The 61,206-nt window shown below is 51.1% G+C and overlaps 5 protein-coding genes across 9 annotated transcripts in view; 2 read left to right on the top strand and 3 right to left on the bottom strand.

Moving 5' to 3' along the window:
* Positions 1-4,583: 4,583 nt before the first annotated feature.
* Positions 4,584-6,542, bottom strand: LOC121336715 (receptor-transporting protein 4-like). The gene is made up of 2 exons (XM_041406086.1): positions 6,397-6,542; positions 4,584-5,358 (listed from the first exon to the last, which is right to left on the bottom strand). The coding sequence occupies exons 1-2, from the start codon at positions 6,540-6,542 to the stop codon at positions 4,584-4,586; spliced, it is 921 nt and encodes a 306-aa protein (XP_041262020.1).
* Positions 6,543-15,333: 8,791 nt separating this feature from the next.
* PDCD1 (programmed cell death 1) lies at positions 15,334-21,406 on the bottom strand. The gene is given in 7 exon segments (XM_041406026.1): positions 15,334-15,552; positions 16,394-16,428; positions 16,984-17,136; positions 17,434-17,766; positions 19,749-19,907; positions 19,910-19,983; positions 21,309-21,406. Coding segments are annotated over 7 exon segments (1,071 nt in total).
* Positions 21,407-24,503: 3,097 nt separating this feature from the next.
* On the top strand, positions 24,504-29,585 carry DYNLT2B (dynein light chain Tctex-type 2B). Its single transcript, XM_041405869.1, has 5 exons — positions 24,504-24,624; positions 25,076-25,209; positions 26,773-26,842; positions 28,448-28,511; positions 29,125-29,585. The coding sequence occupies exons 1-5, from the start codon at positions 24,557-24,559 to the stop codon at positions 29,170-29,172; spliced, it is 384 nt and encodes a 127-aa protein (XP_041261803.1). The 5' UTR covers positions 24,504-24,556; the 3' UTR covers positions 29,173-29,585.
* A 1,819-nt stretch (positions 29,586-31,404) lies between these two features.
* Positions 31,405-51,573, top strand: PCYT1A (phosphate cytidylyltransferase 1A, choline). Of its 2 annotated transcripts, none has more exons than XM_041405718.1 (9): positions 31,405-31,534; positions 38,148-38,288; positions 41,050-41,149; positions 43,346-43,462; positions 45,397-45,548; positions 46,341-46,419; positions 47,097-47,239; positions 48,272-48,460; positions 49,044-51,573. In XM_041405718.1, exons 2-9 carry the CDS (start codon positions 38,172-38,174, stop codon positions 49,248-49,250), a joined length of 1,104 nt encoding a protein of 367 aa, XP_041261652.1. In that variant the 5' UTR covers positions 31,405-31,534; positions 38,148-38,171; the 3' UTR covers positions 49,251-51,573. The 2 variants fall into 2 exon arrangements, with proteins under 2 accessions (XP_041261652.1, XP_041261653.1); XM_041405719.1 differs by lacking the exon at positions 31,405-31,534 and adding an exon at positions 37,706-37,730.
* Positions 51,574-52,716: 1,143 nt separating this feature from the next.
* The window catches only part of SLC51A (solute carrier family 51 subunit alpha), a 32,201-nt gene continuing 23,711 nt past the window's right edge, over positions 52,717-61,206 (bottom strand). The window contains exons 3-11 of one of the 4 annotated variants that reach the window (XM_041405775.1): positions 55,163-55,942; positions 54,872-54,966; positions 54,329-54,483; positions 54,140-54,213; positions 53,908-54,066; positions 53,666-53,777; positions 53,420-53,566; positions 53,115-53,220; positions 52,717-52,991 (exon numbers count right to left, since the gene is read on the bottom strand). In XM_041405775.1, the coding sequence (XP_041261709.1) occupies positions 52,855-52,991; positions 53,115-53,220; positions 53,420-53,566; positions 53,666-53,777; positions 53,908-54,066; positions 54,140-54,213; positions 54,329-54,483; positions 54,872-54,966; positions 55,163-55,197 (1,020 nt within the window). In that variant the 5' untranslated portion in view covers positions 55,198-55,942 and the 3' untranslated portion in view covers positions 52,717-52,854. Of the gene's footprint in view, positions 53,221-53,419; positions 53,567-53,665; positions 53,778-53,907; positions 54,067-54,139; positions 54,484-54,867; positions 54,967-55,162; positions 55,943-61,206 lie in introns of those variants that run through there. The other 3 variants (XM_041405773.1, XM_041405774.1, XM_041405776.1) reach the window with 3 other exon arrangements.

Genomic DNA, 61,206 nt, shown 5'->3' with positions numbered 1-61,206 from the left:
GATCCTGCCTTCAATTATTTATAGCCTTAGCACATCACTGAAGATGGGAGTAGTGGCAGGAGCAGAGGGCAGCAACCTGTTTGCTGAGAATAGCAATTAAGTCTGAGTTCAACTGACATGAGGGGAAAAAATATGAGGTATGTGACTTTTGCTTTAAAAAGCGTGAAAAATCAGCCTATTCCCACTAGTTGTTGGACTGAGAGAGCATGTCCTCACAGCAGAGGACCTGCAGTGAGCTCAGATGTGAGCTGAGGCAGGGACAAAACTCTGCCGGACATCTCTGCATCAGAGACTGTGAGAATCTCCACTCTGGAGAGAGCTTAAAATAATGGGGGCTGTTTTGTCCCATGTGCCTGCATCCAGGGCTGGGAGCTGGGTTATTGATCCCTATTTTCCTATGGCACAGAACAGAAAAACAGCACCAGGCTCCTCTGTGTTGATGACAGGGAGGAGGGCGGTGGATCTGGCTGGCTCACGGGTCTGCTAACACATCCAGAGACATCACGGGAGTAAAGGAGAGGAGAGAGAAGAAGCAAAATAAAGGCCTGGTCCCCTGAGCATTAAACCATCATCTGAAGGATCTGAGCCTAGACAGCCCTGGGGCACATTATAAAATACTGCTGCCCTTTAACAGATCGCTGGCGAGCACAGACTCTCCCCCGCCTCCCGTCAATAGCTTTGCCGGGAAATCCCCGACCCAGGCCAGCCCTCGCCCCCCGCTCACCGAGCTGCGGCTGCCGGGTGCCAGCCCCGGCTGAGCCCCGGGCACCGCGGGGGCTGCAGCCCAGGAGAAAAGTGAGACCAACAATGGGCTTTGCATTTCTGGCACCTCACAACCTGCCCGAGTGGTGAGAGCTTCTCTCCAGGGAGACAGGCGTGGAGACAGCTATTTATCAGTCTGGCTGTGGTGAAAAGCCAGCAAAACATCCCTGGGTGAAGTTTTGCTGTCCCTGGCTGCGAGTGAGCTGAGAGTTGGCTGTAGCAGAGCCCAATGTGAAGCAGACTGGGGGGACGGACAGGACCTGCACAGAACCCACAAAGAGAACATCCTTTTCCTTCATCCCCTGGGATGGGCTCACTGCTCCTGTGACAGCTGTGGGCCTGGCCCGGCCAGGAGTGCTTGCTCTGAACCCCAAAAGTTCCAGGAGCCACAGAAAGCAGAATTTTGAAGGCAGTTTGCTAAGAAACTAGTAACAGGCACAACTGCATGTTGGAAAGGGGTATCCTGGAAAGGACCCCAAAAATGAGGCCGTGGCTGAGAAGGCCATTTATGCACAGGTGGCTCTGAGTACTAGGGAGGAGATGAAGGGGCTGCATGAGGGAGGGGACATGCTTGCACAGGATGAGGACACAGGCAGGCAAGAAGGCAGCAGCAAGGAGGGGACCAGGGGAAAAGGAGCAAATTCACACAAGGCCATGGATGGGGGAGCACAGTGGGTGTGTAAAAGACTTGCAGGGGAATAAGAGGTGAGTCTGCCCTGGTAAAAGAGCAGAGAGACTCAAGCAGGAACATAAGGACTCCTGCAGGGATGCAGTCCCCACCAGAGCTGGCATCTCAGGCAGAGACCAGGGAGTTCCCACTCAGCAGCTGGGGAGCTGGAGAGGCGGCAGACAGCCCAGACATGGTGACTGGGGCTGGGAAAACCTCAGCGTGGAAAGACCAGGGCTATGGACAATGGCAGCAAGAAACTTGGCCGTATCTTTGCTGGCGGGGAGGGACAGGCTGCTCCCAGCACGGGAGGGAAGGAAGCTGGTCCGGCCAGGATCAGCCTCATCCGAGCAGAGCCCCGGCAGAGCCGCAGCAAAGGCACTCAGCGGAGCCGGTCACACACACACCAACCCCGGAGCCTCGTGGGGTGGGCTTGGGGGGACCACGCTGCAGGGCAGCAGCTGGTCACAGAAACAGGAGGGACGGCATCCCCCATGCTGTCCCGTCCCAGTGCTGGCGGGTCGCTGGTCCCAGTGCTCCCAGAGCGGTGCCGGAGACCTGCAGCTCCATCTGCTGGCTCCGTGGCCAGGGCTGCTGAGGCTGCAGGGAGAAGGCGAAGAAGAGAACGCTTCTCTTCTCTTCTCTTCTCTTCTCTTCTCTTCTCTTCTCTTCTCTTCTCTTCTCTTCTCTTCTCTTCTCTTCTCTTCGGTGAAGAGAAGGGTTGGCTGGATAAAAGCAGGTTAGACAACTTAAGAAACCAAATCCACACGGCGTCTGGACCACACAGCATTTTCTTGTTATATTCTTTTTTTTTTTTTAAACCAATAACCTGCAGGTTGTCTAGCTGAGAATAAAGACGAACCTTACAGTAGCAGAAAAAGCAGCATAAAGGACCCTTCAAGATACAGCAGGGAGGACAGGACAGCACCTGGGAATCTGCACAGCCAGGGATTGATGCTGTGTGAGCCACACTGAGTTTGGTATTTTTTTTCCTTCGGCCTATCATTCTTCCACTAATTCAGCCACGAATCTTTGATATCATACCCATCTTCATTTGCAAAGCCATAAGTGTATGGATACAGCTTCTTCAGTGGTTCTGCAGGTCTTCTCCTTGTTGGACTAACTTGACAGACAGGCTTAACATCAATTTCAGTACCCAAAGTTGTTTGGGGGTTGTTCAATTCAGCTCTTGCTACTCAGGTAAGCAGCATGTCCCCTGGTGTCTGCGTTTCAGCTCCTCCACCACACAGGCAATGCATGAATCACAGAGAAAGCAGCAAAGAAGGGGGAGCCATGAAAGTGTCAGAAACCCCCACTTAGCCCCAGCGATCAGCAGCCTAGCACAGCAGGTGCCTGGGGCCACTGAAGCAGAGTAAGCCAGGAGTTAATAGAAGTCATTCACCAGCCAGGATCACTGGCCAGCCTCTCTGTGAGAGGTATCAAATGAAAACAAAAGCTATGATGAGAATGGTGCAAGCACACCAAGGGGTGCTGTCTCTTAAGTTTCTCCTAAACCCATCCAGGGCTCAGCAGCGAGCTGGTGACTGCATGCTTGTCACTGGCACCTCGCTTCCCCAGGGAATGGTTGCATCTCCTGATTCTCCTGAGGCCCCATGGAGATGGATTTCCCATGGCATCCCTGGTGTCCCCAGTGCACTCCCAGGTGACAGCCCTCACAATGCTCTCTCTCACAGAGCACACCATGCATCCCCCCCCCACCACTTGCTCACCCCAGGATCCCGGAGAAGACAGATCTTGGTAATCATGGTTGTGTTTGAGGCTTGTGCACAGGCTATTTCAAAAGTTTATTGAAGTTGCTGTGGTTTAAGCTGAGCCAGTATCTAAGTACAGCATAGCCTCTCACTCAGTCAAACCACCCTGCCCCAGCAGCATGGGGAGGAGAACTGGAAAAGGGTAAAGTCTGTGAGTTGAGATAAGAACAGTTCAATAATTGAAACAAAGTAAATATTAATAATAATAACAATCATGAACAGAGAGATAAAGAGAGAGAGACATAATAAAGAAAAGAGATACACACTGCAGTTGGTTACCACCCTCTGACCGAGGTCCAGCCCATCCCCCAGAGCAATCAGCCCATCCTGGCCAACTCCTCCAGTTTATCCACTGAGCAGGATGATCTGTGGTGTGCAAAGTCCCTTGGGCCAGTTCTGGTCAGCTGTGCTGGCCCTGCTCCCTCCCAGCTCCTTGTATACCTGCTCCACTGGCAGAGCACAGGAAACAGAGAAGTTTTTGACTTAGAGTAAGCACTACTTGCAACTACTAAAATATCAGTGTGCTATCAACATTATTAATCCCATATTAAATCCAAAGTACAGTGTAGTAACAGCTACAAAGAAGAAAATTATCTCCATCCCAGCTGAAATCAGCTGTGGCCACAGGACATGCTGTGCCCATGGGTAAGTTCTGCAGGAGCCCAGCTGCCCTGCAGGGAAGGTAAGAGTCAGGGTGCTAGGCTCCATGGGGACACCACGTTTCCTCCCAGCCTTATGACACCCACCAGCTCCCTAAAGCCCTGAAGGGTGAAGTAGCAGAAGGCAAGAGTCTGCATCTTCCCTTTGCCCAGACCCTGTAGCCCAATGTTTGCAATTTCTGCATAACCGGGGCATTGACTTTGGACTTGCTGCCATGGCCTTCTTGCACTTGCCAAGTTTGGCACCCTTTGCCCCCTCTGCAGGGTACCCAGACAGCTGGCCAAAGGCAGGGAAGACAGGGCATGTGCCTCCCTGGAAGCAGAGCACCGCTGAGAGATAAAAACAGCCCCAAGCTTCCCTCCAAGATGCCCACACACAGCTAGAAAAGGCTTTTGAGACATTAAAAAGCACAAATGCATTCCTGGGCTGAGGAGAAGGGGGTTGTTTTATTCTTGCAAGCAAGAAACCTCATCCTGTGCATGGGGTAGCTGGGAGGTTCATCCTCATACAGAATATGTCCCATAAGAATCCATCAGACCCATGAGTCTTCCAGAGATTGTTGGACAAGATGCCTGGATGAGGCATCCCAGTGTGATCCCATGCCACCAGGAGCTGGAGAGCTTGCTGAACCAAGAGCAAGGGCTGACCCTGGGTATCCAATTTTCCAGGCAGTTCACCACCTAGCCATCACCCCAGCTCATCTTTGTGATCCCCAGGTCCCTCTACATCTTGGTCAAATAAAACACAAGGAAGATGATCAGTGCCAAAACACAGACCAAAGAGCTGCCGAGGCAGCAGCACCATTTCCAGGAGGAGTTGCTGTTGGAGGGTGAGGGGTGGTGCGTCGAGGCTTCACGGGGTCTTAAGCCCTGGTGTTTCAGGGTCTGAGAGGTCCAGGATTTGTATGTATTCCAGGAAACCCATGCTGGGGCTGGCTGCAACTTAGTGTGATGGGTCCTGGCCTTGCCCACACCAATCAAGGGCTCGCAGTCATCTGATCCCAGGGACGACCATGACTCCGTGTGATGTGTTCCAGCCTCCCCCGCATTTGTTAAGGACTTCCACACATCTGATGTCCAGGCCAGCCATGGCTTGCTGCTGTGCATCCTGGCCTTGTTCTCATCTGCCAAGGGCTTCCAGGCATCCAGTGCCGGGGTCTTCTGTGACCTGTTGCAAATGCCAAGCTCGCAGGCCTCGCAGTGGGCACAGTCGTGTGGCCCCGTCACCAGTGCATCCACCACGACTTCCAGGAGGTCAGAGGGCTGGACAGGCTTCTTGTAGAAATACTGGAGGATCTTTATCACCAGGTTGTGCAGAATTGTCTCCACAGTGTCCAGGCTGAACTCAGGATCCTCCAGCTGGGAGTTAGGGCAGTGCCTGCATTTCTGGCGAAAGATCCGCATCCACACTGTGCCCCAGCCTTGGCAGTGGTACATGCGGAACAGGATGTGCACTTTGGCAGAAGACCACTTATGAAAGCACTGGGAGCACTGAAACCTGTCAGGGCAAAGAGGAGACCAGCTCATCCCAGGTGCCCCATGCTGAGCTAGAGGCTTTTGGCACAGTCAGTAGGGACGAGGGTTAACACAGACTATGGATTAACTCCACTCATGCAAGCTTTACACCAAACTGTCCTCCCCCTCTCAGCATGATGCCAGCCTGGGAAGTTCACCACAGATGTGAGCTGAGGGCTGGGCCTAGCATTAAAGACTTCAGAAGCCAGGCTGTCTTTTGGGATCCTGGCATCACTGCCAAAAGCAGAGGCCCTTGGGGTGGGAAACATCAGGTCCCTGTTTGGGACTCCAGCCCCTCACCCATGCTGGCTCATCACAGCTCAGCGGAAAGCCAGCATCAAGCCCAAGACTGGGTAAGACAATAACAGCAAAATAGAAGGAAGGTGTGGGTGGAGGGTGCAGGGCAGGTGAAGAGATATCTTGAGGAGCCAAAAGGTGTGCAGCCCACAGCTCTTCATCTTGCACAATCTGCATGGGGACTGGCAACCAAAGTCTCCATTTGCTGCCACCCAGGCAGGGTGTCTGAACAATGCCCAGAGTGGAAATGTTTGGGGGGCTTCTCATGAGCAATGCAGAGCCACAGCCTCCCTCTGCCCAAGGCTCTGCAGCCTGGTACAGATACAGGGGCTGCTGAGACATCACTCCATGTCCCAGTTCACAGTGGTTCTCCCTCTCCTTACCCTCTGAGTGCAAACCCAGAAGATTTGGTATAAGTCCCCCTACTTGCTGAAGGAGCTGTTTTCATCTTAACAATGACATGGAGAAATTCTGGCCAAATAGCAGCTGCCCTTTGGACCTGCTGAACTACTCTCACCTCCAAATATCATGTTTTCCAGTTGGCAATAACCCACCGAGATTCAAACAAAAATGAAGAAACCCTTCACAGCCTCACCCACCTCCAAACTCCCCCTTTTGCTGAAAAACCTGTTTCCTACAAGCAAATTTTGAAAAAGGAAAAGGTCCATATGGCAACCCATCGATCCTGATCCCCCTCCAACAGGGACTGTCCGCAGCCCCCTACCTCCCAAGAGCACGGCGCTGCACAAACTCCTTCCAGCCAGGCATGCAGGCCTGCACCTGCAGGGCATCATCCTCCAGAAGTGTCCACGGATCTGTTACGTGCATTTCTCCAATCTTCACTGCAAAAATGTCCTGCCACAGTCCCATAGTTCCACTTTGTCCTGGGTTGATAAGGAAGTGAGTTTTTCGGGAAGTTGTGGCCAAACCAATCAGTGCTCAGATTTGAATATTGGCACCTGGTGTGGCCACTGAAGACATGGATATGCCTGTGAGAACACAGGGGGTTAAAATGCACAGAACGGCCAGGGAAACTCTCTCTTGGTTCCGGTTGTGAAAGAGGTCAGACCTGCCCTGCCCAGCTGGGAGTTCTGGGCGGGCAGAGCCCGAGATTTTAACCCTTTTCTTGGACAATGAAATCTTTGAACATTAAACCCTCCCAGAAGAGAGACAGACATGAAATAGAAGGAAATGTGCAAGTGTGGTGAGGGCTGAGCAAGTGAAAGATGTCAGAAGGAGATAAGAATCCTAGGTGGGAGGAGATGATGGAATGGCCTTTGGCTGGACTCTTTTCTTGTATAGCCATGGACAGACCCATTTTTCCTGTGACACAGAGACTGCATTTAGGGGGAGGCAATGGCTTGGAGCCAAGAGAGTGCAGTGATGTTATGTGAAGCAGTGGCATGAACAGATACCGATGAGGAGGGAATGGTGATGCCCTCTGTCTTCAGTGAAGAAGAAGATCTCTGTTCTCTAGACTCCTCGGCCCCAGGGGGTGGATTTGGGGGGGACTGGTGTCCCAAAAGTGAGGGACTGTTGCTTTTTTGGACCTGGGCAAAGCATCCTTAAGAGAGGAACCCCAGAAGCAGATCTGGTCCATGCACAGTGGTGAGAGAACTGGACATGGAAGGAAGAGGTCAGAGGGCAGATGTTCTCTGGGCTGTGCCACGAATGACATGGAAACACAAGCGGTTTCAACTGTGTTTCCTGGGGAAGCCTATGGTACAAGAGGGACTCCTGTCTCCTTGATAAACTGAGAGTTGATTATCTGAGGGGTGGTGATGACCTGAAAGTTAACTATCTGAGGGGTGGTGACTGGATTGAGAATCTAAGGTTTTATCTCATTGTGCTGTGGTGGAAATTGGGGGGAGGAGAAGGAGTGTTTTGGAAGGTTTTCATTCTGAGTTCTGTGTGTGTTCCTTTTTATATATTGTAAATTAATAAAGGTTTTTCTGTTATTACTAAGCTGGAGCCTGCTTTGCTCTACTTCTGGTCACATCTCACAGCAGCCACTGGGAGAATATTTTTTCATGGGGGCACTGGAATTGCACCAGTGTCAAACCATGACACGCCTGAAGCTGGGGAAGGGGTAGCAACCAAGCTTGCAAGTCAAGCTTGCAGCTCCTGAATGCACATGTGCAACTGCCGTTTCCCTATACTTTTTGTACAATGTTTTTGTGCTTGGAGAGGGGAACCTTTGCTCCTGCATGAGCAGCAACCCCCCATCCCAATCTCTGGATCAACAGTCTCTGCTGCCACTGCACCAGGTCTTGGCCAGGTGAAATGTCCCTAAAGTAAGGACAAGGTGGGTTTCCTAAGTATATGTACATGAACCCCTGACCTTGGAAAGCCACAATGCTGCTCTGTCCTTAGGCAGAAAGACTGGAAACAAAACCCCCTGCCAGGCTGCCCACGCCCATCACATTCATGGCAGTGGGGAGAACTTAGAGAGATTTGCCCGGTTTAGGAATAATGAAAGTGAAACCCATTGAAAATGCAGGACTCAGCAGCTGATAAAGCTCCAGATAACCTTATCTATCTCAATAGCTGCCACCAACCATGGGCTATTTTTACCTATTTTCAGCCAATTTGAGCAAAAAAAGCCCTAACATGAAACTTCAGAGTGGAAAGTTGGGGAGGACAGCATAGTACATAAAAACAAAACAGATGAGGTGCTCTGAGCTGAGAGCACCCAGGCAAAGTATAAACAGCAGGGCTGGGGCCACCTGCAGCCCTTGCCTCCCAGCTCACCCCTCTTGGGGTGCACAGCTCCCCCAGAATTCCCATGGAGAGCAATGCAGGATGGAATGCAGGTTAGATAAGAAGCCAAATGATAACAGGTCTTGAGTTTGAGAAAGATCTTGATTAAGCAGGTTTAGCTGCAGGCAGTCCGTGTAGGTAAATCCCAGGAACCACAGCCTGGCAGGGAGGCTCTGACCTTTGCTGCTGGAAGAGAAAAGGCAGTAAGTCATGTGTACCAAGAGCCCTATAACACCTTCACAAGGTGCACTGCCTCTCCTGTGACAGTGGAGGCAGGAGACCTCAGGAGATCCCAGCACAGAGCAAACCTTCAGCTTCCACATTTTCCCTCTTTGCGGTTCCTTTTACTCCAATTACACCTTGATACCATCATCTGGAGCAGGACTGGAAGGACAGAAAGTGCTTGGAAGCAGAGAAGCCAAGACAAGGTCTTCAGGAGGCTTATGAAGAAAGTCCTAACCTATGGATAGACCCTGAGTCACCCCCTTGCCAAGACCCTTGTCATGGGTTCATTGGGTCCTGCTTGGGCTGGGGCAGTGAACTATAAGCAGGACAGTAAAGGAGGGATCATCCCACCAGTGTTTTCAATGTTCACAGAAGGGAGCTGGGGGACATCCCTGGCTCAGGGCTGGTGCATGAGGAGGAAGAGACAAAGCAGCAGATCTTTATGGCCTCCTCTCATTCCTTTCCCTGGGGCTTCCCTGCCTATAGGTTCATTATAGAAGACCCCTTCATGCATTCTGCCATAGAGGGGTCTTCGGGGCTGCAAATCTCATGGTGCAGAAGGTGGAAGCTAAGTAGGGAAAGAGTTGGCCTCACAGCTGGCACCATGGCCAAGCATGGCTTGGGGACCCAGCCAACAGCAGGTGACCAGGATGGAGCCCCCACCCTGCAGCATCTGTCTGTCCACTTGACCCCTTCTGTGCTATTGTCCAAGATTTACCCTGGCGGGGGGTTGAATGCAGGAAAGACCTAAAGGTTTTGACACCTTCCCTTTACATCTAGGGCATGCCTGTGTTAAACATCTCCAGCTATTCTGAGGAAGAGAAGTCCCCTGGGGACACAGCCCTAGCTCCTGACACTCTCATATTCACCAAACAAGGATCTGTGGTTTCAGCCCAGCTCTTCCTCCTCAAGGCTGCTGACACAAGGCATTCTCCCCACAGGACAGGCACCACTCCACACACTTCCCATCCCAGGGGCCAAAACCCTGCCCCTCAGGCACACTGCTCAGTGGGGATACAGTGGCATACCTGGTTCCAGGTGTGAGAACGGGTACCTGCCTTCAAAAGCTGGCTGTGATGGAAACCAGTGCCCTGTTACGTCATGGCAACACAACTCAAATCATGACCCACAGTGTGCTGAGCCCTCACAGTCATCTCTGAGGCAGCCGAGTGCTGGTCCCTCTATTAAAGCCTTTGAGTTGCTTTTACTAAGGGGACTTTCCTAGAACAGCCCACAGAGATGAAATTGCTTCGACATCCTGTTCCATTTCACACGCACCTCCTGGCTCTGCCCAAGCACCTTGCTGCTTATCAGTACCTGCCTGGAAACAAAAGCTTTTCCTACAGGATCTCCCCACGGCCTGGCCTCAGCAGGGAGTGGGGACAAGCTCTGTCCTGCACACAGCACAACCTCGTTGGGCTGGCAGCCCTTGCCAGGCTCAGACCCTGCCAAATCCTCTTCACTCCAGCATGCTGGTCATGGCTTCTCCGTGGGATGCGTGAAGGAAGCACACAAGGTGCAGCCTGGGTGGTAATTTCCCTGCTGTTTTTGCGCAGCACAAAATTATTTTTGACTTGAGCTCCCACCCCTGGGTGAGCCGCCTCTGTGTGCACAGGAATGTTTCCCAAAGTTCTTTCTCCTCCTCTTCATCTCTCACTATGTGTCAGCCTCCACATTCCCCACTCTTCCAGGCAAGGGACAAAGTGCCCACATTGCCCATGAGGACTTTCCTTGGCCCACATGCACTCCTTCCTGCTGGGACATTCATCCCTTCCTTTGGCATGGGTCACCTCATTCCCTGGTGGCTCCGTCCTGCCAGCAGTCCCTGGAAGGGGCAGAAAGGGGCATTCAGCCCCAGACCCCCTGCAGGACTGCAGAAAAGAACATCCCCTCAGCGGTGGGGATGCTGTGTCCATGGGCACATCAAGGTTTACAGGACAGATGAACTGACATCTAAGCAACAGGGCAGAACCCTAAACACTTCTCACTGCTTGCTTCATACTGAGGCTTTTTCTGTTCTGAAGACTTCCCTCATTTTTTCCTGTGTTGAACACACCCATTTCTTTTCCATCAGTCATTCTTTCAATAAATTTTTGCTCTTTTCTCCAGGTCATCGGAGAATTCAATTTCTAACCCCCACCCAAACAGCCCCTACACCCTCTTTCAATAGCATCTTGCTTTCATATGAGCCTGGATTCCCCAGAAAATCTCTGTTGGATGTGTCTGCTGCATGAGCTATTGATAACTGCTCATGGGAGAGAGCTTCTTGAGAATCCATCCACCCACAGTGGCAGAATTTCTCATTTCCTCATTTGCTTATGAGACTGTCATGTAAGGCAGCACAAAGATAGCATCACTCCTGCTTTCCCTGTGGCACCCAGTCTGTCACCCTAATGAAGAGAAAATGAGGATGGTTTGACACAAGTACCTGCTAAATCTGTGTTCTCAGCCCCAGCACTGCCCTGTCAGTGTTTGCCACTTGGTGGTAATTTGTTCCAGCAGTTTTCTGGGTACTGAGGTAGGTTGACTCATCTAGAATTTCCTGGATCCTCTTTTTTCTGCTTCCAAGAAGCAGATGGTGAATTGGACATCCATAATCTCCTGGGACATGACTCCATGACAGCTCTGTGTGCCTCCAACCTTGATGCATTTGACAATGAATGGTTGTCACCCCGTCATGGTGAAACCCACCAGCTCCAGGGACAAGCAGTGGCTACAGGTTCCCTTCCAAGCTGGACTGTCTGCACAGCTGAAGCCTTGGAGCAGAAGGGTCCACCTATCTAAGGTTGGATTTGAGGAAAGGAGGATCAGTTCCTCAGGAAATAGGGCTATGCCCAAGCGGGACTGTAGAGAGGGCACATTGCCCCATCCTTCTGGACTTCTGGGGTGGAGAGGGATGCTGAGCAATGGAGAGAGATTTAAGGGGGCAAATGGATGTGAAGACATGGGCAGGTATCACCCCACATGGGTTTAGGCTCCTTGTTCAGTGATGGTGCTTCCAGGCGTAAGGAGCGAGCTCGACCCCCTCCAACAAGGCTCTGTGCCTGTGCCATGAGCAGAGGGTTTGGTCTTGGGACAGAGGAGCAGGCAGGCACAGGGCTCCTGCCTGCCCCTCCAAGCCCCATGCACCTGGGTCTGGACTGTCAGCTCCCTCACTGAGCATCACATCCTACCAAAGGGAAGAAGAGAGAGGAGAAGAAACTCTGGAGGCAACTCAAAGCAAAACTAGAGAAAGCAGAATGAGGGCGGGAGGAGGAAACACAGATACTCTGTAAGCTACAACAGCTCAGTGACAGGTAGGGTGAGACTCTTGGTGGGACAGGATGGAGGAGATGTTTTGGACCCAGACCCCTCAGGACACCAGAGCTGTGCAGCCTGGCCATGGTTAGGGGTCCAGGCAGCCTGCGCAGCAGCCACCCCTCCCACCACCAACCACCAGCTCCCTCCAGCCTTTCTCTTCCAGGAACAACAGTCACTCTCCCTGATAGTCAAGGCCATGGCAATGCTCCCACACCACAGTTCCTGACAGGCCAGTCCCACCCACAAGCCATCTCATTACCCAGTGGACAAATAACCCACACACCTGATGCATCACCTCCAGTCCAACTTCTCCTAACCAAAAATTTCTGTTGCATCACAGTGACCCAGACAGTGCTCACTTGAAACTGACCCTGCTGTCCTACAGCCTGACCACCCCTTCTCCCCTCAACATCTGCAATGCCCTGGTGTTCATGAACAGTAATTTGCTGTTTCCTGGCATGGCTCTCCTCAAAGACGCAGCTGCAAAGTGCAGGAGAGGATTTCCTTTCCATCTTCATCTGCCTGTCCAGTTTTCTCAAGACATGGCTTACAAGTTCAGGTTTCTTGAAGAGATGTTGCTCACATGTTGTTTCCAACAACCTTTAATCAAGACTGGGGTATATAAGGAGCCAGGCTGGCTCTCAAGCATCATGTAGGAGGTTTTTGCTTGCTTAGGTATAGTCCAGGCACATTGCCACACATCCAGCTTTCTGCAGATGCTGACAGGGACCAATCCCAGCTCTCTGAGGTCTCCCAGAGGGCTCTGGCCATTCCCCATCATCAAGACCCTAGTGTGGGACCAGGGTGAGGCTCTCCAGAGGTCTCAGCAGGTGTGTGGTCTCAGGGGGCTGACGAAGCATTTTGGCACTGAGGTGGTGGCAGCCACTCCTCGGGGCGTGCAGGGTGCCCGCGGTCGGAAGCAGCTGCTTTAACTGCCAGACCAGACTGCACAGGAAATGCCACAGCTCCAGCAGCCACAGCCTTTCCCTGGGCTGGTCCGGGGTCCCAGCACAGCAGAAGCTGTGGCACAGGGATGGGGGGCCTGAGGGGATGTGTGTCTGTGGCAGGGGGGTTTCAAATCTGGGGGTGTTCACACAAATTTGTGTGGTGACATGTTTGCACGTCTGTGTGTTCATGAACATTTGTGTGTGCTTGCACACACTTGATTCCCCATTCCCAAAAAAGATACTGGGGTGTGGGGCCTGACACCCATCTCTGGCACTGCTTGGTCTGGGGATGCTCAGCCAGCACAGCCAGTGCCATGCCAGGTGCAGGGGAGTTTAGCTCATGTCTGTTAGTGCTGAGCATCCTGTGCTCCAAGCAGGGATGGAAGATGGTGTCTGGCAGCCTGGAGCGCCCCCAGCACTCAACCCATGCATCTTGAGGCCCCAGCCTTCCTCCCTGCAATGGGCAAGATTGCAGCCAGGCTGATGGGGATTGGAAGGGCACAGGCACTGTGGCAGGCTGGATGCTCTCCCATCCCAAACGGCAGTGGGAGATACTTTTGCTACACCTCCAACCCCACTGGATGGCTTGGGAGACTCTGGTCAGCTGCAGACCACCATCCAAACAGAGAGGAAAGGACTCAGCCCCAACTGCATGTGTAGAAGTCATAGCTGCAGCCAGGGAGTGCAGGAAGTGCTGAAGATCTGGCACCTCTGCTGCCAGAGAGGTAGGATGGAAAATATGAAGCAGGGTCCACCCTCTCAGCTATGTCAGCGTCGTGTCTGACGGGAAAGCAAAACGCAGAAGTGCTGACTGAGCTCCCACTTTCCTGCTGCAGCTGCCTCCTTTTCTGGGGCCTGCTGGCCACAGCAGGTCTCTGTCTGAGCTGCTGGGGCAAGGAGCAGGGCAAAAATCCCCAGTGGGCTGAGCCATGAACTGGCATGAGTTATGTGAGTTATGGGCAGTTATGGCACTGCCCGTGGAGGCTACTGGGAGCCTTCAGCAGCACTGGGGACCAAAGGGGACATCACATCCACTGTCCTACCCTGAAGAAAGCTGTAAGCTATCCCAAATGGATACTTATCCCATCTAGTCCCCTCTGGAAGTTTCTCATGGACTTTCCAGTCCCCACAGAGTACAAGATATGGTGCCTGGCTTGCCTCACCCCTTCCCCCAGCACCCAGGTTGGCTCCCACAAGGCTGTGCTGGTTTTACTGGGGGTAAGGGAGGAAGAAACCTGCTGACAGTGCTGCCAAAGTGTGAGATGCAAGTGACTCTTCTCAGTTTTCACTGAGTTTCACACTCTCCTGGCAAGCCTCTGCTACCTCCAAAGCCACTCCTTACTGGGGTTTCTCCTCTCTCAAGCAGTTGTCATTTCTTTCCGCTCTGGTTTCTGGCAGGTAGCACATCTCTTTCAAGAGAGAAAGTGGAAGTTTGAAGCCAAAAAAGCTGCACTGAGCACCATGGTATGAGCTTTGCCCTGACTAATGGCAGCCAGACCCCTGGCACAGCAGGGATGCTCATCCCCATGGAGTGGATGAGTGCCCTGAGACAAGCCTGATTAAGGGCGAATGTTGGCTTGTAGCCATGCCTGGGTGACCAGCTCGGACAGGGGCAAGGAGAAAACGAAAATCGACCTCTCTAAATTCTTAAGAGCAGCTTTGTGGAAGAGCAGCTTGCATATGTCTCAGAGAGGCCCAGGAACCACAACAGATGCTGCCACCTCCCAGCTCTGCCCTGCACTGCAAGAGCAGTTATTTGCCTGCCCACGCACTTGCCACCACGAGCCAACAAACTCCTCGGATGCAAAACTCTTTATTCACCCCCATGGCCTTATCTGACTCCCGCCTGGGGAGGGAGGGACACAGGGGTAGATTACCCCTCATGCAGAGGAGGAAAATGCCTGGAGACAGGCAGAAGACCAGCTTCCTGCTTCCCAGGGATTTCTGAATAGAGGTACATAGGGCAGCCACTGCTCCGAGCAAGAAGCTTGCAAGAAGCCTTGGGCTCCCGTGAGCAGCATCTCACAGGATTCACTTCAGTTCTGACCTCCAGCACTTTCTTCAACAGTCATGCTTTGATAGTTGGTTCAGACCTGGGGCAGGGAAGCAGCATGGCCACTCCAGAGAGCACTGGGCGGAGGTAGAATACCGAGGCATGCTGTAAGTCACATTTGGGACAGACCTATTGGCATCACTGCTCTGCCTCAGCCCATCCTCCCTGCCCTGAGTGAAGAGGCAGCACATGGAGCACAGCAGGGACCTTCCTCATCCTGTGGTACCCACCTCATGGCCACAATAACACTGTGGCCAGGACTGTTCAATATCAACTCCAGCAGCAGCATCTCTGCTGCTTTAGTCCTGATATGCTGGATTATCCCACAGTGAGGGGCTGGGGCAGCCCACACCCTGGTGAGGAGGGACCCTGACCCTCAGCAGGGCTGTGATGGCAGCTGTCGAGTCCTCTCATCCAGGTGTTTCTTGCCACGCTCTGGTGTGACAGGTTTCTCCTCAGGGAAGATGATGGTGGCATATTCAGTCTGCTCAACCGGCTGAGTCTTGGGGGGCACTGGGCTGCGCTGGTCCCTCTGAAACTCCAGCACACCATAGTCCACAGTGGATATGAACACCACAGGGGGCTTCTCTTCCTTCTGCAAGGTAACCCCATCATGGTGGTTCAGCTTCCAGAGGTACCCACCATCCCCAGCACAAGCCCATTCTTACAGCAAGTGCCAAAATCAGCTCTGAAGCGTCATGGGAGAGTGAGAGTGATACACAGAAGAAAGATGCACAGACCTGGGGTAGAACATGCACAGAGGAACCACAGCATGAGTCTTGGGGTCTCAGCTCTCTGCCTCTGCAAGCAGGCTGGACTCTCTGCCTGCCTGGCCATGGAAGGCAGGGCTGTGCTAGGAGCCCCTTTCCCACCTCTCCATCAGGCTGCAAGGTGGCATGGTGTGCAGGAGAAGAGCCTAGGGCTGAGTTTGCTCAGCCGAGAATGGAGAGAGCAAAGGGCAACCTATTCACTGCCTTCAGCCACCTAATGAATGGAGCTGGAGAGAAGATGGAAAAAGATCCCTCCTAGAGGTGCCTGGCTAAAGAGAGAGGAAAACAGGCACCAGCTGCAGCAAAATAAATTTTAGCTTGATATATTGGAGGAAAACATCCTCCCATTTTCTATAGCAACACAATCCACTGTCAAAGATAAGCCTGCTTTGAAGAAGAATAGGATTAGAGAGTCACATCCTATGCTGGGTAGTTTTATTTTGATTTTGTGATGGGGCTGTGCTGCTGCAGGTGTAGAAAAGCAGTTGTAGCTGTGCAGAAAAGATAAAGGAGCAGTAGAGAAGATAGCAGCAGAGAAGACAGCAGCAGAGAAGAAGTGAGATGCTTGTGAAGAGCTGATAAAGGAAGGCCCAGCACCCTCCTCACCCCAGCAATGCCACAGTGCTCTCCAGCAGCACAGCAGGGTGACAGAGGCGGAAAACTCACCACTGGCATGTTTTCACTCGGTGGTTTCTGCACATCTGCAAAGTAACACACTTGGTTAGAGGAGGTTTGTGTGCCATGTAAGCTGGCTCAGTTCCACCAAAGAGCACACCGCAATCTTTTCACTACACGTCCTCCTTGTCCATAGGGTTGAACACCCTGAGCATTACAAAGACAAGTAAGACACCAGCCCACAGTCTAGGGTTTATTTTGGGATTAGTGGCGTGCAGCAGAACTCTCTGTGAGTCCTTGGGTGCCTGTGGTGTGTCTGAGGTGATGGATGCCCTGTGCTGCACCAGGGTGAGGCGCTCCAAAGGTACCTGGGCAAGGTGCATGGGAGGGATTCAAGTGCACCATTAAGGCACAACACTAACGAGTGGTGTAGAGCCACTGCACAGGGTCTGGGGGCTCTATGAAGGGCAAGCAGGGCTCAAAGCTCCCCTCTCTCCCCAGCACGGAGTTATCTGTCCCACAGAGGTATGCCACAGCTGAGTTGAGCACGTTGAACCAGTCCATGTACCCCAGGCAGCTGCAGACATCTGGCTGACCCCAGGTCCCAAACTGGGTTTGCGTGGCCTCCAGGGGAATCATACCTCCTTTCCTGTATGTGAAGGTGAGGTAGCCAAAGATCAGCAGCACAACCACTCCAGCCAGCAGGAGGATGCCCAGGAGCATGGCCTTGATGTGCTCTGAGGGGTTGCCTTCCTCCATCTCTGGCTCATCAGTAGCATTCACCTGGGGGGCTGCTGCAATAGGCATTAAAAAAAGGGGGAACAAAACAGAGGGTCAGGAGTGTAACGTGGCCTCTACAGTCCTTGTGAAAGGTAGCAGGGGAACATGGGGCTGTCCTGAGAAAGGGTTCAGTGCCAGGTAGGCTGTCATAGTCCCATTTGTCCTCCAGGGTGCAAAGGAGACAGGACAGGGCAGGGCTGTGCTCTCCTGACCCATGTCAGGTCCTCTGCCAGCAGGTTACTGCCTGCCTTAACCCCTGGTGCTACAACAGGCTTGGGACCCGTCCCCATCAGCTCAGCCCCCAGGCTGACCTGTGACTATCAGCTGGGACCGATTGCTCTCCATCACTTTATCGGGATCATAGAAGGTGATCAATCCACAGTAGTAGGAGCCTGAGTCATTCTGGTGCAGGTTCAGGATCTCAATCTCAAAGACAGAAGTGTGGTTGATGAGCCGGTACTTTTCTGTCTCTGTCATGGGCTTGTATCGGCTGATCTCAGCAGTTTTTTGGGCTTGGCTGTGGTTGGTCTCCTTGTACCAGTTGAGGCTGTACTCTGAACCAGAGTCATTCTCCATGGAGATATTGCAGAAGAAAGTGGCTTTGTCACCTTCAGGAAGAGTTAACACTGATGGGAAGATGGTCACTGTTTGGGAGAGAGGATACAAGGAGCAGACATGGTTACAGCAGGCACAGGTCTCAGAAACAGGTCTCACCCCTGTGTGGGAGCCAACAATGCAAGCTCAGTCCACATCATCACTCTGGGACATGGGCAGGTACATCAGTCCATGTCTCTCCCATTCCAAATGTATGCCTGCTGGCTGGAGAGGGACTCTCAGAGGTAGCAACTGTACTGTGAAATGGTTTCAGCAGACCAAATTGTGCTCTGGGCTACCTAAAATTAACACTGAACACCTGTACCGGGGAAAACAGACTTTGGGGGTTGTATTACTTTTAAATATATGCTGTATGTTCATGTCTGAGTCATCGTCTCTCCAGCTGAGGCTGACTCTGAAAGTGAGCAGAAGGACAGAGTCCCAGGCTGGGGCAGTGTCCTATAGTGCAGCCCATCACATGCCTGGCTGCCTGCTGGGATGCTCTGGCTCTCTCCACTACACTGTGCTGGGAGCTCAGAGCAGGCAGGGGCCATCCATGGCACAGTATTTGTCATCTGCAGCCTGAGACCACCTGACAGAACAGAACAACCTGGAGCTTACAGTGCCATCACTTTCCAGGGGCTGTCCTCTCCTTATGTGTGCGTGGGCAGCCAGCTCCTGGGGTTCCAGCTGGGCTTGCCAGGCTGTTCCCAACACAGAATCCAGCCAGCCACAGCCACAGGCTCCTCTGCTTTAGCACCAGCTCTGCTGCTTCACCTCGCTTCCCTGCCCATTATCCTGGTGGGTTCACCCATCCTGCTTAGTGGGAATGCTGCAAACATGGGCCAGGCACACAATGGCTCCAGCCAGTCCCACACAGCAGAACAGCTGATGTATTAATTTCTGTTCAGAGCAATGAAAAGTGGGAAGAAGTATTTTTCACGTGGGTCACCCAACCAAGCTATTCAAACCACCACAGCTTTGAAAAGTTTCTTCAAAGGAAATTTGCCTTCCCTTTCCAGAAATCACCACTGATAGCAGCCCCAGGGCTTGCACACAGAGTCAGAAAGTCCCTCCCGTCCCTCCAACTCTGCCCTGAGGCCATAGAACCATAACCTCAGCATCACCAACCAGAAAAGGAACCTGGAAATTCTGTGAATAAATACAAGATCAGATGGAAAACTGGGCTGAGAAATGAGGGTTGAGACTAAACAGGAGGAGGGAAGAAGTGCCCCAATTCCCACAGGCAGCACTGGCTGTGGCAGTGTCCACACCAAGAGATGGAATTTCTGCCATGTTTTGGATTTCTTTTGTTTAGCAGGAAATATTTGACAGGTTCAGGGCTTTATTTCCTACTAGTGCCACTGCCAACAATGAATGAAGCATTTGGAGGACTGCTGAAAGTAGAAGCTGGATTTACATGTTTTCCTGTATCTTCCCGGCTCCAGAGGTAACATCTGCTCCAAGGGACACCCAGCCCTCTGCCCACCCTCAAGGCAAAAAATACATGAATCCACCAAAGAAACAGTGAGCTGGAAGGAAAGGGAGACACAGCTTCATCAGAGCTCTCACTCACCCTGCCGAGACTCACACCTTCCCTTCAACCTCTCCTTCTTCCACAAAGTTCACCCAGAGAAGGGATCCTGGATCCCACAGGATCAAGTCCAAACCAGGAGTTACAGCCTAAGGGCACAGACTGAAGCCATGAGAGCTAGAAAGAAAACCCTACACCCCACTGGCAAACCCATAAGCTCAACACTGAACTCCAACCACCATCACTGTGTCACAACACAGCTCTGGTGTCAGCACTGTGAGCTGGGGACCTGTCCCCTTCTCCATCCTTTAATCCCATTTATGCACCAAGAATCCCCAAGTCCTTTGCTTCAGCTGCACATACCCAAAAGCTTTGGGGTTTCTGCCTTCTTGATGCCAGAGCTAATTTTTAACTACAAAGCCTCCAGCCGTTAGACATTTTCCACCAGCTTCAAACGACATGCCCATGCCAGCGAGCCCGTCACACTCCTGTACCTACCGTGGCGGCAGCAGGTCAGCATGGGCCCACAGCAGAGCACGATGGCACAGAGGTCAACCAGGGCCACCTCCACGCTGCCCCACGACTTCTTTGAGGCACCTGGAGCCATGCTGAGCCGCTGTGTCCCCTGCCCAGGCAGGGGAGGTGCTGTGCTGTGTGCGCTGTGCCGCTCCCGGCTCTCTCCGTGCTTCCTTCCCCGCAGCGGCAGCTTGTTCTCTGTGGTACACAGCAAGGGCTGGGTGGAAATGAAACGTACCCATCTCTGCCCCAGAGGGAAACCCAGGGCTGCCTCCCACCCCCAGCTTCCTCCCCACACAGGCAAGGATCAGCTGAGCCAGACCTGGCCCCTTCCCCTCCCTGCGTGCTCCTGGCATGTTCCCACACAGATACCCAGCTGCCAAGCAGTGGGGACAGGCACCTCTGAGCCTGCACCCTTTCTGGGGAAAGCTTCCAGGGATGGAGGAGACAGGGACCACAAGGGACATGTCCTCAGCTCTGAGCCTGGCCCATAAATAAAGGCAGTCTTGGGTTCCCAGGCATCCACAGGTGCTCCCACTGGGTGCCCAAGGCAGTGGGGTTGTGGGACGTGTGGCACTGGGTAGACAGGGTCTGAGAAGCCATGGGACACCTATTGGTAGGCTAGGATGGATAGGCTCCCACCAGGATGGGATGGGATAGGAGATGAGGAGGAGGAGGAGGAGGAGGAGGAGTTTTGCCTCCTTAGGTGTGTTTCTTCTCAGATTTGAAGAGAGCAAGGGCAGGTGCCCAGAGCCAGGGTACTGTTATTGAGGCAGAAGACTTCTGTAATTTTTTGCCATCCATGCTCACCACACTGACTAATACTGGCATAGGAAATAACCAGCGGTGAAAGCACGTTCCTCCACTACTCTAAAACACAGCCTCAGTGCCCCACAATTTTGGAAAGTTTCAGGGGGAAATTAGTAACTGAAAATTAATAAGAAGGGTGTGATTCTAATGATGACTTCATTATTTTTCCAAGCTTCCACAAACAAGCTGTGGGGCTGGGGCTTGCTCATCTCTCACTTTCAAACGTGTCCCTGGCAGGCGAGTGGGCTGGGACAGCCACCCCTAATTTCACAGAATCATGAAATCATAGAATCATTAAAATTGGAAAAGACTTCTAGGACCATCAGGTTCAGCCATAAACACCATACCACAAAGATGGCCAAACTGGGATGGCCAAGGAAGGGTTCTGGGCTGGGGCAGACAGGCTCACCCTGGGACGGTGGCTCAATCCAGCCTGTCTTGGTCCTCCTTTCCAGTCTCCTCCTGACATTGCAGCATCATTCCTTTCTCATGAGCTGCAGAGCCAGGCTGGGTGCCATGCCCACCTCGTCACCTCTCTATGCCACCTAGCCAAAGGCCACCATGCTGCCTGGATGGGTGGCAAAGGGACTGCTCTCCACCATGTGCAAAGGTGCACATGGGTTTTGACTTGGACATCACCTCTTCCTTCATAACATCCTGGATTCCCATTAAAAAAAGCCCTGACTAAACTAAACTAAACTAAACTGAACTCCAGGAAAAAGGGAAACTGACAGCAAGGAGGCTTTTCCACCTTGAGGCTTTATGTCCCCAAATGGTGACACCAGGCACTCAAGCCAGGTGTGGGGAGGCTTGTTTGGCACTTGCCACATGTTTTGGTTTCTAGAGGTGGAAGATGTGATGGGTATCATCACCAAGATCATAACTCAGCAAGCCAAGGATAGGCAGGAAAAACTGGCTCATCCTCCCCACCCCATGTGGCAGCAGTGAAGGGCTGATTAGAATCATAGCACAAATTGCTCAAACTTTCCAATGCACACTTGAAATAGGTGTAAACTGGTACCCAGGGCGAGGAGGCTGCCATGTCCACGAGAAACCAACAACGGCAAGATGCCTTTTTCTCTGAAACAAAACCTCATGGTGATGAAAAGAATAAAAGAAAAGATCAAGCTGCTAGGAAGCTGCTGTGGAGGAAAGTGAGGTGAGCAGCAGTCCTAGCCTCAGGTGTCAGCATTGCAGAGGAGCACGGCCCCAGCCCCACAGCAGCCCTGGGGCTTCAGGCAGGTTTAAAAAAACATAAATTCTTTCTGTGAGTTGGAGCATGGCAAATTGCATAGGACAGTCCTTTTCTATTTGGCCACCAACAGATGAAAATGAAGTCTAAAAAGTAAGGACAAGCAGAAATAAGTGAAAAGACAGTTTGTCCTTTAAAACTAAGAAACAGCAACTTCAGCAAGCACATATCACACCAGTTCATTGGAGCACAAATGTCATAGTTTTTCTCCAGCCAGAAGCTGGTGAGTTCTATCAACACAGCTGCGACCCAGAGGAGGACCCAATCTTCTGCAGCCATCACTGCTGGGACACACAGCTGTCACCTCAGCACTCACCTCAAAGGGTAGAGAGTCAGCCCCAAAATGGGTTAAAAGCATCTGGGGTATTTAAGGAGCACTGAAAAATTGGAAGAAGAAAAAGAAAGCTGTGATCAAACATCTCTGATGGAGCTGACTGAAGCCCAGAGCTGCATGACCTTGAAGTTCAGGGAAAGCATAGCTTCCCAGGTGAAAGAGGAAACACCAACTGCCACAAAAAGATGCTGAGGAAGAGAAGCCCACACGTTCCAAAGATGCTTCCCAGAACGGTTTAACTGAATTCGCATCTGTGGGTCTGACCCAGGCGGGAGCCGAGTGGCTGGGGTGAGAAGAGGAAACGGTTAATAGTGTTTGCAAATAAACACAGAATCTTGAGGTCTTTCAGATACTTCTCAGAAATTATGAAGGTCTCGGCATGATTTGCATGAATCTGTAGGGACAGGCAGCGTCCTGTGGTTGTGAGTAAGCAGCAGTAAGCAGTGAGTAAGTACAGGGATGGAACAGAGACACAAAACTGTTCCTTTAACAAGCAGAAACCTGCAGGGCCTGGGCAGAGCAATGGTAACTGCGATGGGAAGGTGCCACATGGGTATGGCAAGGGACCAATGTCACCTCCAGCAAGGCAGTGAGTGCTCCTGCTGGCAGGCAGAGCTGACACCCAGCCCAGTGGTACTAAGGACTTTGAAGGTCCATCTCTAGCAGGAGGTGCTGGTAGAGTCTGTGGAAATTAAGAGCTGCTGCTGCTCAGGGTCTCAGCAACCCATCCATGCTCAGAGCAGCTTGGGGCAGGATCTGGCACCAGTTGTGATATGCCTGTGCACCCCAAGCAAAATTCTGACAGTGGTACCCCTTTCCTCCTGGGGCAACCTCACACCTCCTGTACCCAAGGGGCACCTCCAGGCACACCTAGGCCTGTCACAGTTCATGGCCCCGACCAGCCTCTCGTCTGTGGCAGCAGCACCACGCCACAGCAGCGCTGGCTGTGCCTTCACACTGTTTCCATTCGGAGCTGGGTGAGGCACACAGGGACCTTTCTCAGCCGCGTCATCCGCTGCACGTGGGAAGCACAATCGATCGCAAAGATCGCTGCTTCGAGATAACCTGCAGAGGAAACAGCATGTCAGCTTCTCAGCAGGGGCTGCAGCACACACAGCCTTCGCTGCGACACACAGCGGCCATGGGCAGGGAAAAGGGCACAAGGGGTAGGATTCTGGGGAGCAAGAATTTTAGGTCTTTATGGAGGATTTAAGAAGTTGCTGGAGGAAAGGAGCAACGCTGGGATCTCCTCCCTGATGTCTGGGATGTGTTGTACAGAGGCAGGAAGGGAACCTCCAAGCAAGGCTGAGGGCAGGGGCTGTGCCTGCTGGCTGGTTTGGGGCAGAAGGGGGCACCGGGGAAGCACCCAGTGAGGCCAGGCTGTCTTACCCCACTCTCTCCCCATCATACCTCCAGCCACACTCCAGGCAGCAACCTCTCCAAACCCTTTACTTACAGAAGCACGGAATGAATCAGGTTGGGGAAGACCTCTGAGATCGTCACATCCAACCTATGACTCAACACCACCATGACAACTACAGCATGGCACTAATTGCCACATTCAGTCTCTCTTTAAACACCTCCAGGGGCAGTGACTCCACCACCTCCCTAGGCAGTCAATTCCAATATTAACCACCCTTTTTATGATTAAGAAATCCTCCTAATTCCAACCTAAACCTCCCCTGGAACAGCTGTGTCCTCTTATCCTGTTGCTGGTTGTCTGGGAGAAGGGTCTGACCCCTGCCTGGCCATACTCTCCTTTCAGGGAGCTGTACAAAGGGATAAGGTCCCCCCTGAGCCTCCTTTTCTCCAGACTGAACGCCCCCAGCTCCCTCAGCTGCTCCTCACAGGATCTGTGCTCCAGACCCTTCCCCAGCTCCACCGCCCTTCTCTCGACTTGCTCCAGCGCCTCGGCATCTTCTACAAGCCATCGCAAAATTTTTCAGTTATTACCGTTATTAAAATAGCCTGCACTTATTTAACACTTATTTACCAACTACTTCATTGTACAAGTTTTCTTATAACAAAAAAAAAAAAAAAAAGGGTGTGGGGTTTTTTGGGGGTTTTTTTTTTTTTTTTTCTTTTTTTTTTTTTTTCTTTTTTTTTTTTTTTCTTTTTTTTTTTTTTTCTTTTTTTTTTTTTTTCTTTTTTTTTTTTTTTCTTTTTTTTTTTTTTTCTTTTTTTTTTTTTTTCTTTTTTTTTTTTTTTCTTTTTTTTTTTTTTTCTTTTTTTTTTTTTTTCTTTTTTTTAATACACAGTAGTACCAGCGGCGGTAGGAGCACAGACTCCGGCAGCACGCAGCCGTAGCGCCGGGGCGGCGCGGCCGGGGCGGGCGGCGGAAGCGGCGGAAGCGGCCGCGGTTGTCCCGGTAACCAGCGCGGGGCCTGCGGGGCCATGGGCGAGCTGGGCCCGGACGAAGCGGCCGAGAACACGTACAGCCTGCGGCCCGGCCTCCAGCACCGGTGAGGCCGCCGGGGAAGGAGGGGCCGGCGCGGTGGGGGACTGGGCATTGCGGCGTGTGGGCCCCGGGAATGTGGAGCTGCGGGGGGAATGTGGGGAGGGCGTCCCTGGGCACGAGGGGCATGAGGCAGTGGGGTGCTGGGAATGGGAGCACCGAGGGTTTGGAGGGCACCAGGCTCCCAGACCAGCTGTGACACCCGCTCGAATGGGGGATGCTGCTGGAGGGGCAACTTCCAGTGGGGCTGGTTTCACCCCTGTTGTTTGGCTTTTGGCAATATCTCCATTTTAGCGGGGCTTTTTTTCCCCATGGCTTGTCATCTGCTATTTTTCTCTAATACATGAAAGCTACATTTTTCCAGGTGGCATTTGGCATTGCATACGTTTCTACGCATTGTGTGAACTTTCTGTTGCACTTTTCTTTTTCTTTTTTTCTTTTTTTTGTTGCCATGATAGATTTAAGTCGTCCACAGTAAAAGAATGCATCCGTGCAATACTGAAGGAGAAGCTGGCCGATGTACAGTACATCCCAGAAGAAATGCCTGAGCTTACAAAGTCTTTATCAGACACAATAAAAGACAGACTGAAAGGTAAGGAGGTTTGCTGAGGATGTAATTTCTTTTCTTGCCATGTCTTCTCCCTTTTGATAAGATCCCTCTTTCTTCCTTTGTACTTGAAATGTATTCCTTCCCTGTTGACTGACTCGAGTGTGCTGGTATGAAGCAATCTGTCCTATATATGTACATTCCTTGCCTGTGGAATTGGAGACCTAATTCAAGCAGACAAAATTTGTATAGCTTGGCAGGTGTGTGATGTCAAACTTGGAAGGTCTGCAGGGAGAAAGAAGCTGCATTAGAGAGAAGAAAGAAGTGATGTTTCATTGCTTCTTGCTTCCATAAACAGAACCATTCCTGCTCTTCTTCTGCTGTGAGTAAGATCAGAGCTGGAAAGGCAGTGGAGATCAGAACAAGGCTCAGGGAGCACAGGGAAGGGGGAGAGAGGAGCAGTCAGCCAAGGAGGGGTGTGACTACAGCCTTACAGCTCTGGAAAAAGGTTGTGCTGCTGCACAGGATGCCCTCCAGCATTTTTGAGTTCAAGACGAAAAGTGCAGGCACCAGCAGGTGTTTCCTGAGTTTTGTGCTGGAATAAGTATATGTATGAGTGTGCTGGCACGGACACTTTTTTTCCCCTTCCTCCTGGGGACACGCTGGTGCTCCATCTGCTGGGCTGGCCTGACGTGGTGGCACAGCCGCGCGGTCACCCTCGGCAGAGCCACGGATTTGTGTTTCTCCCTGAGTTACACATCTGCTTTAAAGCCAGCAGCAGCTGTAGTCCCTGCACGTGTTCATGCTGAGCTCCTCTGCACAGGGCTTGGCTTCAGTAATGTGTAACCACGGTGGCAGCAGCCTGAAGCGAGGCTGGCCCGGGGTGGCCACTCTGGCATCTCTGATAAGCATTGACGTGCTGGATGTTAGCAGAGCCAGCGTGCTGTGTTCAATCCTCCAGTGGAAACAGGGTGCTGGAGTCGTCCCAGGACACTGCTTTGTTGAAGACAGGCATTGGGATCTATATTTGATTTCAAATATGCCTGTTCTGATTTAGCTTCTGGATGGTTGCCATGGCCTGATTAGATCTGGCCTGTGCCTCAGAGGTACTTCTTTACTGCTGTGAAACAATAGCATGTCTCTGAATAAATAACACAGCTATGTTGTGGCCTTTTATACCTCTCAGGAGCAAAGGAAACACCTGTGTGGCAGAAGAATCTCACAATACCTTTGCATCAGAACAGTTTTAAAATAAGATACGTTTTTTCAAATTGCATTTTGTCCACTAGGAGCCTTATTTCTTTCCATGTTGCCAGTTCTTGAAAGTTGTCAAAGCAGAATACTGACAGACTGTGTGGCTGCTCAGAGGTGTCTTGTGCCTTAAGATGCATCTTTTGATGGATGCCAACTACCCTGTTCACCCCTGAACTCCAGCAAAACCATGGTAATCCATACTAGGAAAATGAAGCTTTGCAAGGCACTCTGTACAAGCATAGGCTTGTACAGCCACTTGCTTTGTAGCCAGAAATCTTTAGCTTTCAGGGTCATGTTTTAGGCTCATATTTTTAAAAAGTTGTTGCTCTCACTAATACTGTTTTCTCTCTCCAGAGGAGGGATTTGACAGGTACAAGATGGTGGTGCAGGTTGTCATTGGAGAGCAGAGAGGAGAAGGAGTGAAGTAAGTTTTGCATCTTCTAATTGTATTCCTAGCATGTTTTTTGGGTTTAGGTGTGTTTTTTTCTTTGGAAGCTGCTTCCAACTTCCCTTGCTAGAAAGGTCTGTCTGCAGATGAAGTGTAAATCACTTTCTTTTCTCTTTTGATGGCAACTTGAGTGTTTAGGTTGTGACTGGTTGAATTAGCTAGTGATAATTGGCTCTATGGTGGTTCTTAGCAAGCTGAAATGATGATAATAATTTTTGAGAAGTGTGGTAAAAGCATTTTGTGTTGTATTCATGATGAATTAGGGTACACCCCCAGTCCATTCCCAAGGCCCTGCTACAGCACAAAAGCCATGATAACTCACTTCTGTCTAAAGCCAGAAAGCTTCCATAAGCGCTTCATTTACATTTTTCAGAAGTTCCAGTTTCTGTAATCCCCCTGCAATACTGCCATGGGAACCAAGCCTAGATTCCCATGTGGGTGCTGAGCACTTGCAGTCAGCTCCAGATGCCTGCAGTCAGATGAAAGAATTCCTCTTGGCTGCAATAGTGGGCTGTAGCTTTCCATTACTCATGGATAGGGAGAAGACAAAAGGGAACAGCTCACAAGGTTTATGTGCTTTATCTGCTGGGCTTATCTTTATTATTGTGCCTGGTACTCCAGCAGAAGATAAGAGCTGTAATCAGATCTGCTGCCTCCCTGTTCTGGAGGTCACAGAGGAATACCTGTACCTGCTGCTCAGGCTTTTGTTAGGAATGTCTGTCTGCAGGCAGGCTGCTCCACAAGCACCGCACCAGGGTGAACAGTTCAGTGTTCAGGTGGTCTGATCAGAAGTGTGAAGTCCAGCCACACAGGCTGACAGAGCAGTTGGGGAAATTTTCCAGTTTGCAACAGACAGGAGGCAAGTTTGAAACACAATCACTGACATCCTTAATGCAAAGTACACCTTAGTACATTCATTCATACATTATGGGACTGTGCCCCAAAAGGAATCCTGTCAGCTGAGGCTGACTGGGGCAGGCAGTGGGAGCCTTGCAGCAGAGAAAAGGGAATGTCAGTGCCTTTAGACAAGGCAGCAGCAAGGTCTCTCATGCAATATCCTGTTGTGGTCTGGTTGTTTGTGCTCAGGATAGGGCTTGGGTGTAGAAGTCCATCAGGATAGTCAGGGAGCAGAGGGTATAGATAGGAAAAGACTTGAAGAGGTCATGGTCTCATAGCATGGCATCTGCCAAGGAATACGATAGCCCCCTATAAATAAATTGGGAGTATGTACCATGAGGGTGCAGGAGGTGAAGGATGAGAACAAATAAGCTAAATTAGCCACTGATATGCATAGGCCAGAAGTCAAAGATTCTTAAGCACCATAGCAATGAGGTTTCAAGCCCTGCTTGAAGGTGGCAGGGTTGAGAGCTGATGAGTTTGAAGGTGGAGCACATACAGAGGGGATTACAGCATGTGGTAGAATTCAGCAATAGAAAACTGGGCTTGGCATTCAGGAGCATACTTCCCAATTCCATTACCTTTAAAGCAAGCTCAGTTTGGTTTTCAAGGGAAGTATCTGTGATCACTTAGGTCACTACACATGAACTCTGGCTAATGTCCCTGTCTGGCTCCTTTGTCTAGCATGGCTGCACGATGCTTCTGGGATGCTGACACTGACAGCTGTGCCCACGACGTGTTCATGAACGTAAGTACGGGCTGGATTCCCACGGGAAGTGCAAGGCTACTGGCTTTTGTGTGAGAGGCAGAGTGACCTTAAATATGGAGCAGAAAAGAAAGAACTGCTAGAACAAAGGATTCAAGCTTATTGAAAGAGCCTGATTTACATCCTTGTTCACAAAACATACTTAGCCGTAACAGACAATATAGTAAAAGTTCTCCCCTGAGTAGGTGACACAGTACAGTACAAAAGTCATTGTAGTCACACCATTTTACTGTACAAGAGCACAAGAGACAAAGTCTTTTCTTAGATACTTTGCTGAACTGCAGACGTGGATCATGGCTGAAATCCACGACTGAGGCAAAGTCAAGGTCTTACTTAATTATTATTTTATTTTAAACTGCCACCTACATACCTGTGGGTGTGTGGATGAAGGAAGTTGAGGTGCTTCTGGCATTCAGATGCACTGACCTGGGTTACACCACAAGTGAGGTGAATAAGAAACTTAAATAAAAGAAAATTGCTATGTATTACCATACAGTTATGATCTGGTCTAAATGTTCCCTGATGTTTGCCTGTTCCACTAGACTAGCAAAAAGCTTGCCTTGACTAACACAGAGTCTTTGTCTGTTTTCCCCAGGACAGTCTGTTTTGTGTTGTGGCTGCATTTGGCTGCTTCTACTATTGAAGGTGACAAACATTGCACAGGAGCATGGATGCTGGGGAGAATGCTTTGGAGTATTTTTTATTTAAGTGCACAAAAGCATCATATTCTTCCTTTAGTACCTAACACAATTAACAGCTCTACAAAGCACATCCTACATCTGTTCTAGACACTACAACATTCCCTCTTCCTTGTGGATATTGATACAGCTTTAAGCACAATATTAATATTATTATTATTATGTCCTTTATTTAAATGGCCCTTTGTTTTTTATATAGTGTTGGTTTTGTCCTAAAAGTGTATTGCCAATAGCCATTGCTTCTAAGACAAACTCAACTTCTGTCTCGAAAGGGTTCTGTTACTTTTATTTTTATTTCTATGAAATTAATGAAATATTTATAAGAAAAAAAAATCATAATAAATCAGTGTATTTAATATTTCTTCTCTTGTGGCATTTTCTTCCACTCTACAAGATGCACTATCCTGGATAGCTTGTCTGCATTTCTTAGGTGAGCATTTTAACAATTATTTGTAAATTAATCCATAAAGCTGATCTCTGATTCTGGTTATCCAGATTTGTTCCTATCACTCCCACAACAATTGGGCTGTGAATCCCAGCTGTGTCACATGAGATGGTATTAACTGATGGAAAGTCAAGGTATTTAGGACATTAGGTCAGGCCAGCAGCCCACACACCCCATGACTGCAGAACTCCTCCCTGCAGTAAGTGCTCCTTGGTTTGGTGCAATTTGGCACCCGTGGATGCTGTGAGTGATCATTGCTCCTCACACTCTTCAGCAGATACTGCAGTGATTTCTCAACCTCTCTGTAATTGTTTCGGAATATGAGGGTGGATATTTGGAGAGCAACTTTGCTAGGACTCCAGGCTCACAAAGGCTGCAGTAGATCTGCAGAAGAATGCTAAAGGTTCTCATCACCCCAAAAGTTGGAGGACCACGTGGGTTACTGAGACCATGGGTGCCAACAGAGTACATCTTAGCATGCCCATTGGAAGATGGGATACTCTGTGGTGATGCCTGTTCTCTCTCTGCTGACAGGGCAAGCACAGCTGAACCATTCCAGTGGGATGGACAGCTTTCAGAGTGCCAAAGGGGGGTGAGGTGAACCCTGAATCCCACCTTCAGCAACTGTTACAGCAGAACACACTCTCCCCATGCAGCTCTTGGAAGCTGGGGAAGTAAAAAGTTACAATCTTCTAGAACCCCTCTTTCAGCTACAGTGCTAGAGGCAGCACACTGCTGCTTCTCTGTTATATTAGCTTGAAATATTTTGGTTATGAGTCCTCCTCTCCTTTTCCTCTGGTGGGAAATGAAGGGTGACTTCACTGATTGCTTTGTTGCTGCCTGTGGCTGTCACCCACTAAGGAACCTGCAGAGAGATGTGACAGCGCTGCTCTGTTTGCGCACAACCTGGGAGCATGACTTTTAGGGAACAGCAAAACCCTCCACACATTTTCCAGGAGTGGTACATATGACCTCAGACGCGTTTTGAAGCTTTTATAAAGTCATGGCTGTTAAATCACGATGTTTAACCTTGCACTTGCTCTATTTTGGAGGTGTTTCATGGCTTCTTCACAAAGGTGTTGTACAAATCAGGTGAGCAGATTTGAGTCTGTAATCACTCAGCCTCACCACCCTTGGCTGCGGCGTGGGACAGGTAAGGGATGCTGTATTTTCCCTGGAGAAAGATTGAGACACTGCTGAAGCACTGCACATCGGCGTGGACAAGCAGGGCAGCTCCCTCCTTCCAGAACCTCCGGAGTTTACACAGGATACATCCATACGCTGAGACGGATAGAGAAGAGACTTCATCAGTCTCCCCTCGTCACAGCGGGAAGCAGAGGGCAGACACTGATCTCTGCTCTGTGGTGAGCAGTGACAGGACCCAAGGGAATGGCCTGAAGCTGTGTCCTGAGGGTTTAGGTTGGGTATCAGAAAAGGTTCTCTCCACACAGGGTGTTCAGGCACTGACCAGCCTCCCCAGGGAAGTGGTTATGGCACCAAGCCTGGCAGAGCTCAAAAGGCGTTTGGATAAGGCTCTCAGGCACACGGTGTGACTCTTGGGGATGGTGCTGTGCAGGCCCAGGAGCTGGGCTCGATGATCCCTGCGGGTCCCTGCCAGCTCAGGATAGTCTGTGACGGGCAGAGCCGCGGGCCAGGACCGTCGCGAGCCGGAACGGAGGTTCCAGGCGCGGATTCCCGGGACGCGGCTTCCCCGCGGCGGGCCGGTCCCTTCCCGTGGTTCCGGGCGGACACGCAGCGGCTCCGCCCGCGCCCCGCTGGCGTCGGCGGGAGCGGGGCGGGGCCGGGAGCGGCGGCGGGGCCGGACTCTCCGGGCTGGGCTGCGGAGCGGCGGCGGCGCGCTGGTAGGGGGGCGTCCGGCGGGAGCGGGGGGCTGTCACCGGGGGCGCTGGGCGTGCAGGGGACGGGGAGCGGAGCGGTGCCTGTCACGGGAGCGGGGGTGTTGAGTGGGTTCGGACTGGCGGCACATGAGGGCACCGCACGCTGCCCTGCGGAGCCGGTCAGGGGTCCCGCCCCGGGCCCCTCTCCCGGCGTGGTGGCCGAGGCACGGGCTGGGGGCTTCGGGCGGTGCTGGCCGGTCGGGACGCGGAGCGCTGGCTTTGGGCGAGAGGGCAGTGTCTGCTGGGGTGGTCGTGATGGGCTCCGTCCCCTTTGTGGGGGCTTGGGCAGAGGCCGGGGCTCGGGCGTGACCCTCCGAGGTGGCAGGACTGGCAGCTGAGAGAAGATAGAGGCAGATCTGTGGGAAACTTCTGTGGGGCACCCTTGGAGCGCGGGGGCTCCGGGGGACATGCCCCCAGCCAGGGGACACAGTCGGGGCCTAGGGAGGACAGTGAGGAGGTGGCCCTGGCTGCGGCGGAGCAAGGTGTGACCCAGCTGCTGCGTACGCACACGTCCTCTCTAACCCGCTTTTTGTGTCCACCGAAGTCCTGGCTGCACTGATTAATGGTTTTGTAATGGGACTTAAAAGTCCTCAGGAATTCTGAGAGCTGTGATGCTCCTCTGTAGTCCTGACTCGCTGTGGAGGGAGGTGCAGGATGCTGCAGGTGGCCTTCTCTGTGTCCCCACCGTGTGATGCTGCCGCAGCAGGACCCTGGCAAAGGTTGGGGCCGTCGGAAACAGGTGATGCTGGGTTTCCATCTGCAGGACCCCAGGCTCTGAGGACAGCAACTGTATTTGGGTTTGAAATTCAGATGACAAATACCCACACATTATTTCCCAGAGAAATTTGCTGTATATACACAATTATTAAAATTCCTGATTTTGAAGTTTCTCGCTGCGAGGTCTGGATTGTAACGCTCTTGAAATCACTGTACCAAGCGCCACTAACAATAACTGTTGTCATAAGGAATTGGTATTGGTGTGTAAACCTGCTAAAGGAGGTTTACACCTCTAGACTCAAAAAGCTCTGTTGCTAGTCCCTAAAAAAAAACGAGTGCAGAAGTCAGGTCACAATGGCCACCTATTCTCACACTTTATTGTCCCTGACAGTATCTTTTCTGGTATTCTGCATAAACCCTATTTCTGCTGCTTCACTCACCCAGCAGAGGCTGTTGCATGTCAAGACACTCAGTGCCTGGAGGTTATGGTATACCCAGAAGGGCTGTGAATTCACAGAGGTCTTGACAGCAGTTTCTCTGTTTGTGTGTAGCACTTAGCAACACTATCTAGGTGACCTCACAGAACTTTTTTCAGTTGTGGTTAGGCAGAGTTATCTTCAGCCATTTGGGACTTTGTTGGTGAGAAGCAGCATCTTTCCATCAATTGCAGGACACGGGTACCAGAGATTCTCCTTGAGAGAATGTTACCAGCCTGCCTGGACCAGTAGGGGATGCAAGGCCTGGGGGGTTGCTTTAGCAGCTGTAGCAAAGGTGTGGATGCTGTTGGACCGGAATCCCTTTTATGTGTTCGTGTGGCTTTTAACACACTGTGGGACAGCTGCTTTTGTTGATCTTGATCCAAAGTAGCTGAAGCAGCCTGTGCTTTACCAGTGGATGGGACTGTGCCAGATCCTGCAGTAACCTTTTTAAGGGGCTCAAGGGCTTGAGCATCCAGGTAGAGCAGATGCTGACGGTGGGGAGCGTCGCAGTCTGTCTGGAGGGGAGCAGGCTGGGTCATAGCCAGCAGCACTCTGTTTCCAGGCAGATGCTCTGAGTCTGGAGACTGGGACAGAGCTGGGCCTGCAAGCCTGGGCTGAGCATGAAGTTGTCTTGGAGACTGGGCAAGTTTTTTAAGCACTGATAGAAGGGAGATCTATGATGAGTCTTCTGTCATTAACCTCTCCCAAGTCTCTGTGTCTCCACAGATCTCCATGGGGATACACACCAGTAAGGTTAATTGGAGACTGGGTGTTGCAGGTGAGGGAGTACTGGGGGAAAAGGATTCTCTTCGATCTATGGTCAAGGAATGCAGAGAAATGTAGGGTCACTTTGGTACCTTATAGCCTGGCAAGGGACTTATCTGAAGTGACAGGACTTCTGCCTTTTCCCTGAGGCTCTTGCTTACATGCTGTCCATGTGTCAAGGCAATTCTCTGCAGACAGCTGGCAGAGTGCAAAGTTTAGTAGTGTTGCCTGCAGATGAGTCAGCAGAAGAGAAATATCTTGTTCCTGTAAAGTGCAATGATCTTGTAGGCAAAGCAGCACATGACAGTCACATCTGACTGTGCCAACGCCTCCCAAGTTGAGAGGGACGATAGGACAGCCTTGGAGCAGGCAGTGCCACCCAGGGAGCTGTGGGTGTCCCAGGGCCTCGCTGGTCCAGCTGCCAGTCTTGTGCTTTGGGTCCCTGCTGGGAATTGCAGCAGCCTTGGGCTGGAGCATTTACTGAGTTTAAGTAGTAGCATTTATTTTGCTTCACAGGTAAATCTGCAAGTGAAAAGCAGCAGAAGTGGCAGAAGTAATCTGGCTACTGATGCAGGTTTGCAGTTAATATTCTCCAAGAAGTTCTTCAGGGCATCAGAAAGAAAGGCAGATGAGCCAGGTCCTCATGCCATCAATGTGTTCAGGGTGCAGAAAAATCTGACCTGCTTCTGTGGTGTAGTGTAATGCTGGAGTTCTCTGACACCACCGAGACTGGAAAACGGCAGCACTGTCCATAAAGATGCAGACAGTGAGATAAAGCTTTGGCTAAGCAGGAAGATTTGCTGGGCCTCTTCTGACCTCTTCCACCTGCCAGAGGTGTCAGCTTTGGTGTTGTGGTTAAATTCCAGCTCCGATGATGGTGTAGTTAACTGACACTAAGGGAGAAGTTTTAAATTCCTTCCCTGCCTATATTTTTGTTTTCCTTTCTAGTAATCAATGCTTGTCCTCTTTCCTCTCCAAGAAGTGGCTGTGTTTCAGTGGGATTCAGTGATTCCCTGACAGGAAAAGCAACTCTTTTCCCATTTGGCAGTCAACTGCTCCTTGCAGAGCCCATGCAGGTCTCTCTTGATGAGTTAGCTGGCAGGTGATGCAAGGCCCTTCTTTGATACAGGATACACCAAATAAATGAGTTTAAGAAGAAAAGTCCTGAGAGTTTTATAAAGTGGTGCAGGAATTGTGATATGCCCATGGCTTTTCCAAACAGGGCACTTCCAGCTTTGCTCCTTTGGAGCAGTATCTCGTATTCAGCGATGAACTCAATAATGCAGGAGGGTGACACCTTAAAATAGAACAATGTTAATATTTTACAGCAAGGCTCTTTCTTCTGGTTATGCTTGGTTTCTATCTTGGAATGTTCAGAATGAGCTTTGAGAGTTATCTTCTCTTTCCTCTTCCCCATCTGCTGCAAATGTAATTAATTTTAGAACAGGCAGTGTTTTATGGATTTGAGGAAGCAAAGCCATGTCCTCATGTGTTAAACTCAGCTACAGATGCTGGATCCCACTGTTGGTAATAATTGTTTGGGATGCTATTTTAGTCACTTGGGTCAAAATGAAGCATTCTAAGATTAGTAGGTTTATTGCAGTAAGGTGTATTCCCTGTTTTCTATGAAGCCAAGCCTGGTGATGGGACGACTTCCCAGAAATGCACCATCCACAGGACAGAGGTTTTAAAGTTCTGAATAGTGGTAAAATTATTGTTTCATTTCTGCATTAATTTGAGTAATTAACAGAGCTGTGTCACTCATGATGTGTCCAGACACTGCAGAGGCTCCTTCAGCAACATCTCACCTGTCAGTCAGAGCAGACAGAGCATATTTATCCCACCCTTGAAGCTGGTTTCTCACTTGGTACATGGGGTAGAGCTGCTGCTGTGTGGCTGATTTTGTCTCACCACTGCTCCTGATTTAATGCACAGCGAATAATAGAATCTACCAAGCTGGAATCCATTCATTTAAGTTGTTATTTGCCATTGTTTAACTAACTATGTATACCCTGAGAAATGGAAAAGTTAGGATGGATGGTTGGGTGTGGGAGGAGCTGGAAGAAGCTGTTGGAGTTTTCTCCTGAGCTGGGACAGTGTTGCCCTGTACTGTAACCTGCAGTTCTTTGCCTGGCCATCAGATCTGCACCCAGCAGCAAGGGACTGGTGATATTTCAGCAGAGACTGCACTTGTGTGCAGTGAAGTCTGGTTGCTCTGATGGGCCACGCTGATGGGGGAAGAGCTTCACCTGGTTGTGTGTGGGGCTGCTGTGTCTGTGCTTCAGCACCAAAACCTCTGATTTTGATGTTTTGCTGGGCAGTGGTTCAGAATGTCTGCATTCAGCACATTAACAGATCTTTTAATCCTTTCCCAAGGGAAGAAAAGAAAGTGGTCAGAGACCAACAAGTGACTTGAAGCACCGTGAAATTATTTTAACCAAATAACAAGAAAATCGGCTGCTGTTTCCCCCCCAGCCTTTCCATGAATTCTGGGGTTACTTTGACCAGAGACAGATACTTGCTGCTTTTTTTGAACCTCATGGTTTCTGCTAGGATTAGGGTGGTAAATGACTGACACAGAGTGTGCTTGCAAGATGACACCTTGCAAAATGTACGAATGATTTGGGTCATACCCAGTGTTTTAATAGAGGCACTCTGGAAGCTGCTGCATTTATAGCACGGATCTCACCTGAAAGTCAAACACTTGCTTAAATATTTGAAGACTTGGACCTGAGGGTTCTAAACTTTTTTGCCTGAGGTTATGTTTGCACTCTCCCATATGTTTGTTCTCAGGAAATAGTGATTTAATTACTGGAATGGGGGAAACGGCAGACTTGACTCACAGTGAGTGCTGGATGGGTCACACAGTTCTGGAATGTCCTTGTGGCTGCTCTTCACTGTCACTTTTGTCTTCTCCACAATACTTTTTGTCTCCCTACTGACCTGAGATTCTCTTTCCCTGTTCTTAGTACATTGAGGTAGGTCTAGCAGAGCAGCCAGGGGTACTTATATGTATATAGCCCCAAACCAGTTCAGCTGTGTCTGAGCCTGCAACTGTCCATAAGGTATCATCATACTGATGTTCAGTGGGGAGGGAGAGATATTTGCGTCTCGTTAAACTGCATTTGACTTGGTTCTTTGGAGCATTCCTTAACCTTGAGTCATGTGTGCTTGAGTAAGTCCGATCACTAAATCTGCTATTTAACAGCTCTTTCACAAAACACACCCTTCTTGGCCGCCAAACAGCAGAGCTTTGCCAGTGGCCCTTTGAGGGCAGTCACAGCTCATCACGTAGCTCATCCCAAGCAGAACACTCAGCAAAGCCCCTCTACTGCGGAAAAAGGTGGTGTTGAGAGGGGCATCTGCTCTTTGTCGCACCTTGCACTTGCCCCACCTAACATTCCAGCACGCCCACTGCATGTGGGTGGGGAGACGTTTTAAATTCCACACCACTCTTATTATTATGGAGTCGAAGCACGCACCTTGGGATCGTTAAGGATCCTTGCTGGGCGGAGGGGTCGTGCTGCTCTGGGAGCTGCAGGCCAGGAGTGCCACGTGCTGCGCTGGAGAGGTGCACGCTTCAAGAGAACAAGAGAGATAATGCTGTTTTCTAGTTTTTGCAAGTCTAGCACCCAATTCTAACTCCCGCAGCAGCTGGAAAGGGAATATTCACTGCCATGCCTTCCTATAAATCCCTATTTTTGCTTCAGCTGTGTGAAGCGGGAGTTACTAATATTCCAAGCCCTTTTGGAAAGGTAGTGACTCCAGCCCAAAGCACAGATAACTTCCTTCTCTATAACTGTCACCATTTCTGTCCCAAATTGGTGATATGTCTGTCTGTTCATCAGAGAAGCAGTTCAGCTGAACCACCACTAAATGCAAACTGGTACCTAAAGTGCCAGAAGTGTGGCCTAATGTGGTGTCAGCAGCTGCTCCACCATCTGCTGAGTCACCACTGCGGTGGGGACAAGGGACAAGAGGGGAACACACACGGTGGCAGCTGTCCCGAGGTGGGCTGTCCCCACTGGGGAGCTGCAGCTTGCTCTTACACAAACAGCAAAGCAAACTGCAAGCCTGTTTAAAGTCATTTAAGTTACGAGCCCTTCCCTCGCCTTTATCCTTCTGCACAGACCTTCCGTCCTCTCTTCTGGACTGCACAGGGATGCAGCACCTGCCAGCTGCCCTTGGGGATGTAAAGGGTAAAGAATCCAAATGAGAGCTGGACTAAATGTGGGCTAAATGTGAACTGGGCATGCCATAATCCTTAGATTGCCTTTTAGATGTGGAAATAGCATTATTAACCTCGTAGTAATGATTTATAATTTGCATTGCAACTCTTGTTTCAGTGTCTCTCCAGCCAGCTGACTGCTGCACGCTTCTCTCTGCAGAACAGCTCTGAGTTGCATTAAATGATTCAGTATTCCCACCAGGCACTGTTTGTCAAGCCTTGGCAGCTGATGCCAAATACAACTGGCTAAGCCCCTTGTGAGGTGGCTGTGTCTTTGCACTGACCTTCTGTACACTGTGCCTGCTGTTGACTGATTCTGTTTTGGAAGAACTGAGAAATATCTCTTTTCATTTTTTTTCTTTTTTCCCTCTCCTTCATTTTGTTCCAGTTCTTTCTGGACGTGCTTGGCAAGATGGAGCCGCCGACCTCATCCAGGCTGAATTCCCGAAAGAGAAGAAAAGATGGATCAGGCCCTAATGGGGCAACAGAGCTGGATGGAATCCCTCCAAAAATGTCCCGACGCTCACTCGTAAGTAAGCACAGATAAGAATTTTGGGAGCCTGTGAGCTGAGGACACTGAGCTGTAGCAACAGAAAAACACAGGTGGTGGTTTATCTGTGGACAGAGGAAACAAGGCAGTGGGCAGGGGATAAGAAGCAAATTACAGCAGCTCTCCTTCTTGCAAATCCAGTTTGGAATCTTCCTTTGTTCATACTAATAACATACTTACAACGTGGGCTTAAATTAGGTCTGAGGCAAGCATTGCTAAGCTGCTTTTGTGGTGTGTCCAGCTTGTCACTTAAGCTGAGCCAAAGAGGCATGCATTTAGATAGCCATAGAGAAGCAGGCATTTCTCACAGGTGGGTTTTAAGTGACCCACTGGGAGGGAGAAATACTCAGGGGAAGCACATAACTGCAGGAGGGTCTGAAGCCTGTAAGCACCTGCAGAAGTGATCTGTTGAATTCACGCTCTGACACATGGGGAAGATCACTGTTCATTTGATTTTCTTGGTCTGGAGAGAGACCACATTTATGTTGCTGGTTCTTTGGGAGTGCCCAGAAAAAAAACACAACAAACAACCAAAAGGATTTCTTTTCTAGATCAACCTTGGGATGGCTTTAACTAGCTAAAGCCAGTGGAATCTTTTCTGAAGGGGGTCTGATCCAGTTAATGCTACTGAAAAGGGCTACCTTTAACTCGTCCTTGCCACAAGATTGCGACAATTGGCTTTTTATAGTTCTTCTCTGCCCTCTTCCTGGAGCTGTCCTGTGCATCACGTGTGCTCTAGTTGTTCTTTTCTTATCTCTGTCAAAAGCCAGCTACCGTCCCTGCCACGTCATACCAGGGTCATGGTCCTTGGCAAAATGTGGTGATGTGTTGCAATCTTCCTCCTCGATGACAACACTTTGCTCTTCAGGAGGGCTTCAGCCCTGTCACAGAGCATTGACAGTGGTGATGAAGTAAGACCAGCAGTGAGAACTGGGGAGGCTTGAGCTGTTGTGTGACTTATCCCACAGAACATTTATGTCCTTCACTGTTGCCAAAACCCACCCTATCCCTCTTAAAGATCTCACGTATTTCAGTAAGGAAAGAGAACTGTGCAGGTTATTTATTATTCCGTGGGAGTCACTTGGTCTTCAAGTTGCTGTCTGTCCTCTGTTAGAAATAAAGCATTGGCAAACAGCACAAGACAAGTAATATCCAGCCACTTTCTAAGCTTCCTGCCTGGTTTTTAGCCACAGGGCAAACTCAGTTCCCCTGGTGAAAGATTTCTTTTTTTTTCTTCTTTTTGCAAAAGTTTTATTTATTATAGCAAGAGTAATAGTGTTGCCTGTGAGATTACCTTGAAGTCTTTTCCACTCCCAACTAAGCAGCTGTTGTCAGAATGTTCCCCTGAAGCAGCAGGGCTCAGCAGCAGATGGTGGTAACAAACCTGCTGACACATAAGCCTGTTGTATTGTACACATCAGGTTGAGTTTTGACCCTCACTGGCCCTGCAGGGGAAGGGCAAGATTCTGTCAGGACCTTTTGAGAACATGTCTCTGTGTTCCTCTGATAATTTTGATAGGGCTTTTTTGTGCTTTTATTCCTAACTTCAACTAAACTGCCAAGAATCTGGTTTTATAGGGAAAGCCTAGACTTAATGGTGATGAGAGGAGAGACCTGCAAGCCTTATCTGACAGTAAGGATCCTGGTAGAGGAGGTGCTGTGTGAAATGTGGAGCCCTCAGTAACTTAAAGGAGCTGTTCAGCAGTAGCAGCTTGTTTGCATGTCGTGGTCAATGGTTGTTTTCCTGTGCATTTCTCCATAAGCACTCTAATAAGGATTGACACTGGCCAGAATAGCAGCAGTTTTTCTGGTTGCAGTGGTGCTGGATGCTGCCAGGATTCTGCAGTGGGACAGGAAGCCAGAGAGGAAACTGCAGATTAGCCTTTTCAGCTTGAAGGTATTATTGTAATGATTTGCAAGCTTGTTTCCTAGTGTTCTGATTCAGGAACAAGATGTCCATTGCAGCCCTACACCTTCCAGCTAGAAGGAAATTGAGCTGTTTGTTTTGTAATGGGAAGGGCAGATGTTTCATTTCCATTCAGAGCAGACCAGAAATGATGGCTGGACTTCAGCTGTTGATTAAATGTAGCGCTGTTGTCAAGCTAGCAGGGTAGAGGGGTTTTCTTGCAGCAGTTGGAGTTATTCTGCCACACATCAAGGTGAGTGTCTCACCTGTATGGCTCAGAAATGGTGACAACACACACGTTCCCTCGGAGTTAGTGCTGCAGTTGGTATTGCTCTTCTGCTCGTTCATATACTCAAATCAAGGAGCTGTTACAGTTTGTACATCACAGCACAAACACTCAGGCACAGCAGAGTGATGGTCTTGCCAGAGTGGGCACAGCTGGAGCTGTGACAGTGAGGTTTGAAGCTTGGCTTGTGCTGCTGTGAATGCTGTTTGTCAAAAGTCTCAGTTCAGCAGCTGCAGCTCTGACCCTCTGATTTTCTGTCTCCAGTAGAAACACTGTTTACTAAACTCTACTTTTCTCTCTCTCTTCTTCTCTAAACTCAGGCTAATCAGCCTGCAAGGCTGTTTTGAGGTTTTACATTAATTAGTCTTTTAGTACATGTGTCTGAATTGTGCAGAGGCAGTCACTTGGTGGCTGGGACACTGTGATGGCAGTGCTCCACTATGAACTGCCCTCACTTTTGCACTCTCACAGTGAAACTCTCCTTTTAGGGGCTGCGGGAGCCAGCTCCATTCTCAGATGAAGTGGAGATCGACTACAGGGCTGTTTAGGGACTGCGGGAGCCAGCTCCATTCTCAGATGAAGTGGAGATCGACTACAGCAAGCCATACATCAGAGTGACTTATGAAGAAGCCATGAGAGGGACCCCTTGTAAGTAAGAACACAGACTGGAAGGGGATTGTATAAATGTTGAGTTTGGGGGGTGTGGGTATCGTAGGGATTTCTCTGAGACCAAACCACCCTGGTGTGTTTGACCAGGTTTACAGCCAATGACTGAGTGAGTGCTTTGGTGATTAGATAACTGTTTCCATGGGAAATTTGGCCTGTCAGTACACCTGAAATTTGAGTTTTTGTGTGTGAGGAGATTACAGATATTTGTTTTAAACTCTAGCTGAGCCACTGACAGCCACAGAACTGCACACTTTCTGTACTGCTTTGTCTGAGATAGCTTAAAGTTAAGCACTTTAAAAGTCATATTTTTTAAAAGTCGTATTTTCTGAAACTTGAAACGGGCAAGTAAAACCAATTTAATTCCTTGTCCAGACTGTCCTGTTCTAGCCTGGATTTGAGTTAAAGTCAGTGTCATTAAACACCACAGGCCAGCCCCACAACAAGAATGTGTCCTTTTATTCTCCAATAAACCAGGCTGGGAGAAACACTCTTTTTGCAAGTCCACAGGGGAGGCAGAGGCACAAGTGACTCCTGAAGGATGACGGCCCTCTCCTGCCAAACAGAGTGTGCAGACAGTGCTGTCTTACCTGGCCTCTCTGTTGTGGCTACAGAGGCAATAAAAATGCTGCACTGCTATCTACCTGACTGCTGAGAGATGAGCCAGCTCAGATTGAGACCTGGCTGCGGTTTCCTGCCAGAGGTTCTGAAAATCCAGTGTATTTCACAGTCTGCATTAATTACCCAGCTGAAAATCTCCAGAGTCTGCACAAAGGTCTCTGATTCAACAGTGGTGGCTCTCCTGCCTGCCGAGACTAAAATACAGTGCACACTTCCTTGTGGCTGTTTGTGTCTGTGCTCAGGAACTGTAGCTGCTGCAGGTACAGAGGAAAGATAAGGATGTCCCAGCCACTTTCCAGAATGTGAATGAACATTCATAAAGGTCTAATAGGACCAGTCCTCATCTGGCATACAGAAAGCTTTTGCAGTCACAGATCTCCAAATCCTTGGCTCTTCAGAGCCTCCTGGCATCTTCAGATTGAGGTCTTAGAACCACTAAAAATTATTGTAAGAGGCTGTCTTCAAACTGACTCCTCTGCTTAGCCTGAACTTAACAACCCTGACCTTTGCATCAGCTCCTCTTCTTGCTGCCTCCCCATCTCTGTCTCTGGGTACCTCCAGGGCCCTGCCCAGACCTATGGGGTCTCAGCTTCCTGTAGGTCTTCTCTCTGCCCTCTCTTCACTGCAGCTTTGGTGTGCCTCTGCTCACCACTCCTCTGAGTCTGTCTGAACTGAGCTAAGAGAGCAGCAAGCTGTTCCCAAGTGTGTCACAGACAAAGACTGTGGCTTTTGATTATCAGCAGCAAGAGGACTGTGGTCCTGTGTGGTCCCAAGATCAGAAGCCTCCCACTACTACATGGCAGTGCTAGACTATCTCACTTTACCTCTGTGCTGACCTCAAAGAACTGAGTTGCAATTTCCCCTGACAGAGGTGGCCTGAGGAAAGGTTTGTTCCTCCTCCACCTCCTTATTACTATTGTTGTTGTTGTTGTTGTTATTATTATTATTATTATTATTGTTATTAATGGGTTTAGCTGATAAGGCCAGTGATTCAGCAGAATTTTGTCTGCTTTTCTTTGAGTAGTTCAGCTGTGTTTTTGAATAAAGTCATACACTGCATGTTTCTGGGGGAGCTGATGCTGCTGGTCCCTCAACCAGACTATGGCAGCAGGGTGCAAAGGGGCATGCTGTAGAGGTCTTGAGATGCCATCCTGGCAGACAGGAGGAAATCAGGCACCTGTGAAACATTTGGGCCAGTTCCCCTCTGGTATCTCACTGCTGTGCAAAAAGTTAATTCTGCATTTGGATTTCCATAGAAGGGCAATGTTCAGGGTTTGCTTTTCCCTTGGTCTCCCCTTCACCTTGTTTGGGTGATACATGGTAGGCTTTCAGTCTGCCTTTGTCTGTGGCTGTATTTCAGCTCTGTGCTCAGATGCATTTGTTTCCACATGGGAAGGCAGAGAGCCAGTCATATATCTTCACAGTTCTATCCTGATTATGGTGCTGCATTCTTTAACACCTCCGTGACTTTCAGAAGGTCCTCAAATGTGAGTAAGAGCAGCAGCTGCTTCTCCAGGAAGGCATATTCACAGCTGTGTCTCTGTTCCTTTGGCACAGTGGATCGCCCTGTCAGAGTTTATGCCGATGGAATATTTGACTTGTTCCACTCTGGACATGCCCGGGCCTTGATGCAAGCAAAGAACCTCTTCCCAAACACATACCTCATTGTTGGAGGTAAGGAGTGACCTTGTTGACTTTGGCTGTTGCAGGAGTACAGTTTAGCTCTGTCTGTGGTTGTGCATACTGGGGTTTTGTCTTTGTGGCCTCAGTGACTCTCACTGCAGACACTTGTCCCAAATGTTGCTGGAGTCCTATTGCAAAACGTTGAGGGCTGGATATGTCTGCAGCAAGATATCCTGTACCAAATGACTACTTAAGGAAAATATTTTTGATTGTGCTGTTTTAGTTTGACCCCTCTATTTTGTGACATGTACAGGTGAGTTGCACATCTGAGTATCAAAATATATTAGGGATAGTTGAGCATCTACGTTTGACTCATAAATGAGACAGCTAAAGTATGAGTCCCTCCACGGCTGCTTTGTTCACCTGTATTGCCCTGCAAGTCACTCCCCAGCTCCAGTTTCCTGCTGGACATTGCTTAGTGCCAAACAGATCCCACTGGGAGCATGGAGATCACAGTGGTTTCTTGGGCATGTGCCTGGACACCTGGAAGTCAGTTAGGCCTTCCTTCTCAAAATAGAAGCTCCCCATTTTGTCTGTTAGGTCATAAGTCTTTAGATGATGCCAGGAATGTCCTGCTGAGTGCCTGAAGGGATCTAGCAGAGGTGTTTCAGCCAGGCTCCTTCAGGAATGTAACAGGAAAAAAGATACCCCTTTTCTGGCTGCCACAGTACATGGGCCTCTGCCCAGGCAGTGCATCTGCTCATCCCTCCACCCACACTGAGGACACATCAGGCTGTGCATGTTGCCCATCAGGAGCTGACCCTGGTCAGACTGCATAATGATGCTGAAGTATGAGAACTGAAAATACCTTTAGCTAGTGTTCTCAACTCCCATTGTCTTCGTGCAACAAAATGAAATTTTGATCCTGCTATTGAACGATTATAACATCCTTGGGTGATTTGTTTCCTTATCACAGTTTCAGTCATTGCTGAGAGCATTTTAATAGTGGTGTGCCTGCACTTGTGTGCTACAGTAGTGTCTGGAAGGGGAAGGGACAGAGGAGAGCTGAAACAGTTGCTCCAACCTACAAACAGCCCTGAGCTTAGAAATCTTAAAGGCTGAAAGACATCCCCATGTACATAAACACTACAACAAACAGGAAAATAACTTCAGGTGAAACTACTGACATGTTAAAGTAGCAAGGAGTGTAACAACGTTCTGTGCCTCTGGGAGACTGGTGAGGAGAAGGACAATGAACTTGCACCAGGACTGAGACAAGAGGCCACATCCCAGGAGACCATTAGCTCCAAGCAGGGAACAGTCTCCCCCACTCTTTATCATCTGTTTGTCTGGAATGTAAATAAATCAAATACCAGTGAGACTGGTAATGCCTTGTTTACTTTTGAGTCTGATAATCGAATAGAACTCCTTCCTCAGTATCTTACATTGCAGATTATGAGGAGTTGTCTCATAGAACATAATAATTAAGCTTGATTTTCTGTGAACTCCCCCTTTGTTTTAACGTAAACTTTTTAAGAACTAGACTGTGGTATAGCAGTTTATGAAATCAGAAGTTCAGGCTATAAGTTTCTTCATATTCCAAGCCTGAGATATCTATTGCTTTAAACGTGGATTTCTGACCAGCAGACCTCCCAGTGCCATTTGTTATAGAGGAGTGGTCTTCTGTGTTAGCTGGTTTTCTTGATAAGTGTTAAAAGCTCTGGAGACCTTAAAGGCTTGGGGTGTGGGTCCCCAACTTGGGCAGAAATTCTCCAAACAGCCTGCCCAGAATTGCTCAGGAGTTTAGTGCCCTGCAGCGCTGATCCCTGTTCCTGATGTTTTGTGGCTGGAAGAGCTGGGTTTGAAACACCAGCCTCTGTCAGCTGCTGGCACTGTCAGGTTCAGCAGAGTGTGGGCAAGGTCCTTTTAGGGTAAATCATCGGGGTAAGTGCCTCAGACTCAGTGTTCTCTGCCTGTTTCTCCAGTCTGCAGTGATGAGCTGACCCACAACTTCAAGGGTTTCACGGTGATGAACGAAAACGAGCGCTATGATGCTGTGCAGCACTGTCGCTATGTGGACGAGGTGGTGAGAAATGCACCCTGGACCCTCACACCCGAGTTCCTGGCAGAGCACAGGGTAATTTGTGACATCTGATCTGTTTGGAATTTCGATTAGCTTCTCTGTTTACAGCAGGAATTCATCTTTGGGGGTGACCTCTGCCTGAACAAACTGTTTCTGTTGAAGCTCCGTAAATATAGAATGAACTGGGTTATGGGAATTGAGTGGGTTTCTTGGGAGTGTAGAAGCATTTGCTGAGCTGGCATGTAATGTTAAAATAATGTAGAGATTGTGAAATAATGAAAAAGGTTCTCCCTATTTCAGGAGAAGTTGGTGCTGGTTACAGATAGGTGTGAAATGCAGTAGAGAGAGGAATACGAGGGCTGGAAGTTTCTGGGGGGTGTGTGGTCCAACTCTCTGCTTTCAGCTGGAGCAGCTTAGATATACATCAGCTTCCCTGCCGCAGGAGACCAGACAAGCTGTCTTGAATGCCTTTTATCAGTTGGTGAGATTAAGTGAAAGGAATCTCTTTAACATCTGTTGAACAGCTTTGGGAGGTGAAGGAGTCTCCAGGGGAGCATGCTTAGTTTACCGTTGTTGTCGTTAACAAGCCATTTCTCTGTGGAGCTTAAAGCAGCTGTGTCCGTATTCCCAGTCTTTTCTTTCATCTCTGTCATGTACTTAGAATTCACAGGCAATTGCCACTGAGCACTTGGGACTCTCTGTGTTGTGTTGTAACTGAGGGAACGTCTGCTGTTCTCTCTCACACCCCTGCGTGGAGGTGTTGAGCCGAAAGTTAGCATCTTTTCTACAGCAGCAGAAGATCCTTACGTTCCAGATAAAATGTTGACTTGCTTTTTTAATTTTCAGATTGATTTTGTTGCACATGATGACATCCCATACTCTTCTGCTGGCAGTGATGATGTCTATAAGCATATAAAAGAAGCAGGTGGGTCTCCCTCAAATTCTCCAGGGCTTCCTACCGAAAATCTTCTGTAGTTTCTCTTGTACCTCTGTAATGCAAAATTATGCCCCTCTAGGAAAAACGTCTGCCCAGGAGCCTCTGGTGGCAGAAGAAGCAGCTCTGGGGCCTGATTCATAACACTAGGATGTTCCATGGTTAATTCCTAATTTCAGTCTAGTTATTTTGATTGAATTAACAGCAACCTCTTGGAAACATACTCCAGTTTGGCTTAGAGATTCTTACAAATGGAGAATCTCATTAACTTAGCAGAGGGACACCTCTAGCAGTTTGCTGTTAAATTCACTGGGGATGCAGCTTTGTTATATCTATCCAAACTCAGCCATCAGAATGTTATATTTCCATCCATTAAAATGGATGTCCTTGCCCCCACACTATTGTGTATGCAATCAGTATTTAAACTAGCTAAAGTGAAGACCTTTTCATTAGAATACCTTGTATTTTGACAGGGTTTTGACATGTTTTGGTCTTACTTAGGCATCCCAGAAAGGATGGCTCTGGTATTATACATTTAAGGACAAAGATGTGAGAACAGTTAGCAACAGTGAGCTCTTGACAGGAGAAATTGTTTCCTGACAGAGGTGGCAGCAGCTTTTTGCCCTGCGTCTTGTCAAGCTGTCCTGGGTCCTTTTCCCCAACTTTAGGCATGTTTGCACCGACCCAGAGGACCGAGGGCATCTCCACATCCGACATCATCACGCGCATCGTGCGGGACTACGACGTCTACGCCCGGCGGAACCTGCAGCGGGGCTACACGGCCAAGGAGCTCAACGTCAGCTTCATCAACGTGAGTTCAAGTGGGTCTCAGCACACGCTGCAGGAGCCAGAATCTTGTCAAGTGTGAAGGGAGTCTTGTCTAGTGACAGCACAGTCCTGCCATGTGCCAGTGAAAGGGCTGTCTGCAGAGCTAAGCGTTGGTACCAAACCAGTGTCCTTGGAGTAAAAATTAAGACTTCCACCCCTGAAATCACCTCAGGGACCCACTCAGAGGAACTGGGGGGTTGCTAATGCTGCTCTCTTGTCAGAGATGTCTTGATGATGTCTTACCTATTGAAAGAGCTGGAGAGAGGGTGTGTGGCAAAATGTATGTTTTCTTGAATGAAGAGTGAGTTGTTCTTGACAGCAGATGCTGTCTCATCTCTCTCCTCTTTCCCCAGCCACCTCCTTAGGATAGAGTAATTTGTTAGGATAAAATCTGATGCTGTCTCCACTGTACTGTTCCCTTCCTGAAGCTGCAGGAGCAGCAGTGCTTGGGTGGGACAGAAGGATATGCCCTGCTCCTGTGCTGTGCAGCTCTAGCCCTCAGAAAGAATACATGGCAGAAGACATTTTTGATGCTGGATGTAAAGTCATAAACATTTTTTTTTATCACTCAGATACTGTGCCTGTGAACAGCAATGAAACAGGAGAGGTAATGGCTGCTTGGCCTCTCTTTGGCACATAACTCTGCCTCTGTTTAAAAACACCCAGCAGTAAGACTGGTGCTGTTATGATATGCAGAGAACTACAGCAAGTCACTCGAATCTAATCTGTGTGCTGTATAAATATTTCCCTCTTTCATGCACTCCTGTTAGATAGTGCTTATCTCTGGCTTTAGTCTTGCTTTGTGTACCGTGCCAGTGCCTGCTACAGAGTGTCTCACAGCCCCACTGTGTCTGCCATGTAGTCTAGGAAAGAAGTGTCATGGAAGTGAAGGAGAAATGTCACCAGACTAATGGAGATGCTGAGTCTCAAGCAGCAGTTTAGTGTAGTAACAGAGCAGAGATGATCTCCACTGAAATCTGGTGACCTGTATTCTGATCCACCACTCTCTGTGCAGGAGAAAAAATATCACCTCCAGGAACGTGTGGATAAGGTGAAAAAGAGGGTGAAGGATGTGGAGGAGAAGTCAAAGGAATTTGTCCAGAAAGTGGAAGAGAAGAGTATTGATCTCATTCAGAAGTGGGAAGAGAAGTCCCGAGAGTTCATCGGCAATTTCCTGGAGATGTTTGGCCCAGAAGGTGCATTGGTAAGGAGTTGCTCTGGGAAAAGGGGAAAAGGAACTTTAGAGACATTGACAGACATTGTAGGGCTTCTAGAGAGTCTGCAGAGGAAAGGTTTGGCATTTGTTGCAGTGCTCAGTGTGTGCCAGTCTCCAGACAAGTTGTCCCAGGCTTGGGCATCCTGTTTTCAGGGAGTACTCACAATTGCCAACGAGATAATGCCAGTTACATTGTAGAGTGAAAAAATTCCCCTGTCCCACGAGCTGGCCTGTAAACTCCAGTTTGTGCCCTGCTGACCACTGAGCTGCCAAGAGGATGGTGGTCACTTTGTCATTGGCCTAAGATGAGTCTGAAGCTACCTGTTTATGCCAGGCTTTCCTGCACTGTTGGGTGAATATCACAAGTATTTCATGTTAGAGGTGCTTGAAAATGAGTGGTGATTGCACTGTGTGCAGCTCCAAAGCCCAGAGTAATGCTGGGGATTTTTCTGCTCTTCAGTAGCATGAAGTTTTGAAGGGGCACAACTCAAAATGCTGCACAGGCTGTAAGCAGTGTCCTTTTTCATGACTGTGTTACCCAAGCTTACTGTCCTCCTGCTTCCCTCACCAGAAACACATGCTGAAGGAGGGCAAGGGCCGGATGCTGCAGGCCATCAGCCCAAAGCAGAGTCCCAGCAGCAGCCCCACACACGAGCGCTCCCCATCTCCCTCCTTCCGCTGGCCCTTTTCCACCAAGACTCCTCCTTCCTCCCCTGCCAACCGCTCCAGGAACGAGTCTGCAGTCACCTATGACATCAGTGAGGATGAAGAGGATTAACCTACCTGCCAGGATTTGCTGCGGACCGCTAATCGCTGAATCCTAAGTCCAGACCCACTGGGGAACTCTAAATGAGCAAGAGAGCCATAGGAACAGGGCTGATGGTGAGCACAGGGCCTCGGAGGCACCTGTTGCTCATAGCAAGGGCTGCTGCCTGGAAGCACATTCAAACCTCCTCTCCCTTCTCCCTAAATCCCCGTTTTATTGTTTACGTTTTAGCGGTTTCCAGGGTGAAGATGGTTTTTATATTTTAAGAAAATATTTGTTAAAAGGGCAAGGAATAGCACTCAGGCGTGGCTTTTGTTTTGGTTTCTTTTCCCTTGTTAATCCTCCAGGCAAGAGGGAGAGTGGGAAGACCCATCTGTCTCTTCTTTCCTTCAGCTCCTCTGTCTTATCCCCCTCACTCCCAGGCAGTATCTGTGCCACTGCCAAATGAAAGACCCCTCAGTTCCTCAACCAGCATGACCTCGAGAGCATGCACGAAGCAGTGGTGTAATGAGGCTTCTAGGAAACAGAGACATCCCTGCTGGGCTGGAGCTGATAGGAATCTATCCAGCAGATCCTGTAGTGCTCGCATGCCTCTTAACTGAGCTTCCCAGTGTGTCGCAGTGAGGACGTGCTGGGCAGGGGGTACCAGCTTGGCACGCAGGAGTTACACCCGGGAAGGACTTGCAGCACTGTAGAGTGGCACACCCCGTAAAGTGCACAGCATTCACAGCTCCAAACAGTAGAGGGGCTGCAGGGGAAAGGTCTTTCCAGCTAATCTTAACAAGACTGCTAAATCCTGAGCTAAAATTGAGCCCTCAGTTGCTGTTGGAGAGAAGAGAATCAATCTTTGCTTCAGGGCATTTGCTGTCATGCATTTCCTTGGGTGTGTGAGAGCCCAGGTAGGAAATTAATGTCTAGTCTTTTGAGAAGTTCCTTGTTCCAGTCTGTGGTGTGTTACACGTTTTAGTGTCTGTCCAAATGGTCCCTCAGCACTGTGCTCTGTGTGTGTTTGTCTGTGTTTCAGTTGCTGTGCTGTAGGGGCTGGAGGAGTCCTTCACACTGGTGCCATGAAGTCGCTGCTCTAAGGACACAGCAGCCAGTTTGCTGCTGATGTCAGTGTGTGCAGCTGGACAGATGAAGGGCCCCAGTTCTGTGTGACAGTTACCTGGCTTGTGCAGTACATGCACAAATCCATGCCTGCTCACTCTGCTCCATAGGGCAGGATGGAAGGAGCATCAGAGAGTGCTGCAGCTTTTTTAAGTTATTTAAACACATAATGCTCATTTGAGTCCATGGTCCAAGTTGTGCCTGCTGTTGTGTCTGTGATACACACTGAGCTTTGTGGCCTGTGGCTCCCCAAGGGGACTTGCCCTCCTCATGGCTGAGCAGAGCAGGTTGGTGCACCCTGTCCTGCAGCCAGCACTGGAGAAACTGGCCTTGCTGTCATGTAGCTGTGGAGCTTTTCTGCCGTGGTTTGCCTCTGATACCCACTGTCTCTGGGTGGAGCTGCTGGGCTGAGTTGCCTGTATCCTGTGGTGCTGGGAACAGAGGACAGCTCAGAGCCTTGTCAGCAGTGCTGCTGGGAGGTCTCCAGAGCAGGATGTGAAGCTTGGGGAGCAGCACGTGCAAGGAAGAAACTCATCAAGTGCTGCCACAAGCTCTGCACACTGTGATGCTTCCAGAGCACGTGGTGGCCCTGTGGTAGGAACAGGCTGCAGCCTCTTTCCAGCTTTTGTCTTGATGGTCTTTTGTCACGCTGCCCAAAGGGCTTGACAGAGGTTATGTGCTTCTCTTGAAGCCAGAACCAGTATGGGAAAGGGTATTTTGGGGATCACTAATCTGCCTCTTGGACCTCTTTCAGCAGGGATGTGCACAGCTGTGGAGCATGGCTGGCTGCCATGGATTTTAAACAGTAAGGAGCAAATAACAGTCACGAGGTAGAAGCCAATTGTTAATCCTCTGGTTTATGAGTGATAGAACACTTCCTTTGTATCACCCACATTGTCTCTTCCCTCATCTTCCCTTCTACCTTTCCCTCACTATGGATGTTGCGGTTGCTTTCCTGAGCCAGATCACAAAGGCCAGGCTGCTTTAGAGCCTTACTACTGTTTTAAATACAAGTTATGCAACAGTGTTCTCTAAGTTTGGGTATCCACAATGTTCTGGATTGTGGCTTGTTCTGCAGAGACTTTAACATACTTGGTCTCTGCAAAATCTGGGGTGCTTGGTAAGAAGCCAGCCATGGTTTTACATGTAGCTTGGAATAACAGAGCTGTTTCTTGTAACCAATAATCTCTGCTTTCTCCTTGCACTGAAATTAAATTGGACACTGAAATCTCAGTCTAGTCCTTTTTTTTTCCTTTGTTTTGTTTTCTCCTGGATTGCTGGACCGGTCTTCTGCAGCAGTGTCATGTTTTATCAGGAGTAGGTAAGAGCTTGATCTTTCAGCAAAACATGAGCCAAGTTCCCCAGGATCATCTCATTCCCACAGATACACCCAGTACTGCTGCTTCAGGGCTGTTCTGCACACCTCTAAGCCATCCCTCACTCTTCAAAAGAAGCATCCAGAAGAGGCATGAAGTAAAAGGTGCAGTGAAAAAACAAAAGTTTACTAGCATGCAGTGAAGAACCCTGTGGAGTTTGGTGCTGCCAAATCTAGAGGTGTCTGCTCACTTCCTCTGTAGGTCTGGAGTGTGAGCCCCTGGGAAAGGATTTTCTGATGGCAAAGAACAGCAGCAACAGAACAGAACTGAGAAGTACCAGGGATGGTGGTAGAAGCAAGAGCATTGCAGAATTCTGCAACATTTTTTAACATGTGATCTGCTCATTTGAAAACATGGTCTGAATTGTGCTTCTGGCATCTGTAATGAACACTTGGGGTCAAAAGATTACCCAGTGGTTTCTGCAAATTGTCATTGCTCCTGATGTCCATCCCCATGTCTAGAGCAGATACTCCTACTGGACCGAGGCTGGCAATTAGTCAATGCTGGTGAAGGCAGCATTGACTAATTGCCAGTGTTACAAAGGTGCTTCGAGGCTCCTTCCTTTGCCTGGCACCTAACTGGCAGGTGTGGATGCTCCCTGTGTGCTTTCAGGAGCAGCCAGTCCTATGGAGAACAGGCCCCAGGGACAAGTGAGACCCATCCTGATATCTTGAGAGAAATCACCATTGGCCTGGGCTTGCCTTGGCTGTGGGACCCCAGCCAACATCACCCAGAGCTCAGTGTCAGCGGGACGTTGGGCATCCCGTGACGGTCCCATGCCATGGCTGTGTTAGTCTGGGCTCCATCCTCCTCTCCCTCTATGGAGTCATCTCCCACCCAGCCTAGGCAGAGATAAAATGAAGCCAGTCACCAATGCAAGACTCTTGTAAAAATTTATCTTTACTCAGTGCTAGACAAGACCCCGGGCTGGAGGTGGCTCCATGGACCCCCTTGGCTTATGGCTTTTCGGATTCAGACCCTTTCATTCTGTCCCAAGATGCTCTTTCCCCTTCTGCCTCTTCTGCTGCCAGCAGCTCCCCAGGGCCAGGGGAGAAGGAGAAGGTTGTGCAGGGTAGACCAGCCCCTCACCCCACTCTGCCCCTTGGCACCCCAGTTTGTCCCTCCTGCTCTGCTCACGCCTTGGCGTCAGCGCCTGTGGCTGCGAAGCCGACGGGCTGGTAGCCCGGCTTGTCGTCCTGCTTGCGGTAGTACATCCGCGTCAGCACCGCCAGGATGAAGGTCTGCGGGATCAACAGCTGCACATTCATCTCTGGAACAGGAGAAGGGTATTTTGAAGCTGCCCTCAGCCACAATGCCCACCCCCCATGCCACGGCACGTGATGGAAGGGCTTGGCTGGAAGCATGTGTGCTGCTCTCTCATCTCCGTACTTACGCTGCGACCTGGCCTTGGAGGAGAAGGGCGGCGAGCAGGCAATGCTGCCGTTGTTGGCCAGGATGCTGAAGATGGCAGGCTGGAGCGCCGTCAGGAGGAGCAGGATCTGCAACCACCAACGCTCCAGTGGTGAGGGCCGTGCTGCTGCCCGGCTCCCAGCCTTCACCTTCCCTGCTGTCCTGCAGCCAGCGGGGCTCTCGCCCAGCAGTGGCTCCTGTCCCACCGTCTTCCCTTGTGCTGCCTCACCCCATCAGTGCTGCAGAACTCCCTCACCTAGGAGGGAGCTGGGCAGGACAGGGACTCACCTGGAAACAGGTGAACTTGGCCTGCATGTTCTGCTCAGCCAGGTGCAGCCGGGCCTGCCGGAAGAGGATGCCCAGACCCCACAGCCCAAAGAGGGCAGAGACACCAACCAAGGTGTTGATCCAGAGGGACACGCTCTCCGCTGAAATCTGAGGGGGACACACAAAACATTACTGGGCTGACAAAGTTCAGGTGGAGGCTTCCTGTCTAGGTCATCAACCTGCCCATCCCTGTGCTCTGGCACTCACGTCAGCGGGGTTGTAATTCCCATCGGTGGCCAGGATCAGCCCCAGGAAGACAGCGACTGCCTTGAAGAGGGCATACTGGAAAGTCCCCAGGATCATCAATTTAAGCTTTATCCTGGTGTGGTGAGAAAAACCAGTAGCACTCTGAAGTCCCCAGTTCCCTACCCAGGGAATTTTCTTCCAGCCCAGCAGAAGCACGGGGTGAAAGCCCTCCAGGGCAGAGGTTTATCCCAGCTCCCCCTCACCTGCTCATGGTGATTCGGGGCAGGCAGGGGCAGCAGCAGCAGCAAGGCCCAGTGCTGACCACCATGGGCACATCCTTCAGAGTGCTGAGCAGTGCTTCCTTCCCCCCAAAGCCCTCCACCATGACCAGCATCAGCAGGTAGAAGCAGACAGCGAAGTACCTGGGGAGGAGGAGGAAGGCAGGTCAAGCCCTGTGGGCTCCACAGTGCCTGTCCCAGGGTGGGTGATACTCACGCCGTGGTAGCCATCTCCACCACCATCATGGAGCGCGGGAACCACAGGCCAAAGCAGCTGACCACTGACACAACCTGGGGAACACATGAGCTTGGCACACTGGCACTCCTCCTCCTGTGGGCTGGCACCCCTTGGGTGGCCCTGGCCCCCCAGGGTGATGCCCCCCAGCACCCCCACAGCCCAGCTCACCGTAGGGGCTGAGCTGCTCCAGCAGAGGGTCTTCATCTTGATAGGGCAGCGGATCTTGCGGAAGAGGTACGAAACCTCTTCAACATAGATCACAACCGACAGCAGTGTCATGATGGTGCAGAGGCCCAGGATGATGAGTTGGGCCGTGTCCAGCTCTGCCAGGGGGGGTGAGGAGCTGTCTTCATCCTGTCCCGTCTCCCCTGGGGCCACTACCACAGGGAGCTGCCCCTCGACCCACCACTCCCCAGGTTTAGGGAGCTCTGTGCCACGCCCTGGACATGCCTGTCTATGCCAGAGCTGGCCCTTCTGTGCCACTGTTCCCTGTCCCATGACACCCGCCCCAGTGCTGGCCCTTCCTGGGCTGTTCCCATCCCTACATGTGGGTCTATGGGATGGGAGGCTAAGACCCTGGCAGCAGCCCCGTTTCTGACTTCTAGGGCTGCTCCATGCCTGCACTTGCCTCGGCCACCCTACACCCTCATCCCTGTCCTGCTCCCCCCAGCGACAACAGGAGGGGCGTCCCCACCCCGTCCCCCCACCTACGGTGCAGCAGCTGCCGGGAGGTGGGCGGCAGGGAGAAGCAGGCTGCGGGCACGCTGAAGTTCCTGATCAGCATCTCCACCAAAGGGCGGGAGAACCTGTGGAGCAGAACCGGGAGTGCTGCACGGGGACATGGGGACACCCAGCCCCGCAGGCTCCGAGCAGTCCCCTGGCTGGCTTGCCGCACCACCAAGCGGCTCCCTTCCTTTACAGAGGGAACGAATCATCCAAAGTTCCGACCCAAAAAGTTGGATTTGCCCGGCTGCGAAGCGGCACGGGAGTCTCAGCACTCACCTGGGGTCATCTGCCAGCTCCCAGGTGGGATCCATCCTGTTCGGCTCCTCGCTGGCTCCGTCCCCGTGGCTGTGGGGCTGCTCGTCGCTGCCTGCCTCGGCTCCCCTCGCCGGCCCACGGGGTCAGAGTCCCCAGGGCAGGGACCGCGGGACGATGCCGCGCCTCGTTCCAGTTTAACCAGAGCCTGCGGAGCCTCCCTCCCTCTCCCGCAGCTGCGGGCACCCATTGGCGTGGCCCCACGCCGTCCCGGCCCACCGAGTGCTCTGGCCACCAGGTTAACGACCCGGGGTGCCGGGAAGGCAATTGTCACCGGCACGCCTGCCTGTCCCAAGGCCTGGGGCGCAGGGCACCTGTGCTGCGGGGACAGCGCTGCTCCCTCGGGCTGTGGTGCTCCGGAGGGTCCGGGCCGTGTCCCCGTGTCCCCTCAGCAGCGGTGTCGGGGTGGGAGGTGGTGCCGCGGGGCGGTGGGAAGCCTGTCAGCCCCTGCTCTGCTCCGCGGGCCCGGCAGGACTTTGGGTGGCCCAGCTGCCGGGAGCCGGGGCTGAGCCCTGCACGGAGCAGCTCCCGGGGCACTAGAGGGCAGGGCTGGCCCAGCGCTCAGAGCCTGGCCTGGGGACAGCAGCAGCACCCCGGCCTGGGGAGGGGACCCGGGGGATGGAGGGAACAATCTGAGTGGGGAGCTGGGGGCTTAGGCAGGGGAGCAGCAGAACTTTGTCTTAGATGGATCCCAGAATCCTCATGGGTTCCAGCGGTGTCCATGGCTCCAGGCCCTCTCCCAACCTGTCAAGAAAAATGAGTTCTGGTTTATACTGGGTCCCCTTGGAACCGCTACCCTTTCCCCCTCTGGCAGGGGGCTTCTGCTGCAGCCAGGGTGGCACCAGGGCCCCAGATGGGTGCTCTGCACCTTGCTGTAGGAGCAGGATGCTCCTGTTGTCATGGGAATGGGATGGTGGGGAGGGGCTGGGAGGAGGGAATGGGATGAGGGAGGAGGCAGTCCTGTGGGGACTCTGTGCATATCCGAGGTGCTGTGCACACCTGGCCCTCTCCTCCTGTCAGCCCCATTAACCAAGCCCCATATCCCTGTCCCTACACACTGTACATACTCTTTCCTGCCCTATATGCTGTAACCCAACCAGGCGTGATGCACATCCAGCCCTCTGCACTCACATTCAATTCACACACACAATTACCCACACCTTGCACCAGCAGACCCCTCACCATGGCTGCTCCTGGCCCCACAGTGTGCATGGGACCAATGGGGGCCCCCACCCAGCACCCCTGTATCACCAGCATTGGCTACGGCTGAAGAAACACATCAGCTCCTGTGACATCTGTTGGCCTTTATGTGACAGTCACTGCAGGCTGTGTCATGCCAGCCCTGCTGTCCTGCTCATCCACCTGGTGCTCATCCCCCTGTGGTCCATCAGCACTGGGATGATCTGCACGTATCCCTGGCCCCAGGGAAGCAGAGCCCATCCCCAGCATGCAGCCACACCTGCTGCACTGCCCAGACACGTGCAGGAGCCTCTTCCCCCGCCTGGCATAGCCCCAGGGCCAGCACCACCCACGGGTGGGTGGCACAGGGGCACGTGCTGGTCCCCTTGCTCATCACACCTGTGTCTGGCTGTCCCTGACTCACTGCTGTAGCACCATGATGATCCTTCTTGCCACTCAGGTAGTACCTGAGCCTGACTGAGCCCTGGTCCCCTGCGTTCCCCAAGCTCAGCACAAGGTGCAAGGTACAGCTCTGGGGCATGGAGCAACCTGCCAACCCATGAGGGGGTGCAGAACACAGCTGGGCCCCAAACCCAGAGCAGAGGGCAGCCCCACACATTGATGCTCTGCGTGAGTGAGCCCCAGCACACGTGCACACATGTGCAAGGAGGGCTCCATTGCTGCACACTGTCCCCTCTGCACCCCTCATGGGGGATGGATGCACCAGGGACACCCACAGCACTGACTACCTGCATCGAGCCCCCAGCCCCATCACCGTGCCCAAGAGCACCCTGCATGGGCCAGGACACACCCACACACTGTTCTGCTGTGGACAGTCATTGGGGGTCTGGGTGTCACCACCGCAGAACTGTCCCCTGGGGACACAGAGGGCTCTCACCCCTGCAGCCCGAGGTGCTGAGCCCTCCCTGTGCCAACAGGACAGGACGTGCCTGTTCCTTGCTTGCTTCAACCTGCCTCAGGAGCTGGCGGAAATGTGTGTGGAGAGGGGGAATGCAGTGGGATGGGAGAGCCCAGAGTCCCTCCAACTCCTCCCTTATTCCAGCCCCTATCTATGCCTGGGATGTATGGTCCTGAAGCCATCAGGGCTCACGGCCACCCTTGTTCCCCAGTCAGTGCTCTCCACACAGGCTGCTACCACAGGCAACAGCTGGCAAGTGAGCATCCCCTGGCAGGGTCATGGGGAGCAAGAGATGGATCAGGCTCCCACCAGTTCTACCTCAGCCCCAGACCTTCAGGATGCTCCAGGGCAGAGCAGCCACAGGGACTCCCTTTCCTGCCAAAAACCCTTTCAGCAGAGAACGAAAAAGGAACACAGAGGTGGGAGCCATATACCCACCAATCCAGGGCAAGGGGTGGTTGAAGGTTTGTGGTCCACTCAGCATCAGGGTGGCTGTTTTGCCCCAAGGAGCTGGCAGAGAAACCTGCAGCAGTGCTGGAAATTCTCCCCATTTGCTCATTTAGCTTTTTCTTTTTCCCTTAATTTAAACAAAATTCTTTGACCATGGAAATCCTGCTTCACCCCCCTAAAAAAAAAAGCCAAGCAGACCCTCTCAGCATGCCAGCTCACCCACACTGCTGCTGTGTCAGCACTCCCCAATACTTGGAAAAGCCCTTAAAATGCAAATATTTGTATGGGGTTTAGACAGTTTTCCACTGTCTCTAATTCCCTGTGGTTATGACCGAGGGCTGACCTCGGTGGGCACAGCAGGCTCACAGCTGACCATCACCCCTTCCCCATGGCCAGAACATGGCAGGGAAGAAAACTCCTCATTTCTATCTTTGGATATCCTTGGTAGGAGACCAAAACACCTTCCTCCTCATACTCTGCTCTCCCACCCAGAGCCTGAGGCCACGGTGGATGTTTGGGATGCTGGGGAGTGAGAACCCCATGCCCAGCTCAGGCTGTGGCACAGCCAGACCAGTGGACAATAAAGATCTGCACCCTGAGTTTTTGGTGATCCATGGTCACTGCTGCCACAGGACAGAGGAACAGACTCTGCTCAGTGGCACTGAGCAGCCAGGATGCTCCCTCTCCCAAGGGACCTCCCACAGTCTGCCCAGCCCCTGTGCCAGGCAGGACCAGCCCCCAGGGAGCACTGGCACCCCATAGCATGGGGGGATGTCTGGCACCCACCTCTGGGGAGAACCACACTCCACAGGCACCTCTTCAAAGGGATGCCCATGCTTTGCATGGCCACAGATGACCCTGTTCCCCACACTCCTGGGGTTTAGGAGAGAGTCAGCATCCCCACTCTGCCAGTTTCCCATCAGCACTCTGCCGATCCATGGGGAACAGGAGGGTGGGCACAACTCGAGAAATAAATAAAACACAAAGGTCCATCAGACTTGTGAAAGAGCAGGAAAGCCTTTACCAGGGTGCTGGCCCTTTTGAGCCCCCCTCAGCCCTGCAAGCATCTCCCTGGTGAGGAAATTGCTGCTAAGAGTTTGGTGGAAATGGATGAGGGATGTGGATCCTGCTGGCAGTAGTAAGACTGCTGCCACTATCTGCCTTCAACGTTCCAATACAATCCACAACTGTCCAGCTCAATGGCCTTGGCTGGACCCCTGCAAATCTGTCATTGTCACAGCAACACCGGCCACCAGGCTGGAGAAGGGTCCCAGAACTCTGAGCATCCCCCTGCAATGGTCAGTGTGGGGCAGTGACAATGCCCCCAGCCCTGGCCCCAGCACAGCAGGAATGGGTCTGGCTCCCCTCTGCCCCAGGTCTGGAGCCACCCCACTCCTATCCCTGATAGGGATGGCAGGGAGCCCTTCCCACAGCTGGCCCATAGATAAGGCCCATGTGTTCCCCACTGATTGCCCCAGGAGGCAGCTGGAGGGGCAGGAGCCACCATTCCTGGGAGATATGGCCAGGAGGGGCAGTGGGTGATGAGGGCAGGGGGCTGCTGTAGGGGTGTGAGACACTGGGCCCCTCTGGATCCCTCCTCTGGGCAGGTGAAGGTGCCCGGGCTGCCCTGACAGCACAGCTGGGGTGGGAGAAAGTGTGGACCCCTGGCAGAGCAACAGCCCCCACAAATCCTGGAAAACACTTCCCAGTGCTGGGCAAACCCACAGGGCTGCATCATGAGCTTGCTGCAAGGCAGAGTCAGGGACTCCACTATGCCTCAGTTTCCCCAGCTGTAAAATGGGCCATGAGTCCTGCAGCATGAGTGTATAGAGGGCTCAGTCTCTCATTGCTCTGGTCCCTGGGGAAAGAGCTATGCCAGGTGTTATTTAGAGGCCAAGCTGGCATTTTAGAAGAGGGGGATACTGTCCTGGAAGCCAGCTGGCTGCCTCCAGTCTCTGCCTCAAGGTCACTAGGAAAAATGCTGGCCCTGGAGAGGTTTGGGGTAGGAGTCCTTCCAGCTGCAGCTTCCCCTTCTGGGAAGTGAAAACCCCCTTTTCCCAGCACGAGGCAATCAGAATCATTCCTGTCAGAGACCCCAGCCCCACATCTCCTGCTGGGCCATAGGTGATGGGACACTGCCAGGAGGTGGCTGTGGGGTGAGAGTGGTGGAGGGCAGCACACGGGGCAGCACAGGGCAGAGCTGGGGATTTTTGCTAACCAGAGCAGCTCACTGTTTCACCAAAAAGCCAGCCCCGGATGTCTAACCTTCTTGGGAAGCAGAAGTGCTGCAGAGGGTGTGTGGGTAAAATCTCCCCATGCTCCAGCTCTCAGAAACACTGCTCTGCCACAGCTGGGGGACCAGCTCCTGTGCACAGCCCTGGTGACACCCCCAGGGACCCTCCTGTCCCTTCCCATAAAGGTCTGGGTGCCACCACAGATGCTGCCAGCCTGACTAGGCTGCCATGCTGCCAGGCTGGGAAGAGAAGTGAGACACTGGCACAACCAGGATGTCACTGTGTCTGTCCCAGAGCACCTAAAGGGGTCACCCCACAGGGAACCGGCTTGTGAGCCCTCAGCAGCCCAGCTGCAGTTCAGGTCAGCAAGACACCTCTTCCCAAAACTGCTGAGATCATTTGACCATGTGCATATGTTCACAGAAAAGCCCCACATGAGGTACACACACACCCACAAACGTGTATGTGACATTCTGCACTATCTAGGATCTTGTACAGTGCATGTAAACTGTGATCAGCTGGGATGGGTGTGCCCCCAAGAGTGGAACTCTTCCCCACAGGCTGGCTTATCGCCCATGCCATAGCCTCAATCATGCTTCCAAACCATTCCTGGGGAACTGGCCCACCCAAGGGTCCCCTGGCCCCACAGATGACAAAAGGGGCTCCCCGGGGCAGGGGGCTGCCCTTTGCAATGCCCAGCATCCCACAGGTCATCTCCCAGACAGAGAAGAGGAAGAGGACGGTGGGGCCTGTCCCTGGTTTGGGAGGAAGGGGAGCCCACCAGGAGAAGAAAGAAGCCCAACAGAAGCTGGATGAAACCTTTCTATGATCTGGATCGAGGCCATCAGAGCAGCTTTGATGGCCCCAGCCTTCTCCTCACGTTTCAACAGAGCCTCACAGATGGGGTACCTGATAACACCCCTGTCTTCTGTCCAGCCCTTCTGGCCCCCTTTCTGTTTGCTTTTCCTCCCAGCAGTTCCATGTCCGATGGCACTGCCCTGGGCCAGAAGGGAAGTGACCAAGCTGTGGGGCTCAGATGAGGGCTTTGTGTCCTTCAAAGGGGACGAACAAACGGCCAGCGGTCCCAGCCTGGCTGGGGGGATCCTGCGGAAATACCACGGTCAACACTCTTGGGAGCTGCTTCCTGCCTTTGGATGCAGAAAAGTCTTTTCCTGCCGTAAGGTAACATCTGCATTTCCAGTGGGTGTCCCAGTGACATGCCACTG

The sequence above is a fragment of the Onychostruthus taczanowskii genome, unplaced genomic scaffold (assembly GCF_017590055.1).
Source record: "Onychostruthus taczanowskii isolate IOZ18803 unplaced genomic scaffold, ASM1759005v1 scaffold24, whole genome shotgun sequence".
NCBI lineage: Eukaryota > Metazoa > Chordata > Aves > Passeriformes > Passeridae > Onychostruthus > Onychostruthus taczanowskii.
The sequence above is the reverse complement of the archived record's forward strand: the minus strand, read 5'-3'. Positions and strand labels throughout refer to the sequence as shown.

Coding starts and splice junctions, on each gene's coding strand:
- PCYT1A (XM_041405718.1), top strand. CDS start 38,172: ATGGAGCCGCCGACCTCATCCAGGCTGAATTCCCGAAAGAGAAGAAAA. Junction 43,463..45,396: donor CACATACCTCATTGTTGGAG/GTAAGGAGTGAC, acceptor CTGTTTCTCCAG/TCTGCAGTGATGAGCTGACC. Junction 46,420..47,096: donor TAAGCATATAAAAGAAGCAG/GTGGGTCTCCCT, acceptor CCCCAACTTTAG/GCATGTTTGCACCGACCCAG.
- LOC121336715 (XM_041406086.1), bottom strand. CDS start 6,542: ATGGGACTGTGGCAGGACATTTTTGCAGTGAAGATTGGAGAAATGCAC. Junction 5,359..6,396: donor CAGCGCCGTGCTCTTGGGAG/GTAGGGGGCTGC, acceptor TTGCCCTGACAG/GTTTCAGTGCTCCCAGTGCT.
- DYNLT2B (XM_041405869.1), top strand. CDS start 24,557: ATGGGCGAGCTGGGCCCGGACGAAGCGGCCGAGAACACGTACAGCCTG. Junction 24,625..25,075: donor CGGCCCGGCCTCCAGCACCG/GTGAGGCCGCCG, acceptor TTGCCATGATAG/ATTTAAGTCGTCCACAGTAA. Junction 26,843..28,447: donor CAGAGAGGAGAAGGAGTGAA/GTAAGTTTTGCA, acceptor TCCTTTGTCTAG/CATGGCTGCACGATGCTTCT.